The sequence below is a fragment of the Lynx canadensis genome, chromosome B1 (assembly GCF_007474595.2).
Source record: "Lynx canadensis isolate LIC74 chromosome B1, mLynCan4.pri.v2, whole genome shotgun sequence".
NCBI lineage: Eukaryota > Metazoa > Chordata > Mammalia > Carnivora > Felidae > Lynx > Lynx canadensis.
In genome coordinates, this window is record NC_044306.2 from 69,662,582 (window position 1) to 69,734,670 (window position 72,089).

The 72,089-nt window shown below is 36.3% G+C and overlaps 1 protein-coding gene across 2 annotated transcripts; it reads right to left on the reverse strand.

The window, feature by feature from the left end:
* Window positions 1-18,903: 18,903 nt before the first annotated feature.
* On the reverse strand, window positions 18,904-53,924 carry TMEM144 (transmembrane protein 144). Of its 2 annotated transcripts, XM_030312844.1 has the most exons (12): window positions 53,254-53,924; window positions 49,702-49,873; window positions 47,199-47,321; window positions 45,096-45,195; window positions 43,101-43,181; window positions 36,931-37,012; window positions 34,943-35,019; window positions 32,632-32,750; window positions 29,958-30,077; window positions 28,743-28,840; window positions 25,367-25,420; window positions 18,904-19,683 (listed from the first exon to the last, which is right to left on the reverse strand). In XM_030312844.1, the coding sequence occupies exons 2-12, from the start codon at window positions 49,808-49,810 to the stop codon at window positions 19,600-19,602; spliced, it is 1,047 nt and encodes a 348-aa protein (XP_030168704.1). In that variant the 5' UTR covers window positions 49,811-49,873; window positions 53,254-53,924; the 3' UTR covers window positions 18,904-19,599. The 2 variants fall into 2 exon arrangements, with proteins under 2 accessions (XP_030168704.1, XP_030168706.1); XM_030312846.1 differs by lacking the exon at window positions 28,743-28,840 and having other exon boundaries at window positions 19,622-19,683.
* Window positions 53,925-72,089: the final 18,165 nt, after the last annotated feature.

Below are 72,089 nucleotides of genomic sequence, written 5' to 3' on the forward strand. Positions count from 1 at the left end.
CAAACAGGCTGCTAAACAAAGTTGGAAGAACAGAGATCAATAAACAGATGAAGACTTCTGAACTAAATGCTTTCTCTTTGAGCCATGTCCATCTGTTGCTGGAAGCAGCTTCTTCCTCTGAAGAGGAAACAACAGAAATTGCAAGGAGATAACCCACTGACACAGGAACACAGCAGGCTTAAAAAATTCTCAAAGTGATTGCTGGAATTAAAGCTATAATTTACTAGCTCCAGCCCCTCCTGCACAATATTCTTGAGCAAATTGCATAGCCAAATATAACAGCTTCATTAAAAAAACATGATATTCAAAAAGGCCTAACACATGACCTTTCTTCAGATATAACAAAACAGCAGAAAAGAAGTGTGGGAAGTAAATGACAAATGAAAAATTCACATAAGTAAAATGATTTCTTCAGTATGCAAGAGAATGGGACAATTCTTGGTTTCTAAACATCATTTCCCTGTAAAAAGAACTAATTTCTTTGAAGGAAGTATTGTTAATGGTCTGCATAGGAGAAGGTACAATGTGACTTAATGCACCAGAAAGCAAAAAAGTGCACAAAGACTGATGAAGGAGGCACTGAGGGGTCCTTCCCACTGGCCAACTTTGAGGAATTGAAGTTTTAAAAACAATGGTGTTTAAAATAGATATTGATATATTGAACATAAACAACAAGTTTCCAAGTCCATAGGAAAGGAAAGGAAGGAGGGAACAGTGAAAGTTCATTTTCACAGAAGAATACCAGGTAAAAAATACACAATTAATGACAGAATTACAAAATCACTTTTTTGCAATCACTGATATAATTTATTCAGGCAGAGATCATCACTGGGTTCTATAGCCAATGGATGAACAGGATATCAACAAACTCTCAAAGTATTTTTTAATAATGTATGAACATGACAGGAGACATCTTAACCAAATTATCAAACTTACCATCTCTCTGGATATGATACAATGTGATGTTAACAACATTACCTATTGTATTCTGATGAAAATATCTAAACAGAAGCTATTCACAAGTAAATAATCAGAAAAATCAAAATTACAGACTAATTTATAAGACAACAGGCCTGGATTCTTTAATTAAAAAGTCAATGTCATTAATGATAAAAACAGGTAGGACAGGGGACAGGTATAAATAAAAAGGCAATAAAGAAACTTGATAACCAAATTCAATGTGTAAGTCTTGAATGGATGTGAATCAAAAAAGTGGTAAGAAACTATAGAGGGACATTATTTTGACAACTGGGACAGTTTAAATACAGACTAAATGTCAGATAGCTATTGTTGTACAACAAATCCAAATTCAGTGGCTTAAAAAATAATTTATTGTTTCTCAGGGTTCTGTGGGTTGGTTGGGAGGTTCTTCCATTGATATTGTTAGCACTCACACATGCAGCTAGAGGGAACGACTCGATGGCTGGAATCCTCTCTTCTTAGGCTCTTCATTTTCAAGGCACCGGATCAGCTTCCTTGGTGGTACCAGCAGCCCTCCTGGAGGATGGCCCCAATAGGCACGTGCTCATCCAGTCTCTGCTTGCGGCAGATTCCTTTGTTGATGTCTCAGAGGTACATAGTGGCCTTTAGTGTAACAGTCAACTACAGATACCATATTAGATAATAGTTTTGGATCAATGTTAAATTTTGTGGCTGTGTTAATAATATTGTGATCATAAAGCACAATATTCTAGTCTTAAGCAATAAGAGCTGAAGTCATTAACAATAACGTGACAGGATTTGTTTCAAGATTGGTGGAATTTATCTTCAGAAACTCTAGGGAGGGAGGGCAGGAGAGAGAAACAGAAAGAGAGACAATGAGAGAGAGTGAAAGAGTGAGAGAGAGCAAGTAAAGAGAGCAAAATGTTAGCAATCATTAGAGTTAGGTGGGGGTGTAACAGGGGTTTCTATTACTATTCTTTCAAATTTTCAAACCTGGGTTTGTTGCACAAATTTTCAATATGTTTGAAACTTTGCAAAATAAGATTTGGAGAAGTTCAAAAGATCCCTGGCAAGCTTGTGAAAAGCATCCCTTTTCCACGTCTCAGGTCCTGGATTCAGGAGGCCTGGGATCTGCCTGTGTGACAAGAATCAAGGTGACTCTATTACCTCTGTGGTTCATACTTGTAGAAACAATACACCACGCTATAAAAGCAAAAAGGGTCCCATACACTTGAAGACAGAAGGTCAGAAAATACAAATTATATGGAAAAAGATAGAAAAAGAGAAGTTATAAAAAATGAAAAGGTAACAAAATAAGATGGAAGAATTGAAACTAAACATAGTGTTTATAGGGATAACCATAAATAGAATAAACTCATTGGTTAGATGAAAGGCCTCACACTGGATCACAAACAAAAAGTCAGCTATATGCTACTCACCAGCAGTCACCTAAAGATAAGTCAAAAATGCGTTCAAAAGACAGAACTTTATAAAGACAAATTTTACCTTTTGCAAAGAAGATCTAACTGGAATTCACCAGCAGTCACCTAAAGATAAGTCAAAAATGCATTCAAAAGACAGAACTTTATAAAGACAAATTTTACCTTTTGCAAAGAAGATCTAACTGGAATTCATTCTTCTGAACTAAATAGTATGACATCACAGAATTCAAGAAGCAAACCTACAAGAAATAGAAAAGGAAATGAATAGAAAAACAATATTTTCAGGAAACGTTAACTCACAGATTAAATTTTAAAAATAAATGCTTGGTTTAAAGGATGTGAAAAAGGTAATAAATAAAGTTGATTTAATTTGTACATGCAACATTTAAACACCTGAGAATGGTCATGACATGTTATTTTCAAGCTTCCATCATGCAGTTATAGAAATTGATCCTATCTTGGTGAATAAAAACTAATTCAATAAGGGGTGGCTGGGTGGCTCGGTTAAGCATCTGACTCATGGTTTCAGATTAGGTCATGATCTCATGGTTTCTGGGTTCAAGCCCCATGTCAGGCTCTGTGCTGACAGTGCAGAGCCTGCATGGGATTCTCTCTCTCCCTCTCTCTCTGTGCCTCCCCTGCCTGCTCTCTATCCCTCTTGCTCTTTTTCTCTCAAAATAAATAAATAAAAACATTGGAAAAACCTAATTCGATAAAATGTCGTAAGTAGAAAGAATATAGATTATATTAATTTTATGAAAAATAAAAATTATAGAAATTAAAATTTAAAACTTTAACCATCTGGAAATTTTAAACTGCTATCTCAGTTATTATTGTGTAAAACGGAATATTGAAACTGGTGGTGCAGAATATATCTAGAAAATGAAAATAAAAACTCTAGATATCGAAATTTAGGTGGCTTGTCTAAAACTGTATTCATAGAAAAATTAATAGATGTTAAGAATTTTTACTTACTAAAAGAGAATAAAATATTAAATTAAACACTTAACTCAGATTTAAAATAAGGAGGATTAAAATGATTAAAACAGAAATAAAAGTTAGATAAATAGTAGAACTGATAAAACCAAGAACTGTTTTTTCCCCCAAGAACTGGTATTTAAAACCGGTGACAATCAAATATAAAACGATGCAGTAGCACAACTAAAATACTAAAATATTTGAAAGATGTTAATTGTCCCTGAATTAAATTTACAAACTTATATGCTATCCAATCAAAATATCAACAAATGTATTGTTGCTGTTGTGTTTGTTTGCCTGGAACATGCTAGACTTATTCTAAGGTTATCTTGAAAAGTAAATATATATATATATTTATATATATATATAAATATATATAAAAATATATATAAATATATATATAAATATATATATATAAATATATATATAAATATATATATATATATATAAAGAATAACTAGAAATAACATGAAAGGGACAAACAATAAGAGTGAATATGCTGAACAATTTTAAGATGTATTATTAAGACATAGAAAGTGTAACTCTTTGGTCCTAGCACAAAAAAATGACTTCTTGTTCCAGAGATTTACTCAAGTACCTATAGGAATTTGACATACATTAAAAACATTTCAGAACATTGAAGGAAAGCAGAATTATTCAACAAATGGGGTTGAAATAACCCATGAGGTTTTTGGAAAAATACTATAGGTAAATCTTTACCCCTTGCTCTATAATTAACTCCATATGAATTAACATTTTAAATATAAAACATGAAAATAAAAGTGTTAGGAAAAAATCATAGAGATTTAAAAGAATTATTTTGATGGTGTGACCAAAATCTATCATTAAAAGGGAACACTTGATACATTTTACCTCATAAGACTTAAATGTATGGGTGGTAATCATCAAAAAAAACAAAAATAAAAAAATAAACTAAGAAAAGTATTTACCAAAAAATACACTGCAGGCAAAGGGATTAAATCCCTTAATACACAAAAGGATCCTACAAATTTTAATTTTAGGCCCCCAAACTCCCTAGAAAAAAATTGTCAAGAGATATAAACAAGAAGAAAGGTCACAAAAAGACAATACAAAGAGCTGGTATATGTAGGAAGAGTTGATTAATTCTGCTCACAAACTAATACACACTTAGACACACTTGGATGTTTAGATGCCATTTTAATCTAATCACACTGGGAAATAATTAAGAAAGTGATAAAAATCATTTGGGCAGTGTGTAGAGAATCTGTTAGCAGGGTTAAAATATAGTTACAACTTTTGCTGAGCATTATGGGAATATCTATCAAGATTTAAAATAAGATAGATATCTTATGATACAATAATTCTAGTAGGAATAAACATACACAAAAAAGCACCAAATATATATGTATAAACATTAATAGCAGCATTTAATTAGATTTTTTAGTAACAAATATAAGAGATGATGTCTAAGACCGTGTGTGTGTGTATGAAAGACAAAAATTGAGAGATAGGGAGAGAATGAAAGAATCAATCAGGTGCAATTTAATTTTCAGTTTTATACTTTTGTTTCTAAATTTTTTTAAAAGAAACTTGTTTTATTGGTAAGCCAATTTAAACTACATCTTTGTCCATTTCAGTGAGAATGTACATGGGCATCATAATGTTAAAAAAACAACAAATTCTCGTTCTATAAAGAGTTTTATTTTTTAATTAATTATTTTTGTTTTTAAAGTTTTATTCTGAGACAGAGAGAGAGAAGGGGGGAGAGAGAGATTGAGAGAGAGAGAGAGAGAATCCCAAGTAGGCTCCCTGCTGCCAGTGCAGAGTCTGACATGGGGCTCGAACCCATTAATGGTGAGGTCATGACCTGAGCTGAAATCAAGAGTTGGACGCACAACCAACTGAGCCACCCAGGCACCCCTAAAGAATTTTCTTTTAGTGTAGTTTAAACTTCAACCAATATGAATAACAATTTATGTTGATGAGTTTCTCGCTTTCCCTTCTTTTCTCTTTTTCTCTTTCACACACACACACACACACACACACACACATACAACTAAACTTCATAGGAATGGGGCCATTTTGGCCCTTTGGATTTCTGAGAGACTTTTCTGAAAAGTTTGCCTGAATGAATAGTAGGTCAAACAGCTGGGGCTGCAGAACTCAGTAAAACCACACAAAAGCTGAGGGAAATTATGTTTTCTTCCTTTGATTTATGATCTTGAAACATCTTTTCAGGAGGAGAAATCAATCCCACAAAGCACTGAAGTTAAGAAATAATTAGGCATTTTGAATTTTTCAACAGCCACAGAAAAGAGATCCACATTTACATAAAATAGTGTAGCATGTAGAGAGAGCCTTGTTTCTGCAGAAAATCCCTCCTATATGGAAGTGTTCAATTCCATATTGCCTTCCAATTGCTCCTCCACCTCCCAAATAAAATGCACAAAAATCTATTGGAATATATTGTGAGATTTAGATTTTCATGTATTTTCTTACCACTTATTGAAGAATATGTCACATTCCCATATTAAAGTTGATGGTTTTATTACCAAGACAATACATATATGTGATTTTGAATTTCAGACCTGAGGTCCTCAATAAAAAGCATCACAATTAAGATGATGCAAGTGAAGAGACAGGATTCTAAATGACTTTGTTGTGTAAATGAAGAGAAATGAAGAAGGTTCTGGAAAATATCTCAGCTTATGATCTGAGTATTTTAGACATGTCCAACTTTCCTATCTCCATGGAATTTGCTTCTTGGTAATTTTCCACTAAGAATTTCAGTGCTGAAACAAACAGGATCATTTGGTACCCCACTTTACATCAGACATTTTCCTTAGTAAAACATCATTCTGAACCCAGGAAATAGGAACTGAGGACACACATTTCTTTAGCCAGTCCACCCAGTGATGGTAAGAACCCATAAGAATCCATATCCAGAATCTATCCAATTACAGCAAATGATTACTTAATAGCCTATTGGGAAAACATTTCCGCCTCTGGGTTGCAAAAAGGTCTTCAAAAATAGCAGGGCAGATAGTCCCAGGTCTCTGTGACCTAAAATGTCCAATGAAGCTGAAGAATTATTAGAGCATCTTAGAGAAACCTGAAGCCATTCAGCCTAATGATTTAGTAATGATGTCTCTGTCATCTGGTCAGAGAATAATGTGGCTTCTAGCTTAGTATTTATTCAGCCACATTTACCAGTGCCAGTAGCACTGGCTTTGAGAAATTTTCTATGCCCTGGATATTCTCAGGCAACACACTCTTCTGGTTAAATAACTCTAAAAATGGATTTATTTTGTGATGTGTTCCACTTCTAGGAAATTAAATGATAAAGTCTAACTAATAAAGTCAAATGTAATAAAGAACCAAGACTGAAAAGCAGACATCATGCTGAAAATTCGACTTGTGTGTATGAGGTATAAGAAAAGTTTTTTCTTAGTTCAAATTTTAAAAATCCATATATGGCAAAGTACGATCATTTCAGAGGAGAGATGCAGGGAAGGGGGAGAAAGAAAGGAAGCCCCAACTTAAAAAAAAAAAAAATCTACATTTTTTTTTTTTTTAAACATAAAGACTATCACAATTAAACCTGCACTGGCCTCTGGTGGTCAAAATGGAAAATGTATTTGTACAGATGAATTACATGAATGACTGTTTAATATATATTAACAACTAAAGGTGAGACAACGAGACATTTCACTTTGAGTAAATACTTCATTTTAACCAACTCACTTGGCTACAACATTTCTCCTAATTATTAAAATTGAATGTTTCCTCTTAGGAGAGGTTTCAGTTCTAAAGTTTTCGACTTTAATGCAGGTGCTATAAGCAGTAAGTTGATTGGCTGACACCACTCATAAACTTGGGATTTAAGTATTCACATGTGTTACAATTTATGTATAGGAAAGAATATTTTCCTGGATTTCTTAGGCTACTTCATTTTAGGAAGGTAGCCTATGAATTATTTAATGCCTTATTTTATCATGCACACTAAAAGAACACTATTAGGAACATAGAAACATACGTGATTGTCAAAGAATATCAGGATATAGAATCGTAACCCAGCAACTAAACTTAATGCTTTTTTAGTGGTTACTGTATGTAATATTAGAGACATCTTAGAGTACTGATACTTAAGCAAAACAAAACAAAACAAAACAAAAGGTGTATAATTCATTACAGCTCTAAGAAATATAAGATTTTTAATTCCAAGCTTACTTAGAATATTAATTTTTCTATTTCAAGAAAATTAAAGCCTGCATTTTCCTGGCTGTTTACTTTAACATCTTCTTGGATAATTTCATGTGGAAGCCAACAGGTTTTTTTACTAATATGTTCCTTGAGCTTAAAAAAAACTACCAAAATGTATAAATCATTTTATCTGGCTCCTCTTCTTATTTTAATAGCAAGGCATGTTTTTTACAAAGGAAGATATGACAGAAACTGTGTTTTACTTTTGTTCTTTCCAATAATTAGAACATTTAAAATGATTTCCTGTTAAACTTTGTAAATTGTGTCTACTGTATTAATTGGATATGAGCTATTATTAAAAGACAGCAGCAACATAGTGAAAGTATAAATGGTCTTGAATTTTAACATCTTAATTTTTCTCAAATAAACTTCTCTCAATATAAAACCTAAATATGTGATAGAAGATAATTTTAGCACCAAACAAGGCCTTTGGGATTTAGCTTATTTCAATTCATTCAACAAACATTCATTGTGTACCTATTTTATAAAAATATTGTGTTGGCTACTTAAATCAGTGAGGGAAAACTACAAAGATAAAAATGTATCTTGAGATTAAGATGCTTGTAGTTTTTTAAGTTTATTTATTTATTTTTGGGAGGGGCAGAGAGAGAGAGAGAGAGAGAGAGAGAGAGAGCCAGCGGGGTAGGGCAGAGAGGGAGAGGGAGAGAATCCACTGCTCTTAGCATGGAGCCCTACATAGGGCTCATTCTCACAAACCATGAGATCATGACCTGACCTGAAAGCAAGAGACAGACACTTACCAACTGAGCCACTCAGACACCCCTGATGTTTATAGCTTTGAGGAAAGACAAGAGGGTTTAAACAAAGTGAGATTATGAAGTGGATTGTGAAGACATGCATTGTATCAAAGAAATGACACATAGCACACTTAAGCTGAAATAAAGTCTCCTTTGAGGAGAAGGGCAGATGGTAAACTAGAAAGAGGAGCATTATTTACAATTTTTAGAGAGAGAGAGAGAGAGAGAGAGAGAGAGAGACAGCAGCATTTAAAAAAATATATGGAATGGGACACCTGGGTGGCTCCGTTGGTTAAGCGTCTGACTTCAGCTCAGATCATGATCTCCCAGTTCATGGGTTTGAGCCTGGTTGTTGGGCTCTGTGCTGACAGCTCAGAGCCCAGAGCCTGCTTTGGATTCTGTGTCTCCTTATCTCTCTCTCTGCCCCTCCTCTCTACTTGTGCTGTCTCTCTCTTTCTCTCTTAAACACAAATAATAAAAAAAAATTTTAAAAATATGGAATACATTTAAACCAGAAGAAAAAATTAACAATTTAATAGTGATATGGGTGATAGAAGCAAGGCTTTAAAACTTGATTTGTGTGATGGCAGGTCAAATGTACAACTTTGTAAAAATTTATCAGCATGTGCATTTATTGCATATAAATTGTGCCTCAAAAAAGTAAGGGTCATATTCAATTAAATTTTTTCTATTAGTTGGGCTCTTATTATTGTCTCTTCAACTCCTCTTATCCATGTTCTATCAACTTGCAAATTTCATAAATTGCTTCAAATAAGTGTAATCCTCAAAGTTCCCTCAAAACTTCTCTGTCTTACTAAATCATAGTCTTAACATGTTTTCCCCTCAAAATTTATGGAAGTTTATCACATAATAAAACATTTTATGTATTTTTAAAATTTATCATGAATGAATTGACCACCAACCTCATAATACTGTGCCCAGTCAAGTAAATGACAACTTACTTTACTTCTTCTATTAAAAAAATTCTTTTTGTGTTTATTCATTTTTGAGAGAGAGAGAGAGGAGAGAGAGAGAGAGAGAAAGGGAGATGGAGAGAGAGAGAGAATGACAGAGTGTAAGTGGGGAAGGGGCAGAGAGAGAGAGAGGGAGACATAGAATCTGAAGCAGGCTCCAGGCTCTGAGCTGTCAGCACAGAGCCTGATGTGGGACTTGAACCCATGAACTGTGAGATCATGACCTGAGCCAGTCAGATACTCAACCAACTGAGTCACCCAATGACCCCTACTGCTTTGATTTTTAAGAGGTATATGTTGGGTTTCAATTTAGAGATACATTATATATGTGGAAAGAATACATTGAGTTTCCTTCCTCAGAGTGTATATAATGATTTATTTATTTATTTATTTATTTATTTATTTATGGGAGAGTACAAATGGGGGAAGGGCAGAGAGAAGGGGACAGAGGATCTGAAGTGGGCTCTGCACTGAGAGGCTGACAATAGCAGCTTGATGTGGAGCCTGAACTCACAACCTCGAGATCATGACCTGACCCAAAGTCCAATGCTCAACTGACTGAGCCACCCAGATGCCCCATGCATAATGTTTTTAAGAGTTGGAACCATATTTTTATTAGGCTCCTTATCCTTACACTGCCCCCGACCCATGCTTTTACTTAATTTGACTAGAGCTTACTTTGATTTCAATAGAAGTGAGTGAAATTCTAATGTCAGACTAGGTACGACCCAGAGGAAAACTTCCTAAGAATTGCATGTTCTTTTGTGTGTCTATAATAAACAAGGTTTTACTATAGTCTCAGACACATTCTAAAACAATTTCCACAAATAATACCAAGCAGTGTATTTAAGGGTTTAAACTCAAATTCTTTTTATGGTTGAAGAGCTAATTACCACAAAATGGCCTACCATACATGTGATGGTTGATTTTATGTGTCACTTGAATGGGTCACAAGGTGCCCTGATATTTGGTTAAACATTATTCCTGGTGCGTGTATGAGAGTGTTTTGGGAAGAGATTAACAATTGAATTGGTAGACTGAGTCCAACAGATTGCCATCTGCAATGTCAGAGGCCTCATCCAATTCATTAAAGGCTGAGTAAGAAGGGATTCACTCACAGTCAGCCTGACCGTTTTTGAGCTGAAATGTGGGTTTTCTCCTACCTTTGGGGGACCTGGATTCAGAGCAGAACTTAGAGCATTGGTTCTCCTGGTTCTCAGGCCTTCAAACTCAGACAGGAATTTAGGAATTTACACCATCAAGCTCTCCTTCTCAGGTTTGTGACTCGGATTACAACTATATCATGAGCTCTCCCAGGGCTGCAGACTGCCAACTGCAGATCTCAAGACTTCTCAACCTCCATAATGATGTGAGCCAATTACTTATAATAATTTTCTTCATATATATATATATATATATATACACATTTATATATATAGGTTCATATATATATATACACATATATGTATACATATGGTTTATATACATACATATATATATATATATATAGGTTCATATATATGTAGGTTCATATATGTATAGGTTCCTATACATATATGTGTGTATATATGTATACATATGTATATATGTATATGTGTATATGTATACACATATACACATACATATATATATAAAGCGTCAGTGTAAACAAGTGATAAGTAAGTCACAGCACACATATTGAAATTCTCTGTTCAATTTTATTTTTCACTTTCCTCAGGATGCTTAAAAGATAGGAGTTTAACTGTCATCCAGAGAGTTTGTCTTCAACAGGAGAAAAGTGAGATGACTTCCACATAAGGAGCCCAGTAGCTAAAAAAACAATTGAGTTAACTCTGATATCCTTGGTGTGCTAGAAGAATCTTACTGTAAATATCAAGAAACTTAAAAAAAAATCCTGCTCTTTTTCTTATCTAATTCCTGTCACAGCTTTTTCTACACAGAGATGTGTGCCTAAAATGCTTTATACAACATTCCAGGTCATATGATTTATTTCTTTCTTAAAAATAAAAAAAAACCCAAATGAATATTACTTGACATATTCTACTTTACTTCATGGAGGAAGAGAGTATGCCCCATCCTATACTATCTAAAGATGAAATGCTGAACTTTGTTGAGGCAAAAAAAACCACTTTTTGAGATCTTCACAACATGTAATTGTTCTACTTATTCTATGTTTGCTTTGTAACTTAGCCAATATCTTTATCTGAGCAGTAGTACTGCTAGGACTAAAGGTTTTGGGTTGCGTTTGTGCATCTTATTTTGTGCAATGTCTTATATGCTCATTGGATTAGTTTCCTAGGGATGGGACAACAAATTACCACAAACTTGGTAGCTTAAAACAACAGAAATTTATTCTCTCACTGTTATAGTGGCTAAAAAGTCTGGCAAGAGGGTCTGAGGGAGAACTCCTTTCTATGCCTGTCTCCCAGCTTCTAGTGGCTTCCTGAAATCCTTGGCATTCCTTGGCTTGTAGTTCCATCACTCCAATCTCTTCCTTCATCTTCATGTGGCCCTCTTCTCTGTGTCTCTGTGACAAATATCTCTTTCCTTTCTCTTATAAGGATACTGGTCATTGGATTTAGAGTCCTTCCAAGGTGATATAGAGATCCTTAATTTAATTATATCTGTAAAGACCCTATTTCCAAATAAGGTCATATTCACAGGTACTGGAAATTAGGACTTAGACATATTTCTTGAGGAACTATATTCATGCAAGGATAATGTTTAATTATTCTTTGGTGTTGCTGTTCATGAAAATGTGACAAAAGAGAAATTGAAATTAAAATGTAACAAAATGTTAATCAGAGGATTTATGCTTCTTGCAAAGTTGGAGTAATAAGAACCAGGCTAATCCTTCTACATTAAAGAAACTGCAAAATGGGTAAAATATATGAAACACTGGACCATAGGCAGGACAGGACTATGATCCCTGTTAGAAGGAGAAACAAGTTGAGCCCTATTATTTTTCAATTTTACTGCCTAGGTAGAGTTTACAGGCTGCAGTGCAGTAAGGGAAACACAAATAGAGCCCAGAAGCCTTCCTGAGTTGAGTAGATAGTAATAAGAATTTGGGAAGATCAAGGCTGGTAGAATGTATGTATATATAGTTGGAGATTTAGAAAAAGAGGGAGGGGATGGAGAATCAAAGCAAGTTGAAAACTTATAAGAAATAGAATAAATAATAGAGAAGAACACAAATCAATGAAATAGGAAAGAAAAACATAATAGAGAAAACTCAACTAAATCTAGAGCTAATTTGTTGAACAGACTAATAAAACTGATGAACTTTTAGCTAGAATGTTCATAAATAGAAAAGAAGAAAAAAATTATCAACATTAGGAATGAGAAAGGGACATCACTACAGATCCTACAGATATGAAAAGGAGAATAAAGAAATATTACAGGGGCACCTGGGTGGCTCAGTCAGGTAAGCATCCAACTCTTGATTTCACCTCAGGTCATGATCTCGTGGTTTGTGAGATTGAACCCCACATGGGGCTCTGTGCTGACAGCGTGGAGGCTGCTTGGGATTCTTTCTCTACCACTCTCTCTGCTCCTCCCCTCCTCATGCTCTCTCTCTCTCTCAAAATAAGTAAACATTAAAAAATATTATAAACAATATTGTGCCAATAACGTCTCCATGTTCACGAAATGAGTAAATTCATTGGAAGACATAAATTAAGAAAATTCACTCAAGAGGAAATAGATGACCTGAATCACCCTATATATGTTAAAGAAAGCAAGGCCTAGATAGCTTTACTTTTGAATTCTACCAAACATTCAAGGAAGAATAGTATCAATTCTTAGTAAATGTTTCAAAGCTACTACCCTGATATTACAGACCAATATCCCTCATGAACACAAAGACAAATTAAATCCAGCAATATATAGAAAGGCTAATAAACAGATCATGACCTAGTAGTGTCTACCACAGGAATGCAAAATTAGTTTAATATTTGAAAATCAATCAGTGTAATTCACCATATTAACAGAACAAAAAGAAAAAGCATGATCATCTCAAAAGATGTAATTTTCCCCCCACAAAATATAGTATCATTCCCTAATAAAAAACTCTCAAGAAACTTCAAACAGAAGGTAATTTCCACAACCTGATAAAGAGCATCTGGGAAAAAACATACAGCTTATATTATATTTAATGGTGAAAGATTGAATGCTTTTCCCCTAAGATTGGAAGTGAGATCAGGGTGTCCCATTTTACCACTTCTTTTCAAAATACGGCAGAGGTCATAGCCAGGCCAAGCAATGAAAAGAGATGAATGGCACCTGGATTGAAAAATAAGAAGCAAAACTCTTTATTTGCTGACATCCTGACTGTCCACATAGCAAATCCTAAGAAATCCATAAGAAACCTATTAGAGCTAAGAGCTGAGTTCAGCAAAGATGCAAGATACAATCTGTGCTCTTTATTTATTTTTTAAATTTTTTTTTAATTTAATGTTTTTATTTATTTTTGAGAGAGCGATAGAGTACGAGCAGGGGTGGGGCAGGGAGAGGGAGACACAGAATCTGAAGCAGGCTCCAGACTGAGCTGTCAGCACAGAGCCAGATGTGAGGCTTGAACTTGTGAACAGCAAGATCATGACCTGAGCTAGGACGGATGCTTAACTGACTGAGCCACCCAGGTGCCCCTAATCTGTGCTCTTTAAAAAAAATATCAAAATAAAAAAGCTTTCTTATAATTCTCTTGGTTTCACCATGAGCAATTAATTTGGTTAAGGGCTCATTTTAAGGATTATCTTTCACGATCGGTTCCCCTTACTGTATTCCCTCAAAGTACCCCCAAATTTTCCTTCACAGCCCTCGAAGATTTTTACCTGATTTCTTAGGATTTTCTGATTAAGTTCCATGGCTGCTTTATTGATGTGTTTCAATGCCTAGCCTGTGCCTCAGCTGCAAGGAAACCACTCACTAAATATTTAAGGTATGATTCAGTAAATTTACTAAGAATGTGTTTTAGAAGAATCATTGGCTAATAAATTTTGGACTGTAAATTAAAGATATTCTTCAGGGTACAATGCAAAAAAGTTATTTTTTTTCTTGTGTGCCATGCATTGTGCTAAGTCCTTGAGGTATAAAGATAGAACAACTGCTCTCAAGGAGTTCACAGTAATTTTAACCATCACATGCATATAAAGCCAATATAATTCTCAAATATTTTTGGAGGAAAGGGAGACAATATAGCCTTCTCTGTTGGAAAGAATTACTTGAGTAGAGTTTTATAAATCAAAACCTTATGGTGTGTATGAAAGATTTATAGACTTTTATTAATGTGAGGTATAAATGAATTAGAAACAGTGCTTATAAGACCCTGTTGGTAAGAGAAAAAATAGTCAGTGTCTTAGAAGGTTCTTCAGAAGATCATATGAATGCTTTAAGTTAGGCTCTAGTTTGCAGCCTACTGTTTCTATCCTAGAAACTATTCTCATCCACCTCTCCTCTTCATTTCAGTGATTTATTTCATTAGGACTTGTTGGAAATTCTCCATTTTGAAATTGGGATTTTTGAGTGTGTGTGTTTGTTTTCATGGGATTTTGTCAACATGAATTATGTTAGAGATTTTGTTACTAGAGAAAGATATAATTAACCTGCAGAATCTGAGTGAAAACAGACTTGGCCACCAACCTCAGAGATAATTTATGTGGAAGGTAAGTGGTTTGACCCAAAAAAGAAAAATAATATAATGCTCATTTATTATTACCATTGTTTTTTTTTTTTTTTTTTTTTTTTTTTTTTTTTTTTGCCAAATGATTCCATTTAAACAGATTGGTTTTATGCGTTTTATTTTTTTCTCCTAAAAGTCTGCACAAAATTAATTTTTTTTTTCAACGTTTATTTATTTTTGGGACAGAGAGAGACAGAGCATGAACGGGGGAGGGGCAGAGAGAGAGGGAGACACAGAATCGGAAACAGGCTCCAGGCTCCGAGCCATCAGCCCAGAGCCTGACGCGGGGCTCGAACTCACGGACCGCGAGATCGTGACCTGGCTGAAGTCGGACGCTTAACCGACTGCGCCACCCAGGCGCCCCATAAAGTCTGCACAAAATTAAATGGATACTTATCTTTAAATTTTCTCTCTCTTTTTAGGAAGGAAAGACAGAATTTTGTTTTACTTTTTAATAACCTAGTTCTTTGAAATCTTTTAAAGAGTAAAGTATAAGTCACAAATTCAAAAATTTTGGAGCACAAGTATGATAAGAATCACCAGGAGTATTTGTAAAAATGCAAATTCACACTTTCCAGCCCTGGAGATTATAATCCATTTACTAGTTGTAGGAAATCCAAGATACACTTTTTTTCAACATGTAGAAAAGGTAGGTGATCTAGTTTAAGCAGCTTAATATTTTACATCCCCTCAAAAATAAACATTATACACTGAAGATGGATTCAAAGAGTAATTGAGAATTTTTCTTAACTATACTATTAATTTAAAACTGAATTTCTGGAACAAGACACATCACATACTTAAATATAACAATTCCAAATGTTAATCATTTTTGTTTTAGTTGTTATTTTGAATATACATGTATGCTTTTTTCCACTAGGGAAAATAATTGAGAATGAATTATAATTGTTTTAGATCATAAAAGTAGATTAAAAATGGCTGTAAGATAAAAGAAATCAGACACAAAAGTGTACATACTATATAATCCCATTTATATGAAATTTTAGAACAGGTAAAAGTAATTCAGAATGACAGAAAATAAATTGGTAGCCGGGGTATGGGGATTAACTACAAAGGGGCATAAGGGAACTTTATGGGTTGCTGGCAATGCTCTGTATCTAGGTTGTAGTGGTGATTACATGAGTGTGTATATTTGCTCATAACACTTCCACTTAAGCATTTTATTGGATGCAAACTATACCTCGTTAAAGTTGATTAAAATAGGCTATATTTGTGAGGTTATTTTTTTTAATGAGGGTAAATTTCTGAAGCAAGTGTTTTAGGTAGCTCACATAATCTCCAGCAGGACCATAAAATTGACCTTGGAGGCTACATAATCAGGAATGTCACATCCTACTGCAAGGAATTCTAGAAAAGTGAGTTTCTGGATTCGACCTTTAGAAGGTGGGATTTTTAAGTTGGGTAATTTTCCAACTTTGTCTTGATCCCTGTCTTCTTTATTTGTGTGCATGTGTGTGTGCATGCTTTCTTTGGAACTTAAAAATATTAAAAAAAATAAAGAGGAACATAACATTCATCCATATTCTCTTTATCTAGACTTAATTACTTTAACATTTAGACACATGCTCTGAGCTCTTTTGCTGTTGATTCTTTAACACATATTAAAGAACCAATGTATGAATTCATTGCCATAAAAATTAGAGAATTACAGATAATGCTCAAGCTGACATTAACCCCAGAGTTGCCATTTTGATCTCATTTACCCTCACTAGAAGCAAACATTATTATGAGTTTTGTGTATTTTTTCTAACTTTTTGCATATATAGGCATGCATAGAAAAATATATATATTACTTTGATTTTTGAAAATGTACCTAAATGGTATCATGCTGTGCACATGGTTCTAGAACTTGCCTTTTTAACTCAATGTGTTTTTCAGTTCTACCAATATTGATACATATAGGTTTAGTGGTTAGCAACTCTAAGTGCAAATAAATGAGCACAACAGGAACAAATGTAGATTTGGTAGCTCAGGAGAAATACTGTACTATTAACTCCATAAAACTCATTAGGAATTTTTAGGAATTAGGAGTTTTTATTCTGCTAAGAAAAAATTTTAATAATCTGGATGCCAGCCTCACTGGTCTCCTACTTCCCTACTTCAGGTAGTACCTTCTCTCTACACAGAGACAGCCAAGCAATAAAGAGTTAAAACACAACAATCTGACCATACTAGATAAGAAAAAATAAAGCTGCAAAACTTGGAGAGAGACATTAACTTCCTAAGTTGAGCAAAGAAAGTGTAGAATTGGCAATTGCCTGTTTATTTATTATTATTTTTAATGGTTATATATTTATTATTTAATGTTTATTATTATTTTCATTCTTTATTTATTATTTAATGTTTATTATTTATTTATTTTAATGTTTATTTTATTATTTTTAAATGTTTATTTATTAAGTAATTTAATGTTTATTTATTTTTAAATGTTTATTTATTATTTTGGGTGCAAGCAAAGGAGGGGCAGAGAAAAAGGGACAGAGAGAATCCCAAGCAGACTCTACACTCAGCACGGAGCCCCACAGCAGGGGCTGATCACACCACCATGAGATCATAATCTGAGCCTAAATCAAGAGTTGAACGCTTAACCAACTGAGCCACCCAGGTTCCCCAGTAGTTGCCTATTTAGACTAACCTGTATACAATGAGTTTTTATATGGTAATTATTTTGAAAAGCTTATTTTTCCCCACACTACTCTAACACTAAAGGCATTGTATGGTAGCAGAAACTATATAGTGGTAATAAGATTAAAATTTTTTTTTTCTTCTGCAATTGTTTAATTTCACATTTAAAACTTTGCATATAAATTGGCAATCTCAACTAAAGAATAATTATGTTAACTTATATTTAAAGTTATCAACATAATTAATGGTATTTCAGGTTAAAGTTAAAATGAGTTTTGGTAAGGTGTGACAATTAAATAATTCAATGAAATCGAGACTCCAGTATCATTTTTAAAAGTGCACTCATTGGGGCGCCTGGGTGGCGCAGTCGGTTAAGCGTCTGACTTCAGCCAGGTCACGATCTCGCGGTCCGTGAGTTCGAGCCCCGTGTCGGGCTCTGTGCTGACTGCTCAGAGCCTGGAGCCTGTTTCTGATTCTGTGTCTCCCTCTCTCTCTGCCCCTCCCCTGTTCATGCTCTGCCTCTCTCTGTCCCAAAAATAAATAAAAAACGTTGGAAAAAAAATTAAAAAAAAAAAGTGCACTCATAAAGAGGAATAAGTAGTTGTTTGGATGGGCTGGCGGTGAGGGCAATAGCTCTTACAAAATATTCTCCAATCTACAGACACATTTGCTTTCTCAAACAGCACATAATAATAATAACTAAGAATTATATAACGTTTGCCAAGTGCCAGACACTCATGAACACATGGTACAGATTTTAATTAACTTGAACCTTGCAATAATCATCATTATCACTATTTTCCATTTTACAGATGAGGAATCTGATACAGGAAGCTCAGGAACTTGTTCAAAATCATACAATTAAGATGAAGAACAAGTGAGATTTAAACCCATTTGGGTTAGCTCTAGAGTGCATACACTTAAGTAGAATGCTATTCTGTCTCTTCTGAATACACACACACACACACACACACACACGTATAAATAACATGTCCATTATTTTCTTTAACCTAATGGAAACCACCGGTTAAAACAGGAAGAAAGTCTCCAGTTTAAAGAGAATTTTACAGAAGTATATTTCAGAAAAAAATAATAAATTATACATACAAAGAAGATTTTGGTCCCTCTAAATTCTCATTCTGATAAGCTAGACCCTCACTACAGCAACTCTAGAATTCCCCCTACATACATACATATGTGTGTGCATTTATGCATGTGCACTTGTATTTGTTTGTATATGTATTATACATATAATCCCAACGGTGGGAAATTTTTCTTCTCTGAAGAGGATTTTATCTGGAGATAATCAAGAGCATTCTGAGCTAAGACCAGTGGGTGATGTAGAGTTGTGCAATATTAATTTGAAGTAAAAATAAGGTTGGGCTAAAAATAATGAAATGGCCTTTTTAACATTCAGTGACCAACCGTGACATTTACTTTTTCTAGCAAAGGATCTAAATATCTTTGGAATTCCATTATAAGGTGGGTCTTCTATTTCTCTCCCCAACATTTTTCTTCCTCTCTTCATTAATGAGGGTAACATGTTGGAAACTTGGACATATATAAAATTCTTTGTGTATATGAACTCCATACTGTTTTGTAGCTTATGCAACAAGCATAAGTTGCCTTGCCCATTGAGTCCATATTGTGGTAAAAGGAGCACTCTAGTGCTGTGAGAATGCAGACATTGTAGTCACCCAGGAAAGTCTTCCCTTCATAAATAGTTCATTAGCAGATTTTTTCATTTTTACACTTGACTGAAACTTAGTTTTCTTTATTTTCACATTTGTGGGGAAAAAAATCATTTACCCAGTCCAAGACAAGTGGAGATCCATTTGCTGTATGAAAATGAACTCTGTCCTTGGCATATTTGTGGAGTCCCGTAGTGGTGTTCTCTTACCCACTGCTGCCATCTGCTGGTCTTATGCCTGTTAGATTTTAGAGTAAGCCGTGCATAATGCTCCAGTCAAGATGATGCAAAATGCAAATATCATCAATAGGTAGTTTTGTAGACCCTGAATAATAAAAAAATGTAACTGTAATTAAGAAAATTTGAATCAAACATGCAGAAAGCACAGACTCTTAAGATTGCTAGGGACCTTGCTAACTCTCTGCTCCAGCCATCTGCATGCTTTTTGCTCTTCCTCCAAGCAATCATTCAGATTCTCTTGAAAACCCACAAGAGCCTTGCTAATTCACCCACTCAGTAAATACATGTGGGCATCCACTTTGCATCAACATGTGCTGGAGTTAAAATGGTGAGCAAAATGTGCCCTTATGCAGATAATTATATAATATGGGAGACAGAAGTTAATCACAGAAAAGAATGTTACAAAGTGAGAGGAATGTTAATAAGTAAACAAGCATGATTGTTTCTGAGGTGTGTTACAAAGGAATCTCAATGAGGCTGGTTTGGATGGTGGAGAATTAAGCTTCTAACTGTAAGTATCAATTAATTGGGCAGGGAAACAGGTAGCGACTCCAGGTAGAAGGAATTTTATGTGCAAAGCTCTGTTGTATGAGAAAGTATGATACTTGCCAGGGAAAGAAAGTCAGTGTGACCCATGCAATGAGTTAAGTGGATAAAAACCAGGTTGGAGGGCTATGGCCCAAACATACACGGGGCTCATAGGTCATGTACAGTTTGAGGTTTTATTTTTCCAAGTAATGGGAAGGCAAAGACATAGGCAGCTGGACATGGTGAAAAGATGGGATTCACATTTTATAAAGCCCACACTTATTTGCGGATGGTGAACAGATTGGAGGGGTCCAGAACGGATGCAAGGAGATCGTTAAGGAGGCAACTAGAGTCTGCTTGGGGACAGATGATGAGGTACAGATGGAGAGATAGAGCTCGATCTGAAGGGTGAGAAAGGAACAGAGAGACTGAGTTTGCCTTGTCCAGCTATGGGTAGGTCCACTGATCTTAAAGATGGGAAACACTGAGAACCACTTCCCAATGTGGCCAGTCCATCTCTGATTAACAAATATCTTTCTGTGTTAAGTAGAAATATTTTATTTACCATAAGTTCTATCTATCTCCAGGGTTACAGATAGATCGATTCTAATCCCTCTCCCACAAGATAAACCCTGAAACATTAAAAAATAACTGCCTTATATTCCTGAAGCAATTTTTTTTCCTGATCAGTATTTTAGCTCCTTTGACCATTTTTCATATGAAATAGTTTCAAGCTCCCAGGCTATTCCCATCTGAATACTGGCCAGGCTGTCTATACCCCACATTAAATATAAACCCTGGTGCTCTAAGGTAAGGTTTGAACATCATGAAGTAAAACAGGACCAGCACCTCCCTAACTGTAGATTTTCTGTCTATGTTTAGACTTTATGTCTAAAAGTGCACTGAGATCTCCTGACAGTCAAATAATATAATATCATTATTAGCTCTTATTAGGATTAATGCTAATTAATACATAGCCAAAATTACAAAAAGCGTATAGTCTCTTTCTTCAACCTAATAAAGAATTGGGAGAGAATGGATTAATTGACCTGTATTTGATGATGAGACAAGTCTTTGTAAGTTGAGTTGGGGACAGCTGAATTTTCTGATTCACTGTGAGTAGGAATATTACCCAAAGTTCCTCTAATACAAGTTCCACAAATGAAAACAGCACCACAAAGCCTTGCTAAGTACAGAGGAGCTTATTAACACACACACACACACACACACACACACACACACACACTCCTGCTAAGACTTTAAGGTTCCCTGATATCTTGTCAGTGTTGAAGACTGCAACCTTTACCTAGATACCTGTACTGGTGGAGAGCAAGCACTCAATACCTATTTGTTCAAAGAATGAATACACTCAGGTGATTTCCAAATGTCATTTGTGAATTAAACAGTTGATAGAATTACTTAAGTAAGAAAAAACAACATACGGGGCCCTCACTTATTACCATTTTATAACCTGATTATGGGACTAAGCTCTCTGATTATTTGCTAAGCTCTCTCCTTTATTGTCTATGTAGACAGAAGAATAATGTTCTCAGAGAGTGAAATATTTTTCCCTTTAAGGTGAAGAATCTGTTCAAACTTCCCAGTCTCCTAGAGAAAAAGACCAATTATATTTGGGCAACAGCAATTGTTTCCCTTCATCAAAGGTGAATATTAGCACTTAAAAGATCATGCTAACATTCTCCCCAAAGCAAAAAGTTTTTAACTTGGATTTCTGAAACAGTTACTAAGGTCACAAATCATCTCATCCTCTATCTGAGATTAGCTACTGACCTATAAATTGTTGTAGTGATAATCTCCTGTATTTTTGTAGACATTGTGGCTAATGTGTGTTTCTAAAAATAATAATTTATATCTAGCTTAAAATAGCTAAATATAAAATTCAAACAAATTTCAAACAAAACAAACTTCCCAAAAGGAACAGATAGCAGATATAAAAGAACACTGGAAGTGGAAAATATCCAACTGGTGCCCTATGGCATTAAGATTAAATGAAATCATTAAACCCTTTAGCACAAAAAGTACTTGGATCTCAGATTAAGTTCTTACTCCTGCAGGTTGTAGACTTTCCAATATGTGTCTTTGAGTACTGCTTCAAGACGTAATTGGTAGGGCCTAAAAGTATAGAGATACATGTGTTGCTTTTGTTTTCCTCTAGGGTTTTATCTTGCTTCTAAGAAGAATAATGTTTAAAAATTCTGATAGGATTTTGGTGTCAGTGTTCAGTTGACAGCTCTTTCTTAAACTCGGTGGCATGTAAAGTATTTAAAACTTGCCTTTAAGCCACCCATTAAGAGGCAGTTAGGCACCTGCACTGAATGATAAGCCTCACTGAATACTTCTTAAATTTTGTTTGTAGACAGATTTGTAAGTTCTTCTTCCGCTTTTTTTTTTTTTTTTTAATTCCCAGAAGGTCAATAAAAGTCACTCTCTGCTTTCATCTTGGCCCTCTCTCTCTTTATTTTTACATACATACTTGGCCAAACTCACTCTCAAAATTCCAGAGACAATTGCGCTGGAATTTTGTAGAAATCACACTGAATGTGAATTGGAAATAACTGTCTACTGACAGCAGTGAGCTGCTCCCTCAGGAATACGGTGGGCTTCCCCATTTGTTCTGATATTATGTTTTGTAGGAAGTTTTTTGTGGGAAATTGAGTGGTTTTATAAATCCAGCAGGTTTCTTGCTGATTATTTTCTTATCTTTTAATAATTTCTATAGTTTTCAATAATATTTATTTTCCACTTTTTAATCAGTTATTGGTATTAGAAAGCTATTGATTTTATATTTATCCTATATTTCAGCATGTTACCAAATAATCTTATTGGATCTCAAGATTTTCAGCTGACTGGCTTGAATTTTTAACGAAGATAATGTTACATGCAAATGACAATTTTCTCATTTTCTTTCCTACATCTATGTTGCCTCTTTCTTAATTTAATTTATCACACTGGCTAGGATCTCCAGAAAATATTGAATAACAACAATAATGGAGAAATCTTTTGACTTCCAACTTAAAGAGAAGACCTTTTGTTTTCAGCTTTATTGAGGTGTAATTGAGAGAGAACTTTTGTTTCACCTTAGCTATTTGTTTGCTATTGTTTTTTGACAGACAGCTTTCTCCTATTTGAACATTTTGAAGAGTTTTTTTTTTAATTAAAAACTGATTTTTAATTCTAGCACATGCCTTTTGAAAAAATATTATCACATAGCTTTTCTCTGTTTATCTAACATTATATTACAGTGATTAATTTGCACATTATAAACTATCCTTGCACTCCAAAGTTAAGCCCTACTTGGCCATGGCTTTTCATTAAAAATTTGGTGTGAGCTGTCGTTTTAAAGGTGTCCATAAGCAACAAAAAAAGCTTTCTTTGAATGTCTTTTAGTTCTTTTTAGAGGACTAAGGAATTAACAGTAGGCTCAATGTTTAGGGTTTCTCTCTCCCAAGAGGTTCTTGTAACTAGAAAAGAAGATTTTTGATTCAGTTACATTATTACTGCAGTAGTAACTAAGGTAATTTCCAAATCCTTTATTTTAAATTTATTTTTGGTTTGTGCTTCTTTTTAACTATAACTGCAAATAAGCTATGCTCACTTGTGATTTTCTAAGGCTTCAGTATGTTATACTAGATAATAAACACCCAATTTTTAAATAGAAATCATGGGGCACCTGGGTGGCTCAGTCGGTTGAGTGTCCGACTTCGGCTCAGGTCATGACCTCATAGTTCGTGAGTTTGAGCCCCGCGTCTGGCTCTGTGCTGACAGCTCAGAGCCTGGAGTCTGTCTTCAGATTCTGTGTCTCCCTCTCTCTGCCCCTTCCCCGCTCATGCTCTGTCTGTCTCTATCTCTCAAAAATGAATAAAAATGTTAAAAAAAATTAAAAAAAATTAAAAATAAATAAATAGAAATCATTACCCTGATTGGGGCAAAGGAAATACTTGCAAAGAGATTACGATATGTTTTGGACATAGAACTACTTTTTGTGGAAAGCAACCCTAACTAAAATAAATGACAAGTGTGTATGAAAGTAATTTATGGCTCTATAAATGTTTTAAGTTGTCTTATGCATTAAAAAAAATAAGATATTGGTGCATATATTCCAAAAAAATTTATTATTTTTTAAATTTGAGAATCTTGTACTGTCAAATTATGGTTTTCTAAATCAAAACATTTCATTTAAAATACAGGAAATGATATTTTATATCTAATATTGAATAATCAATCATTTTAAGGATCATCCAGGTAGATGGGTCGCCTTTTGGTTCCCAGATACTAGTAACATCAGATTGTCTTAGAACCAGAAATTATTTGTTATTATAGCTGCAGATTAAGATAGAAAATATTACATCTATGATGCCTTGACAGAGTGTCTCTAATTTGTATAAATATTTTTAGTAAAAGCTATTACAAAAATACTATTCACATATGTTCCTCAAATTAAGGTAAATGGGAAAAATTCTGAAAACAATTAAAAAGTATTTTTTTAAGATTTTATTTTTAAGCAATCTCTACACCCAACATGGGGCTTGAACTCATAAGTACAAAATCAAGAGTCACATGCTCCACTGACTAAGTCAACCAGGTGCTCCTACAACAATTTTTAATGAAAACAACACACACACACACACACACACACACACATCCTAGAAGTATTTAATAAATGCAATTTTAAATCGCCATCATTTACACTTGAAAGAGAAGTGGTAATAGTCCCTTGCTACCCCACCATTTTCTTATAAAGTTGCTGGTTTGCTATGGAGCTTTTGAGAGACATGAGAACCAACAGAAAAATCTATTCCCAAGGTCCATTTGCCTCAGGGATATTTTAATCTTAGGATAAAAAAATCTTTCATCTTGTTTATCTGCCAGATTTTACATTAAGTAAAATTTCCTTCTCATCATATTTTATTGGTTATTTAACCAAAATCTCTTAAAGGAAAATAAAGTCAACTAAAGCATTTTTGGACTGGGGGCTGGGGTGGAGAGAAATATGTTTCATAATAATTATCACAGCTTTAGTATTTTCTTTCCTTGTTAGGGATGATAACATTTTGAACATCTTCACTTGTTAAATCCTTTCATGTGTTTTCTGCCCTGGGCTTAGGAGTCACATACAGTTTTCAGAAAAATAACAGAAACATAGTATTAAACATAGTATTAAATACCTTTCTTACCTGAACCTACGCCTGTTTTCTAAATCTGCCCTTTCTTGTACATACCTGTATTTCCTTAAACTTGAAGACACCCCACATTGCAGCTATAAATCCTGGACCCTTAAATAAAAAGAAAAGTTCTAATTAGATTAGTTATTTTTCTGTGACGTGTACTCTACATACAGTAAATTGGAGAGATGACCTTATGCTTTGAGTAACTTTTTGCCATGAAAACAATACAACAATATTGTCAGCTTAAACTATTCATAATCTCAGCTCTAATTCAACATTAACCAAGGTAGCATTAGGTAAAAAATAAAGATTTTTTTGTTTCTTTATGATTTTCATATTTATTATATTGATGATGCTGTAATATTTTGTGCCATCTAATACTTTTCTTTAATGTTATCTACTTATAATATTTTAATAAACAAATAGTTTATGTTTTTCTAACAAACTTAGGACAATAGAAATAGGATTAATAGAAGTAAGTGTAGGAACAACTGATAACTTTTTTGGGAATGAGGCAATCTCATAATTGAAGAAACTGTAGTATGTTCTCTGAGACCCAGCCAATAATGTACTTTAAAAAATTTCTTGTGGCGCCTGGGTGGCTCAGTCGGTTGAGCATCCGACTTCAGCTCAGGTCATGGTCTCACGGTTCGTGAGTTCAAGCCCTGCATTGGGCTCTGTGCTGACAGCTCAGAGCCTGGAGCCTGCTTCCAATTCTGTGTCTCCCTTTCTCTCTGTCCCTCTCCACCCCATGCTCTCTTTCGTTCAAAAATAGATAAACGTTAAAAAAACTTTTTTTAAAAATTCTTAAACTGATACTATTGCACGGTGATGAACTATGTCTAACATTAAATCCCAACGAATGCTAATGACAGTATTATGGAAAGATACAAAAGCCATGTAAAGATAAATAAGCAATAGGTTTATTCAGACAGGAATAAAATAATATAGGAAAAGGAAATGAGAAGAAGTAAGGTAGAAAGGATGATACTGCAGTTTGAAACTTTTAGCTATTAAAGTTTATTAACTTTTTATAGCTGAGAAGGAAAAAACAATTGGAATTTGGTCTTTGTGGAGAAGGTGTATTGTATCAGCATTTTTAGGATTCCTTTTCAAGCTCTGCACAAACTCTGGAAGAGTTTCACAGAAACAATTCCAACATGTTTTTCCCCTTCCACTACTCCAACCATCTACACGGCTGGGTCAGCAAAGTTGGACTCTACTCCCGGTATGTAAGCAAAGCAATAAAAATACTTTACTCTGTTTATCAGCATCTGGAAGGTTCAACATCAAAAGAGCCAGAGAACTAGGTCAAAGGAACTGTCTTTTATCAGTGACGTAAGGTCCTAAGCCTCAAAATCCAAATCAAACAAGAAGCATCTGCGTCCTTCAGGCAATTCCACACTGACTTGGGACAGGATAAGAGGAAACAATAGAATGGGGGATATAATATTAATGTTATCATGCCAATCGCTCAAGAATTTTATCCTCTCTAATCTGAAAATTTATATCCATTCAGAGAAGATAATAGAAGACAATGCCAAAAGGTATCATTGCCCTTTGAGGCTTTTTGGGTGATGATTTCCTAAATATTAGTTTAGACGTGGTCTAAGGGTTATTGTAGGGAGTGATGTGGTTATAGGAATGGTGCTTTGCTAAAAGTAATGCAAGCACAATTCAGAGTGTGGACATCCTGTCTGATTCAGGCAGAGGAGAGCCAGGTAGGAAGGAGTTTTGGATAAGAAATAGAGCTGATTTTTTGGCAATTGGGATTGCATATTTCCCTTCCATAAAATGAATATAAATTGCACATTTGTAAATCAGCCTTTGAAAATGAGGTGAGCTTGAGCTATCTTCAGAAGCTGAGCTTCTGAATAAACTGATTCAGCTTTTAGATTTATCAGAGAAAACTTAGAGCAGAGGGAACAAGCTTGCTCCTGCTACATGGGTTTTTTTTCTTCTGTTTTCTTCCCTCCCACCTCCCTCTCTCTTTTGCTTCCTCCCTCCCTCCTTTCTTCCTTTCCTCCCTCCCTCCCTTCCTCCCTCCCTTCCTCCCTCCCCCCTTCCTTCCTTCCCTCTTTCCTTTTTAATTATCATTTGCTAATAAATAATATAGATGCTGCTTTCAAGAAACTCACAATCTAGTTACCAGTGAGTACATAACAGTGGAAATATATGCACCTGGGAAGAACAGTGCTCCCGGAATTTAAAAAAAAGTGCTCTTTTGATAAAATAAAATTGATCATATTTATTATTGTTGAAGCTGGGTAATGGGTATGTTTGAAATTTTCCACTAAAAAAAGTTAACGTTAAAAAAATCTAGTTCTCCCAAGAAATGAAATAAAGAAAAATATGAGATCGTTGACGAAAAGACTGAATCTTGTCTGCATGTGGAAAAGGTTGTTTTTGGCTAGAGTAATGAAAGTGAAACCAAACAAGAACCTAGTAGTAATGTTGCTCAATTCCCTCAATTCCCAGGAACACCTATTTTCCCCAGGTAACAAACCCCAGGCACCAGAGGAAGCTCCACCTGGTAGGTGAGAAGACTTTGCTTATATCACGGTGATTCGAGAACAGTGCTTCAGACAGGCAAGTCTCCAAAAGCCACAGTGATTACTCCCACCGACCATCTGCCCATACCTCACCTACCTCAGCAATTTATTTCCACTGAATTAGGCTTTAATGTTTTGTCCTAAGTCTTTACCATAATTTAATACAAGAAAGAGTGATAGAAAAACCAAATCTCTGTCTACTGTAAATTTGTTTGAGGAATATTATTTATTGTTACTCAGTGTCCTCTGTAAAAGGCCCCATGTGATACATTCTATTAAGAATTTAGTGCCAGAAAATAAATGGTCTCTTCTGAGGAAATAATGTGTTAAAAAGAATTAGCTACCCCATTTACTCCCTTTCGTAAGTACAGCGCAAAACTTGATGTTTAATCATATAACTCATCCAGAGACAGTAGTTTGCTTTAGCACTTCCTGAAAGCCTTCTTTAAAAAGTACCAGATGAAGTTCCACATGAGGAGTCTGAAGTACTTTCTGTCTCACAAGGTTTTCATGAGCTTCAAGTGCCAGAATATACGCAAGAGCATTTTTAATTTATAAACTGTCATCTAGAGATAAATACTGTTATAAACAGCAAATTACAATGTATCCAAAATAACATTAGGTAAAATGACCAGACAAAAACTGCAAGGATATCAACGATTAATAAACCTGCTAAAATGAGGTTAGCAATGTTCCCTTAGTGGTCAAGGACATGAGACCAGAGGCTGCTGGTGAATCCACATGAAACTATTATACACATCGTACTCTTAAAAAAATCAAACTCCATGACAGTCCTCAGTGATTCACTAGGGCTGCTTCAGAAAAATCAGATTTACCTTTAAAAAACAAAACTGGGGAAAGACGAGTTAGCTACTTACAGCAGTGATTATTGGAAAACTGACCACAGCACTGAGAGAGTGGTTAGCTATGAACCAACAGCAGGTAGCTATTGCCCAAAGAGCTCCTGACAGGAAACCTGAAACACACACAAACAGTGCACACTTACAAGCCACGTTCCTCTCCTGAAAAATCCATGCTCTAGATACAGCAGGAATATTAAGTTGCTCATATCAACGCATTCCCACTGACATTGTCGGCCAACATGGATTTTTGAGCTGTGTTTTACGATAATTTTGGAAACCAAGTCATTTTTTTTTTTTTTTGCTCTTGATGGCTGTGGGTATAATTATCAATTTTTTCACTTTCTTGACATTAAATAAAATACCCAATGTTGTGGTTGAGGTAAAGATTGGGTAGTGGAGAAGGACCAAGGGACGATACTGGATCTGAGCATGCTCTGTGAACACCATTTATGCTAAACTATAAACATAAAGATGTTTAGAGCTAAGGGGGAAAGAAAAGCCTCCTAGAATTTGAAAGAAAATACCAGATATAAATTTCAGGATAGTTTAGCTAAGTGTTCAGTACATATCTTATCATTTTTTATAATGGTATAGCAGCACACATTGACTTTACTGAATCAGGTATTCAAAATGAATCTCTGACATATGTTTTATTTTGTTCTTAAAAAAATTTTGCTTGTGGACTTATGTCCCAAATTGCATTATGGCAAACTCTGAAATAAGTGAGAAATTATATGTATTTTTTACCACCAATGCCGAATGGGTTAAGCCCAAAGCATGCGCATTCAACATATGCTTTTTTCAAACTCTAAAACGGCTTCTTATTATTTTTCAGAGAAAATGTTTGTTGACCTAAGTGACTACAAATTTCTATTTGTTGACACTTTAAAAAAAATAGTCATAGGACTCTGACTTTTAATAAACATCCTGAGGTAATAAAGAAGAAATAATAAAGTCTGATGGTCAATTTACAAGATATTCTGGTGTAGGAAACCAGTGGATCTTAGATTCACTGCTCAAGTTTCAGGTTCTGTGATGACTAGTATTTCATATCCAGTTTCATGGCTTTTAAATCCTTCATATTTAGTTGTGAGTTGGGTCAAAGCAATTAGGGAATGAACATATACACAGACACACACACACAGGATGGCTTGGTTTCCAGATGACAATTAATCAAACTAAGTGAGTGTACTCTCACAGAGTAAGATTTTTTATAGTAAATATTCTTACCTGGCAAGACTGCTTCAGGATATAGCTTAGGGTTATTTTTCATGGCTATACAGTAGGCGAAAAAGTAGACTGTACTTGTAAGAAAGATGCCGCTGAAGTGTGCAAAAACATAGTCTAAATCTGAAAATACATATTATAAAACTCTCAAATGTGTCATTCATTTCAAATATATTTAAGGTTCTAATAATAAAACAAATCCACCAAAATTAACCTTAAAAGTAAACAGTCATTAATTATATTTTATTATCCTAGTTTTCTACATGCTGTGTATATGGAATTAAATTAACATATTTAAAACTTAGAAATATGAAGTGGTCAATTAGTTATTATAATCAAGTCTAAAAGACTTTTTTATGATTATCTTGGAAAGATAAATAAGAAACTATAAACGTTATGTGAATACGATCTTCTTTTTAAGAATTGTATTCAGACTGGGGTGCCTAGGTGGCTCAGTCTGTTAAGCATCTGACTCTTGATTTTGGCTCCCATCATGACCTCATGGTACATGAGACTGAGCCCTGCGTTGGGCTCTATGTTGAGAGTGTGGAGTCTGCTTGGGATTCTCTCTCTCCCTGTCTCTCTGCCCCTCCCCTGCTCACACAGTGCTCTCTTTCTGTCTCTTTTAAAATAAATAAACATTAAAAAAAGAATAGTATTCAGATTTAATTTTATCAATGGCTATAGCAAATCTCCAGGTAGACTGTATTTGGGGCGTGTGTGTGAAAAAATTATGGGAGTGCTAATTTTATATGGTGACCAATTTGGAGACCAGCATCTCTGTTGCAGATGACGTTATATGGAAGGATATTCAGGAAGTTATCCCAAAGAGAGTTTTATTCAATTGTTTATTATAAATCTCATTACATTATGGTGGCCCAATATCTGAGAAACTGCAGTTCCACTGATTGTTTGATTAGGTTGTACTCTAGTCATACAGACGGGTGTACTATAACTTATTGGCTGGGAAGGCCACATTGGATGTTCCTCTCAACTAAAATTTTGACAAAGATGAGCGGCCATGTTTAAGGAGAAAAGCTTGAACATCAAAGAGTTTGTCTATTCTTCTAAAATCTTAGACCCTACTTCTGGATCAACACATCTATGGACCACCACAAGAGGCAACATAACACAGTTTTTAAAAGCACAGACCACCTGGGTGGGATCTTCAATTCACTACTTGCTAACTTTGAGACTCAGACAAATTACCTAATTTCTCTCTTAGTTTTCTTAACTGTAAAACAAGGATAATAATGGCATCTAACCCAAAGGTTGCTATGAGGGTCAACTGAGTTATTATTGTAATGTGCTTGGAACAGTGTCTAGCACAGTTCACGTACTACTTATGTGTTCGTTAAATAAATGAAATAAAAAATTATACCTCCCTAGGATTATTTTTGAATAAATTGGAATAAGGTGTATTCCTACCAGACTACATTCAAATTGTCATAGGATAGATCCCTAAGAATTGATTGTACTATTTACATAAAGAGATTGTTGAGTACATTGTTTATTATGTCCCAGGACCAAGAACAACTGTACTCCTGGGTAATTAGTTCTTTTTATCTTGCATTCACTGATTTGTGGGACTGATCTGATTTCCCTTGTGTCTGTAAGAAACCTTAGAGCCAAATTTATGGTTCATTTCTAGACAGTGTACAGATGTGTCACAGAGTTTAGACTCATTCCTGGTTCCATTTTATTTTTTCACTCTTTTTTCTCCTTCTCTTTTAATTTATCCTATGTTACTCTATTTTTATTGTTTTTTTTCCTTTACAAATGAAAAGAATAAAAACACCAAAAGTATTGTATACACTCTTATAAAAAAGACAGAAGTTAGTAAAATATTTGAGTGGTGTTCATGGGGCTGAATATAAAAAAGGAAGGAAGAAACAACGGTCTTCCTTCCTTACTCTATCCACTCAATTAACGTTGTTCAAATACCAGCTTTTTTTATCAGTCTTTCCCTCATGACTTTTGCCCTTCAAATTTTTCCCTTATCTGAACATAGATCACATTCATTTTCAGTACCATCTAATTTAGAACTTGATTACCCACAATCTCATTCTTTTATGATTTCATTGATGGAAACTATGCTGTAACATAATGATAGGACTGCTGCAGTAGACACCCTTTCATCTCCTGATGAGTCTGTACAAGGCTATTTCATATAGTGTTAAGTTTATACCAGAGAGACTAATTCTATCACTAGAAACTGAGATAACTTGGGAGCCTATGTTGGGCTTTTCAATGCACTACTTTATGCTTTAAAAACAATATCCTCTAACGAGGCTATACTTTGACCTTTATTTCATTTTAAAGTGATATGTACCGCACTTCAGTTTTTTTCTTTTTAAGAGGAGAAGAGTACATATTTTCCCAGAGATTAACTAACTGGAAAATAATCTCCAAATCTTACTATAAAGCCAGGAACCATGTGTTAACATCCAAGTAGCTGATATAAATCCTGACTAAAGTTGATTATATTTATATTTGATGATCATGTGAAAATAATCAAACAGTCCTTTATTACTTTTAATCTATAGTGACCATTTACAATGCAAAATATCAAATCTATGTGCCAGGATTTACTATGTAATCACATTCTTTTTATATTCTTAAGTAGAAAAACAGGTATGGAGTTTATTTATAAAGTAAAATAATGTTTTACTCTTACCATACTGGCTTGCCCCTGTGTATATGCTATCATTTCTTTTGCTGTGGTCCTTTATATAAATGATTGGCACAAACGTAGACCCGTAGAGTATTCCAGATATCACTGCAAGACTGCAGCCCCTTAAAAAACAAATACATCACTGCTAATCTTGGCCCACAGCAGTATTTCTGACAAACACACAAATGGAATCATAACGAAAGCATGCTTCAGAGTATAAATCACAAGCAGTTAAGCAGAAATCACTCATCTATCTCAAGCTCCATGACTGTCAAAAGTCAAAGAAATACCCTGCAGGGTCAGAGCAGCATCAGGGCACAGACTGAAGCTTTGGCCCCCCACTGTTTAATAGTGGACGTACACAATTTACAGAAGTTATAATGGATTATCATTGTAAATTGTCATTACATAGATAGGACGATTGCCATCATAATAAACTTGGCTCTCTAAATATGAACGATTTGTGAACTGATGCTATGCCCTCTGCTTCTTTTTTAACCAATAACACCCAGCACAGGGCTAGGATAGACAAAATACTAAATGCATGCTTGTTCAAAACAATGATGGAAATCCACAGACTTGCCTATGTCAATTACGCCTTAGTCAACTATGGCACGGTCAAGAAATGCTGATTTAATAAAATAATTTGGATATTTGCAATAAAACATTACTTTTTGTAAAAAGAGAATATTTCATCTTAGCACGGGGTTCATGTTGACTCCTCAGACTTGGGCCTTATTCACATGAAGCAAGTATTCCCAATAATCTTAAGGAGAGATGATTAATATTTTGGAACAATCCCTTTAAGTTAATACAAAGGATAATGGCATGAAACAAGAAAGTTTTAGGCAAAAAAAACCCCAAAACCAAACAAACAACAAAGCCAAACAAACAAAAACCAAACCCATTTCTTTCCAAGCTTAAAAACATATTCTTAAAGTTTATTTTAATAGGTGCTCACAGGGCCAATCAGCTCTATCCACACTGGAAATCCCTGTGTCCTGGTGAAGCCTGGAGCACATAGTCCTGAAAGGGGTATCCCAGGCACAGACTGGACTAATAGATCAGGTCTAGCCAATCATGAGACAATCAAAAATGGTCAGAGAAAGACAGGTATCACATGATTTCACTCATATGTAGAATTTGGGAAACTTAGCAGATGATCATAGGGGAAGGAAAGGAAAAACAGAGAGAGAGGCAAACCATGAGAGACTCTTAAATATAGAGAACAAACTGAGGGTTGATGGGGGTGGGGGGCTAAATGGTGACGGGCATTAAGGAGGGCACTTATTGGAAGGAGCACTGGGTGTCATATGTATGTGATGAATTACTGGGTTCAACTCTTTAAGCCAAGACTACACTGTATGTTAACTAACTTGAGAATTAAAAAATAAATATACATTAAAAATGGTTTTCTTAACAATCCCTTAAGAAGGGAGAAACTTTGTGAAAAAATGTGGTTTTTTTGAGAGACCAGTTTTACTTTGAAGCAAAAACAGCAACATGTTCATCTTCCAAAGCTTATTTGTGAGCTCATTCTTTCATTCACTCAATTGATTTAAACATTCATCGAGCATTTGTTATGCACCAGGCACTGCCTCTTTCCCACTGTGAGAATAGTGTACATACTAACAGAGGAAATGCTTTATATTCTTCAAGTGCTTATGTGTGTCACCACAGAAGGTCCAAAACAGTCATTGACTGTAAATCGCAAGCTATATGCTTACACATTTTCACATTTCTCTGCGAATCTAAAAACGTCCCACAAGAAACTCTAAAACACAGGGGCTGATGGTAAGCCAAACTCTCTCAGTCTTTATGATAGTGGGGGGTAGAAATACATGGACCCAGAGTATACTACTATATTTGAAAATGAATATCTTGAGATTATAAAATCATCTAGCACATGAGTGTAGGGACTTCCAGCGGACGGCAGGCCTCCTGGGCAGTGCAGTATTAGATAAGTGTATTTCCTAATTCGACTGTGATTGCTGAGAGCATATCGGTCATTCTGTGCTGTGGCCTATATTACCTCTTTTACTTTAGGCACAAAATTGCTGCAAAATGAGATTGCTTTAGTCAGCTTCTTATTGGCCAGAGATACTGCACTAGCTTAAGAATTCCATGAAACACTGAGATCAAGGACCTCTGTACCTAAAAACTCAGCAGAGGACAAGAAGGTCTCTCCACCATCAAACTACAGGAGTCAGAGCTTATGTTACCATTTTCTTCTTGAACTCAGATGAGTATCACTTCACTCCAGTAACGCTTGCTTTACCCAAATATGAAAGAGAATAACGGAACCTCTTCTTACACTATGCGCTGTTGCAGTGTAGAGAGTTTATCCACCCAGGAATAGTCACGACAGGGATCTTGAATTTTGTTGATCACCTATTGAAAATATTGGCATGAACCAAAACAAAACCAGCACTCCTTGATAATCACATTGGTGACAAAAAGATTTTCAGTGTTTTTCTCTTCTTTCCCAAACGTACTTTAAAATATGAACAATTGACATTATGCATTCTGATTCTGTGGATATCTCCAGACTCAAATGTTTCTGATTCTGTTCCTCTTTCATTCAGAATGGTTTGGCAGTTGGCAACTTCTCTGTTTAAATTTTTTCAGTTTAATACATGGCTACTTTGATACACCTATCAAAAGTAACAGAAGTTAACAATGCTTGTGTTTCTTTTGCATATTTTAGTAATCTGTTAAAAAAATTAGAACCAAGGAAAACTCAGACTCTTCTACGGAATACCTAAGATTGATAGGCAGTTTTCTTAGTTTTTGTTTTTGTTTTTTTTTTTTTTTAACTGAATTACTTAATAAAACATGTCCAGCCATGTTTCATGATTAGGTTAATATTCTGAGCCAATAAAAATTAGAGGCAAATTTATAATATTTATAATATTGAATATGATCATCTTTGCCTTTTGGCTAAAGTTTACTTGATGTAATACTCTTACTGCTCTTGTAAGAGATAAGAAGTAAGATTTGAATTCTTTGTCATGCGTTAAGTCAAGTTTTCCTTTGGCAATACTGCTTTCTTTTGTGATGAGGAGTTCATAATGTATGGTTGTGTAATACCCAATCATGCTGCTTATGTATCTTTACACTTGGTTTGCTCATATCCCTCCATCTTGCTTAGGAAAATCTAAGGCAATTAGCCTACAATTTATCTTGTACTAGGTGGCATTTCTTTTCTCGTTCTCTCCCTTGGCTTGAAGAGTGGTTTGAAGATTCAGGAGGTATCCGAATCCATAGGGTAGGCAAGGAACATGGGAATGCTCCTTCACTCAGTCGCAATTTGTCCCTTCTCTCTGTGACATTTTCCAGAATAGAGATGTCTATGGGTTAGCAAATCTCTTTCCCTTATACTTCAGCTAATTATTAGTTAACTTTTTCAACCTAACTAAGGGTTCAGTCACCTTATTTGATGAGGGTGATAGAGGAAGAGGGAAGAGAGAAGAAAATGTTAATTTTGAAGTAAGGAGTACAGGGAGCACCCTCAGGGAGGCAGTACGTCAGTGGGGGCGTGGGATTCCAGTTTCAGAGGGCATCTGGATAGCAATGGAGCCATGGCAGCTAGGAGAGATACTTGAAATAGAAAGGACTAGAGTCTGGGCTCATGGCAATGGGGGTTCGCCCTGAAGTCATTTCTGTGTATGTGGTCACTGGCACCTGTCTTCTGTCAGATCTCTTATAAATGTTGCCCCTATTTAATCTAGATTTGCTACTCCAGACTCATTTAGGTTCTTCAAACTCAACCAGTGATTTGTTACATATTTCTTGTCTTTATCTTCGAGTGGAAAAGGATGTGGCGAAAGAGAAAAAGGAAGAAAATCAAGTCCTACTCCAACTTCCCTATGACTTGATTTATCCTTTCACTGGCTGCCTTTGATCTATTTCCCACTACTCTCTCAGGGCCTTACTTTCAGACCTCCTTCCTCTCTCTTACTAAAGTAACTTTCACATTCTTCTTCAGCCTTTAGGGTCTTCTTATTACAGAAATCCTTAAGCCATTCCAAAATATGGGCTTGTTTATACATCGCCTAGTTGGGATCTACCAATAATAGATAGAAGTAGGTCTCTGTGATTGGTGAAAAGCTTTCCTGTGGCAATCTTGATGGATCGCTACCTAGACCTAACTATAATAAATATGTAATATGAAAACATATTTTAGACAGCCTGGATGAAGGAAAAAAAGAACTACTTTCCCATCTGTGTTTCAAATCTATGCACTTTCCTTTTACCTTAATTTTATGTTTCAAATCATATGGTTTTTCATATTCCACTCACATGCTCTGTCATTAACGGTGTGGTGTCCACAGAACTCGTGCTGCTTGGTATTTCGCTTTTGATGAACAAAAATATGAAAGCACTGTAACAAAAGTAAATTTTAGTGATGGTTATCATAAGCCTGGTTCATATCAAACTGCCTACATTTTTATGAGAAAACAGCTTAAATCTAGTCCTGACGATATGATTACTTCCAAACTGCCTCTTCAGTGGCCCTGTCATTTCTCTAGAACCGCCATTCTCTTTGGCATCTCTCATTGTCCTTAATTGCAACAAGTTAGAGGCTTAACTTATAAGATTTCCCCTCAAATCAGATTTTTCTCTTGATTCTATTGTTTCAGCCAATAGCTGCATCTTTCTTTTAATTCTTACTTAACTCTGGAATCACATGGTAAAAAATTACCTTGAATGAAAACCACCTTGAATGACTATTTTGCACCTATGATGCCAACAGAACCCTAAAAGTTTAAGAGCATCCTCAGGTGGACAAACAATAGAAGACAGATAACCACTGATGTGAGTGCAGAACTATACAACCCCCACTGAGGAGACTCTGGGGCCCTAGAACACGGTACATCCACACTCAGGTGAGGCCACCTTCATGGTTACACAATGGGATGCTACATGGCTACAAAAAAAGAAATGAGGCTGACCTCTGTGCTCTGATATGGAAAGATCTCCAGAGTATATTTTAAGAAATAAAACACATACACATAAGCCTGATGATTTTTTCCCGTTTAGCATTCTCTCATAATGCATTGTCTATTCACGTCCAGTATCTTTGTAACAAATGTTTCACTTAACATTGACTTTTGAACCATGCAAATAGGTTAAAATGTGTTAAAATACTGAATGAACTTCAGAAAATTGACACCTTTGGTATACTTTTGGCATTCCTTTAAAAATTTTTTTATGTTTTTATTTTATTATTTATTTATTTATTTATTTATTTATTTTTGAGTGAGAGACAGAGTGCAAGTAGGGGAGGGGCAGACAGAGAGGGAGACACAGAATTCGAAGCAGGCTCCAGGCTCTGAGCTGTCAGCACAGTGCCTGATGTGGGGCTTGAACTCATGGACTGTGAGATCATGACTTGAGCTGAAGTCCGACGTTTTAACCGACTGAGCCACCCAGATGCCCCTTGGCATTCCTTTTAAAAACATGCTTGCATTGTTCAAAAGTTAAGACAAGATAAGCTTTCAAAGTACATATGATGCTGAAATAGTGTAGGTAGCTAAGTGCACAATAGTGCATATAATGTGTTATTTTTTAAATACAAATTAAAATTTCTTAGTTTCCTTAGTTCAGTCTCTCACATGCTTTAAAATCTTGAATGGTTCCATATTCTTTTCTATTGCAAATTTAACTTTCCTTTTTGAATTTTATTACTCTCTGCATTATGTTCCTTACAACCTACTTGACATAGTTCTCCGCATGGACTTTCATCCCTGCCCGGTCCCTGTTTCAGCTTCTCTTTCACCCTCTCCAACCACCTGCTCCTGCTTGTGTTTCTTCCTTAGCTAGACACACCACGAACTCCCCTTTTCTTATCCAAACTAAAGAAGAATTGAAGTGCTGTACTTGAGAAGAACCCTCCTCCCTCCCAGCTCAGTCCTCACAGAATCTTCCTCTCCTCTGAATCCCCACAACACTAAGGATAGTCATCACGTAATCCAGACCATTTACAAGTCGTTGTAAACTTTTTTCTCTACAGGTTTTCTAATTCAATGGAAGATATCACATCCTTCAAAGTTCTCAAAGTACTTAACACTCAGTAAAAATGAATGCATAAAACCTAATTAAATGTGTATTTCTTAGTTAAACATGTGCTTACATACATGTTAATTTGCAAAGCTATCATTAGACATTTCAACTGCATTTTCCTCACAAAGTTACAGTAAAAACCCTCTACTTTGTATCAACCAGTGTGTCTTCGTAATAACAATACAGGATGGTAGAGATACTTGAAGGGTACCAATGTTTCTTCAAACAACTGTACGACTAGGCAACAAATCCATTAGCCTCTCTGACCCTCAGCTTTTTTTATCTAAGGAAATGGGGGTGTACCCACTTAATTCTTTATAGAAAAGAATTCATAAAATTTTCAGTGTACTTTTTGGAACATGGTAAAATCTCAAAACAGGTTAGTAAATAAAGAGTCTATTGGGTGGAAGAGGGAGTTTTGAGCATGAGAAAAAGAAATCAAGACTAAGCAATCAGTGGGTCTTAGCTTGTGTGAGCAGTGTTTGTCATAAAATAGGTAAGTCATCTCGATTAGATCAAGAGGGGGTACAGGGCACTAAATTAAGACAAGGTAATGACATTTAATTTATGTATGTGAACATAAAACCAAATAGATCACAAGGTCTTTTGGGCTACAGACTTACAGAACTTGGTACAGTGTGTCAGACACAAAGTTTCACGATAAAGTCTATGAATATTGTCAAAAGCATGGGAAAAAAATCAATATGTTTTACCTAGGGGTGCTTCTCTAAATTTTCAACCTTTCCAGTCCCCCTAGATTTGTGACCCTATACATCTTACTATTAGTAAAACTGGTGTATTTGTTTTTACACTCACAACTGAATTCAACAAACCTTTATTGAGCAGCTATTAAGTGTCAAGCACTGTGGCAAAGTCTAATGGTGATGGTGGGAGAGATGGTATAACAGAAATTAACAGACTTTGCCCTTCAGGATCTCGAAGTTCAAGGATAAAGGAACTGTATGAATAATACAGAACAGACCCTGAGAATTTCTGTAATAGAAGAAATACAAAATGCAGTGGAAGTCTAGGAATGACTCATTCGAATTAGGAAGAAATCAAGAAAACACATAAGATGGAAAATGTCCATTGATGTGTAAAGGTGGCCACAGAGGCTGAGGAAAGGGTCTTAGGGCTGAGGGAAATGTCTGCAGCATGTTGTGCTAAATAATCCTGACTCAATGACTTGACAATACAGGGACAAGGCTGATCTAAGAAGAAGGGTTGAATCTGTAACTGTGGAGGACATGCCAGATTAAGGAGACAGATTTATTCTGAATCCAATGGGGAGTCTTCCAAGGTTCTTAACCAGAAGAATGATGACTGATTTGATAGCAGATACGAGCAAGTTAATCCGGCAATAGGAAAAACTGGAATTAGGGAAAGTAGATGTGAGAGATTTTTATAATCATATATAGGTGGATATAGCATAGGGAATTGGTGGAAAGGAGAGGAAGAGCCTGTGATACATTAAGAAAAAATTTTGCAGCAGGATTAGATACAGGATGGGGTATGAAAGGAAAAAAAACTCAAGATGACTAAGGTTTTGAATTTGAATAACTGTGGCTAATACATTCTGCAAGAGGGGAAACACAGGAAGAGGAAAGAGTCTGCAGGGAAGGGTAGAAAAAGAAAAGCAATTCTGACTGTGAAATACTGAAGGCAGAGAGAAAAGAACTAAAAGTCTAGTGTTTGTGGAATGCTGACCATGTGCCTGACCCACCAGGGTCCTCTTCCGTGCCTTATCTCACTTCAGATTGGGTGCGAGGTGCCTGGGGGGCATCTATGTAGAGATAGAGATGTATAGCTTGGTCCGTAGTTAGATATAAGGACTGTGGCTCTGAAGAAAAGTAATGGCCAGAAACAAAAATTGGATTTCCTCACAACACGACTCTCCAGGATAAGCAAGTTAAGTGAGAAAAAAACGGGGAACAGACTCAAGGATAATCCAAAGCATTTTTTAATTGGAAAGGAAATCTGCTTTTTTATGAACTCTGACTTCTGGATCTTCATTAAAGTTTAAGAGAACATTGTTTCTTAGTTTCAGCTCTACTCCCATCACCCACCCTTATATATTCTCTCCTGAACCATGGATACTAGAAGGCTGAAAACTGTATCTTCCCAAACTGTATTAGCAGTTAGGTTTGCCAAGGGGAGGCATACAGATAGGCTTAAAGGTTGGGGGAAGCCATTTTGTTTTGATGGTGGCTCTGGTTTCAGGAGCAGTGGTAACTCAGGGCAGAGGTAACCGTATTGATTGGAGAGTGAGCCCCAGGGCTTTGGGAAGAGCCCCTTCTCCTTCTGCTTCACTGGGCCTTATCACAATTTTGTAAAAAAATTCCCTATGTGAAATCCTCTGCTGTTTAAAATACACAGAGTGGTTTTGGTTGTAGAACCTGACTGATACTTACCTTACATATAGGAAAAATGTAAGGTTAGAAATAATGTAACCAATCCTTTAAAAACTGGACTGTATAAACAATTGGAGCAATGGCTTCAGTTTTAAAAAGAAAAGCAATATCCCAAACAAATGTGACTGCATTCCAAATTTCCTTATACTGGCCATGAAACTCTTAAGATTTTTCAGTGGATGCCCTTTGAACCAACTGATTTAACTGAGTTAAAATGATGAAATTAAAGTTTCCAGAAGGGCTGCTTGGTAAAGAAACATAGAAGGGAGCTGGAATGCACTGCAGGAAGAGAGCATTACATTTCTGTACCACAGACCAAGCTTCAAACCAAGCTGCGTGATTCCCCAGGTGCACTGACTAGTTTACCACAGAGCTGAACAACACATGCCCACGGGGAAAACAGTAATTGAACATGAACTAGTTATTAATAAAAGTATGATTATTATAATAAAAATTACCCAATTTATAGAGGATTAGCCATGTGTCTAGCAATATACAAAGCACGTAACATATTTCTATTCATTTCCTCTTCAAAATATCTGACAAAGCTGGCACAATTATTATCCCCACTTTAACACCAGATGAAGAAACCAAGGCTTGGAGAAATTAAGAGATTCGCCCAGGGTCATACGTGTAGAAGTGGTAGAACATGAGTAATTTGCAATTTTAGAGAATGTGCACTTTCTAAAGAAAGAAGAAACATGGAGAGAAACAATGCCTGACGGACTGAGTAAATTGGCCTTAAATTACCATTAAGGCAAACCTAAGGGCTGCTGCATTACAATTTGGGGGTGTAAAGAAATTGTTTTTGAGAGAGATATTCAAAGCTAGTATGCTGTATGAATTGTACAAAATACATAAAATCACCTCTAGCCAAAAATGTCAGGAATCTGCTATTTTAGAATAATCTATGTTATTTCTTCTCCAATTGGCCTGGAACCACTCTCTTAGGCAACATTTCAATGACAAAGAGATTGTTCCTGAATGTGGCTGGGGAAAAGCCATCATTGCAGGAGGAAGAGAAATATAGTGTTCTGTCCCTGAAGAATAAAAAAGTACTAAAATCTTTCCAGGCAGTGCCATCCATTATGTGAAGCACTGACAGGGTATATAAATGGAGTCGAGAAAGGAAAGGGGACTGAATTTAAGGTGACCTAATTCCTGTTGGAGTTTTATTGATTGACCACTGCCATATAGAGATTTAAAGTCATTTTCATCCTCATTCATATAGTGCATACCACTAGATACAGATACATCCAAAAATACATATTTATATGAGTATGTGTTTTCATACATGAGACAGTAGTTATCTAACTGGGGTAAGAAGAAGAGATTAGGTGGCAGGAATGTGGAAACTCTGTGGCAAAGAGTAAGTAAGTAATGCTAAGAGGAGAGAATCAATGACTATTCCAGGGGCATCATAACATTTATTAATATAGTATTTAAAAAAAATTTTAATGTTTGTTTATTTTTGAGAGAAAGAGCAACAGAGTGTGAGCGGGGGAGGGGCAGAGAGAGAGGGAGACACAGAATCTGAAGGAGGCTCCAGGCTCTGAGCTGTCAGCACAGAGCCCGACGCGGGGCTCAAACCCATGAACCGTGAGATCATGACCTGAGCTGAAGTCGGACGCTTAACTGACTGAGCCACCCAGGCACACCTATATAGTATTTTTTAGTTTGCAAAATAATGTGCCATTTGATTCTAATTCATGAGCTATGTACTGTGATTTTTCTAAAAAGTCACAGATAATGAAAATGAGCTTCAAAGCAGCTGATTTTCCTGAAGTCTCAGAGCTTTTGAGAACTAAAACGGGGCCTGTGACCCTAGACCTGACCCTTTTTGTCCTCAAAATATGTGAACGTAGATAAAGAATCTGAGGACAAATCATGTCACTTTTATGAAACACAGGCTTAAAAAAAATGTAAACACACTGAGATCTCTGAAAGATATTCTAGATGTCTGGAAGAACAGTTAAATTAGAAATGACTGTATACCTTACTACCGATAATCCAGCTCCAATGTAATTTAGCACTGGTTTTGACACTTCTTCTGCATCCATTCCAAACCAGCCAAACCTAGAATTGAGAAAGTTACATCACATTTTTTTGAAAATGTGTTCATCATAGTGTTTAAGAGCATGGACTCAGGGTCAGATTCCTGGATTCAAATCCTAAATCCCTCTCTTACTAACTGTGACTTGAATAAGTTAACTATGTTTACTGTGCTTAATTCCCCATGTTCAAAATGGGGTACCCATATGGTCGGTATAATTATTATACATATACCTTCCTTCATATGAAGATTCAGTGAGTTAGTATATGTAAATTTGGATGTTCTTTTCTTATTAAGACTAAGGAAGAAGGAAGACAAAATAAATGATTGAGTAATTGAATGCCGATTCATTGGCTGCAATTTTGTATAGGGTTTATTGAAACAGACTTTTTTTTTTCAATATATGAAAATTGTTTTCCATACAACACCCAGTGCTCATCCCAAAAGGTGCCCTCCTCAATACCCATCACCCACCCTCCCCTCCCTCCTACCCCCCATCAACCCTCAATTTGTTCTCAGTTTTTATGAAACAGACTTTTAAATAACTGCTTGGTTAAAGATCACTCCTTTTTGGCATCACCTTAATTTTTTTTTTTTTTTTTCATGGCTTGAGTTTATAGCGATGATTACCAACAATCACTGTGAACCATTCAGGGCAAGAGTGAAAGAGGCAATAACAAGAAGCAAAAGAAAATAGCACTTGTAAGGTTGGAGGTCAGTTTGTTTTGTTATTACTGAGGTTGTTATAATGCTTTGAGAGGGAAGAGGAGGACAAAAAGTAAGGTAAGGGTGACATCCTCCCTGCTTCTTCTTTTTTTTAAGTTTATTTATTTATTTTGGGAGAGAGAGAGAGAGAGAGAGAGAGAGAGAGAGAATTCCAAGCAGGCTCTGCACTGTCAGCACACAGCCCAATGTGGGGCTCGAACTCATAAACCATGAGATAATAACCTGAGCTGAAACCAAGAGTCGGATGCTTAACCGACTGAGTCACCCAGGCACCCTGACATCTTCCCTTCTACTTGTCTTCCCAAACTCCACTTAAGTGTTCATTTTAATGCTTAACAAGGGGAGCACAAATAGAACTTTCTATGATGATGGGGCACTTCTACTGGTGCACTGTATACCAGGGTAATTTCTAGCCATATATGGCTATTGAGCTCTTGGTATATGGGTAGTGTGGCTGTGAAACTGAATGTTTAATTTTATCAAATTTTAATTAATTTAACTTTGAATATAAATGGACACATATGGCTTCTGGTGACCCTGTTGGACCCCTCTGGAGCTGAGGTTGGCATACTTTTTGCTAAAGGGCCAGAGAGTAAACACTTTAGGCTTTGGGAGCCAGATTGTCTCTCGTGAGCCAGACCGTCTACTCAACTCTACCACTATAGTGTAAAAGCAGTCATAGACAAAACGTAAATGGATGGGTTTGTGTTACAAGAAAACTTTATTTATAAAAATGGCTGGTTTGGTGACCCTGACCCAGGCTCTAGAAAGAAGATGTGCTTTAAGACTAGAAGGCCTAGATTTGAAGCATATCTTATTCATTCTGTGATATTCAGCAGGTTATTCAACCTCTTTGGTAGCTCTCTAATAAGGTAGTGCTTACCTCATCTTTGTAAAAATGAGAGGAGAATGATGCACATAATGTATCCAGCAAATTGTCACACACAAAAAAGGGAAAATAAACACCAGTTCCCTTCCTCTCTTCCTTTTTCTGTTCTAAGGAGACAATTCTTTACTATATCTTAACCAATATCTAGACCAGATATTAGAACTTAGAGCAAAGAATAACTATAAGTAGCATATTTTATGTGTATGTCTTACCAGCTATAATCTCTGTGAGGTTAAGAACCATTATTCCTCTCAGCTAGCCCAATCCCTACAACTTGTCTTACATGAGTGTAGAGAATCTTACAGAAATTGTTTTCTGTTACCTTGAGCTTGCCCAGCCAGTTAAGGCATTAAAAGATCCCCAGATTAATATTCCAAGGCCTAAACCAATGGTTTTGATAATTGGGACAACAGCAATATTCCCTGTAGATGTAACATACAGAAAAAAATATGTTATTTCTGATAGAAAAAAATACATTTACAAATTGAATTAGTTTTTAACTTCAACTGAAGCTTATGAGATTTTGACAAATTTAGTAAAGTACAATTCCTTACTTTTTAAATAAAATAACTACATTTTTGGCATTGAACTCATGGTTATGATTGCTAAAAGAAATAAACATAAGACAAAAGCTTACAAAGAAAAATATTAAATTAGCTCTTTGCCTAGTAGCACCAATGCTTTTTATCCTTAACATAGGTCTCTATTCTGTAACTTTTTGCAGAAGCTGTAATGATAAAATTAGTGTCAACAGTAAAATTAGTCTTAGACTTGAACCAGGGCCACCACTGGTAGAAGTTTCTGGCCCAATATGGCCCCAGACTTTGCTCTTCCATGCTCACTGACTTGTCTTTCGGAATCCTGCATTCATTGCTTTGTGCTCTGGAAGGTCACTCAAGGCCAAATGCATGATTGTTTTTTTTTGTTTTTTTGTTTTTTGTTTTTTTTTGTTTTTTTTTTGTTTTTTTTTTTACAATTCTTAACCTTTCAGCAGTCTGGCTTCAGTCCTGCAATCGCCTTTTAAAAGGTTTCCTCTCGTAGCTTCCAAGATGCCTTCATTTCCTGATTCCCTCCTCTCTCTCTTTAGCTCTTTCACTGTTTGCTCTCTCTCGGCATATTTTCTGGATTTAGATGCCCCTTAAGTATTTTCGCCTGAACACATTCTTCTTCTTGCTATATTCTTCTTTGGGTACTTGACCTAATTTCAGGATTTCAGCTGTCAGTTAGAGACACATAGTCCCAGTGGTATTGTTCTAGCCTGGACTTTCTCCAGAGTTTTAGTGCTATGCTCCCACCACTATGAGAGGCCTCCAACCAGAAGTCCTCCACTGTGGGAATGTCAGGAACTTCAGACTCAAAAGGTCCTAAGCTGAACTATCCTTTTTCTTTTTGGACACATACCTCTCTGTATTTTCAGCACTCATGTCAATGGTACCACCACCCTCCTCATCACCTATAATAAAATCCCTACATCATCACTCGTTGCTCCCTTTCCTCAACTCCCCATATCCATTCAGTTACTATGACCTATTTCATCCACATCTGCAACATTTCTCAAATTATAGCCCTCTCCACTGAATCCCAAAGGAAACTGCTGGGTGATTATAAATACTTTAGTTGTGATAAAGATCTGGAGGATAGATGGATGCTTTCTTTCTTGCCCTCTCCCCATTAAACATAATAAACATGATCATGTGAATGGAAATTTAAAAGTGAACTCTTTTGTCCTCCAACTCATGAACTTCACTAAATCATTTAATTCTGCAGAGACTCAAAATAAGTGGGTACCCAATACATTGTTAACATTTTAGAATTTATTTGCTTTTAATCAAATTAACCCCTGAAGAGCCTTGATACTTTGAATTCGTTTTGCCAAATGGAATAGAAATCTCCTGGAATGTATTTATATTAATGGAAGAAAACCATCCTGACTGTCCAAGCAAAGGTACACATTCTTATATAGTTTCAGGAATTGATAAAGCAACAAAAGGAATATTTTTGCTTTTATTTTTTTGCCAGTACTTTTGAAATGATAATGTGTGCCTGTTTGCCTACATTTAAGGACAAATCTTAAAAATATATATTAGTAGAGGCTACTATTAAAAAATATTTTCTGATAAACATAGAGAAAAAAAGGCTGGAGCACTTAAACTAATATATGAGTTATGCTTGAATAGATAGGGAACAACTGAAATATATTTGCTATAATTGTCTACCAAGAACTAAGAAAGAAATCATTAAGAGGAAAAAAGAAATGCACCCAAAATATTTATGCAGCATCTGAATGAAAGAAACAAAATTAATTTCTAGTATCTATGACTAAGGATTGCTCAGAATTGCTGTTGATGCTATTTTCTTTTACTGTGAATCAGAGTCATTTTGATCGGTATTAAATGATTAAAGAATAAATTATATCATACATTACCTGTTGCCCAAATGCAGCCCCCAACCATTGCAAAAGGCCAAAATTTAGGGCAATGTAGTATCAGATTGACCGCCAGGGCAATCATCCATATGGCAGCACAAAGTACCCACTGGAGAAACATTCCTGGAAATAAGAGAAATTGGTTTCTGTTGTTCAAACTGATTTGAATAAATTTAATGGTTGGAAATATCAAAGAGATATTATTATAGGAATAGCTGCAACTTATCGAATGCCTGTACATGGGTACTTCGTACATTGAACTTTTACAACTGTTAAGCATCATAATTAACCCTAGTTTGAAGATGGAGAAGATGAATGTGAGATGAAGCAACTTGGCTAAACAGCTAATGGTTTGTAGACCTTGAACTTAAACCTAGGCTGTTGACTCCGAAGCTTACCAAATACAGTGCATTCCTGCCTAAGATTCTTTTGTTTGTTTGTTTGTTTGACCTGTTAGATACATCAAGAATTTTCTACCAAAGAGTATTGGCAAGACCAAGTCTATATACCTTTATTCAGATGCTGCACTTATTGCCACCTCTCACCAAAACACAGCATTAAGAATTACAGAACAGCATAACAGTAATTTAAACCTTCAGGGATCATTTGTGCCACCCTTGGGATAAAAATAAAGCCATTTATGGCCACACATAGACCTCCTACAGTTAGCGTTGAATGCCTGTGATGAGCCAGACATTACAAACCTGAGAATAAGCGTTCTGGGTCAGGGAATTCTCTTTCTGGGCTCTGGGTTGCCATTTGCTGCCAGTTATCCGAAGATGACATGGAGATATGAGGCATATCTCTACCTGACGCCTCTGTACCATCAAGGGTTTAGGGATTAAAAGGTTAAAGAAAAAGTCTACACTGGAAGAAAGACTAGGGCAGTTATAACTCAGTGTAGCTCCTCTGACTCTAACTGGGGAAGATTTTTGCCTATTTCCATTCAATTTCATGTTGGGGGAGAGAAAAAAAAAATGGCTGTTAACCTCTAAGACAAAAAAGGAAGATCGCAGAGATGAGAGGGAACTTCATTTGACAAGTTCTTCATTTCACAAATGAGAAATTGAGAACAAAAGAGCTGATGAGACTTGCCCAGGATCACACAGTTGTTGAGAGACACCTAAAAGCCAGTTCCTCTACCCGTTCAAATATATTTTGTTCTTCTTTTAGTAGTTTCCATTTCCATCCTAACTCCAAAGAAAAAGAGAAGAAAAGCTCTGGAAGAAAAAAGATTTGTAATTCTATTGTTTAATTAAGTAACAAGGTCTAAGGAACTGAGGGGATAACACAACTGTTTCCCACCCAGGCGTTCAGTGTAACATCTCCAGTTCTTTCTCCTGGCTACAATACGGGGCATGTGGCAAATATGGGGCGTCTGGGTGGCTCTGTCAGTTAAGTCACCGACTTTGGCTCAGGTCATGACCTCATGGTTCGGTTGGTAGGTTTGAGCCCCACGGAGGGCTCTGTGCTGACAGCTTGGAGCCTAGAGCCTGCTTCGGATTCTGTCTCCCTCTCGCTCTCTGCCCCTCCCCCACTTGTGCTCTCTCATTCTCAAAAATAAGTAACTAAATATTAAACAAATAATAAAGGCAAGTAGATTTTTAAAAAAGGAAAAAAAAAAAAAACCCTCTTGCTTCTCCTTCCCTGAAGTTCACATTACTGTCAAGTTGACTGTAGTGTGCCATGTCTAGAAACACTGAACTATGCAAAGTCATATAATAAACACTACAGAGTTTTTATGGGGAAAAGGGTACAAAACTCAAGTTTCATCAACGCATATGAAAAGCAAAGACAAGAACCTAATAAAAATGGTAGTACAGTTTTACACTGGCTAAGCGGTGAAGAAATTCACAAGTATTACAATAAACATGGCACTTTAACTTGAAAAAGACTTGAGGTTTGCTTATAGAAGTGGGCATTGCAAGTGTGGCAGCTTGTGAGCTTTTGTGAAGTTGGTGGATGGGGGGGTCCTAACACCAGACGTGAATGGGTGTGGTGCTGATGGAGCTGGGGGATGTTGAGGAGTGCGTGCGCAAGTGCGTCTTGTGCCTTACCGTGCATCTTTATTCCTCTGGGTGCAGTTTTCTGTGTTCACCTAGTGTTGTAGCAGAGTCGAAATCATACCTAAGCACAAAATTCATTTCGTGCTCAAACTGTTCTCTATCATACAAAGCTTGTTTGAAACTCATGTTTTCGAAACAAGTGTATATTAGTAGCACTGACTAACTTCCTTTTTTTGTAAACATAAGAGATACGGCTAAAAAGCCTTCCTGATGGTCTCTCTCCTAGCATTACCGTGACACACAATTTTAAGATTATCCTATACTGACTAAATCTCAGATAAACTGGCATGAGCATTATTAAATGATGTATCTTAAGCTCTATTCATTTGGCACCAGGTACAAGAAAATTGGTAGCCATCATTAAAACAAAAGACCGAAAAAGGGAACTTCACGTTTGAAAAGAATATAAAGTTAGCGTATTAAGGAAAAATAATTACCATCACCAGTATCATATTTTTTGAGTGGTACAAAGTTTGAGCCAAACAAAAGGACAGCCACAGAAGAGGAGATGAAACCAGTGGTTAAGTCTGTTCCATTATTGCTCATGGTTCCAGTACTGCCCAAGAGTGAGCCGGTTCACTTTAGACTTGATGCACTTTTCAAGAGCTTCTGAAATAAAATAAAAATAAGACAACTAAGAAGTTGTGAATCTGTGAGCAAGTTGTGACTTATATGTGATATTTATTGAGATTTTCCAAAGCATGCTAAGATTCCTTCCTCCAAATAAAAAGTTAGGACATTATGAAATTATGTATTCTGTTTACACTCCATGTTCATTCATCTGTTGTTTTGTTTATTTTACCAACAAATACTTTTTGATCACTAATCTACAATTAAAAAAACTTTGGGGGTGCCTGAGGGGCTCTCAGTAGGTTAAGCGTCTGAATCCTGATTTCAGATCAGTGATGATCTCACGGTTGTAAGATCGAGCCCTAAGTCGGCCTCTGAGATGGGCATGGAGCCTGCTTAAGATTCTCTCTCTCTCCCTCTGCCCCTTCCCTGTTTACGTTCTCTCTCTCTCTTTCTCTCAAAAACAAAACCCAGGGGCTCAGTCGGTTGAGCGGCCAACTTCGGCTCAGGTCATGATCTCGCGGTCCGCGAGTTCGAGCCCCGCGTCGGGCTCTGTGCTAATAGCTCAGAGCCTGGAGCCTGTTTCAGATTGTGTCTCCCTCTCTCTGACCCTCCCCCGTTCATGGTCTCTCTCTCTCTCTCTGTCTCAAAAATAAATAAACGTTAAAAAGAAAATTAAAGAAAAAACCCAAAAGAAAAACTTTGTTTTCAGAGCTCGAAAACCTTATTTCTTCCAAAATCTGGAGACAAGTCTTATTATATTATAAAAAATTTTCTCTTGTGTAGGCTGACTAGTAAAATGAAAAGATTTGTGGGCCAGGGCTCAGTTTACCTCAGTTAGTTGTGTGACAATCAAATGAAAGAGCACATGTGAAGACTTTCAGAACTCTCAGTGCCTCAAAAGCAAATCGGAGCCTGAGGACACATTTAGGTTCTATTGCTGCTACACACTCACGATCACCTAGAGGCAAAGGCACTTATCAAGTAGTGCCCTCATGGTCTGTATTTGTTTAAGCGATTCATGAAACTTTGTATCTTTCTGACTTAAAAAAAAAAATGAACACATAGAAGAATCCTTTAAAGATCTCTTCAAGAATTTCTTAAGTCTCTTCAAGATTTTCATCCTTGAAGAATCCCTTCAGGAATCTCCTACAGTATGAGATCAACAGTGGTATGATGCGAAATAGCTTCACCTGGTCAGCAGAACTATGTGAGGCAGCTATTCGGCTACCTGTGCAATCTGCTGGCCACTAGCCATGTATAGATAGCTAAATTTTCATTAAAAGGAAGCAAAGAACATTCAGTTCCTTAGCCAAGCTAACTAAATATCAAGTGCTTGATAGCCACAGATAGCCAGTAGTTACCATTCTGGGCAAGGCAGATTATAGAACATTTCCACCATTGCAGAAAGTTCTATTGGACTGCACTGCTAAGCTTATTAATAAGTTCTGGTTCCCTATGATGAAAAGGACCAAAGCCACAAATACCCAAGAATCAGATATTTTTCATAACATGTGGAAAAGGCTATTGAACGTAATTCACCCTTTTAGTTGTCGAGGTTATGTGAGAAAAAAATAACACAAAAAAGTCATTTTATCACAGGAGGTAATCAGTCTTTCCACAATACCATTTTGAAATCACATTTTGCACCTTGACGTTTTGGTTCACCTCACCTCTTTAAGCCCTTTGGAATAGAATTTAAGATAATCCAGCCTTTCTTTTCCTCCAAACTTAATGATGTGATGACTTCTTGTGGATATGTATGGAATAAAGTATATCTGAAATCGACCTTCCTTGTTATTTTATTTTATAGTGATAATATTTACTTTAAAGGTGTTTCATTTTTTCATCTATTGTTCCTTATGTGTTCTTGCAGAGAATATTAAAAAAAACCCTACCAACAATATATATATATATATATATATATATATATATATATATATTCTTTGGCATCATTACAGATAATTTCACTGAAAACAGGGATAGCTTCAAAACTGCTCAATAAATCTTAGTAAGAAAAACATCTATTTGAAATTGTATGTGGTTTCTTAAAACAAACCCAAACAAATGCTGGTAAGACAATCTCTCCCATGGGGATGTAGTTGAGGAAGAGATGTTGAGACGTAAAGAAACACGGACATAGTAACACTACTTCAATAAAAATAATAGTCTTACTGTGAAGCACAAAGAAAGTTTTGGCCCTGCAATGGCTTACACGGGCTATTGTTCAAGAGTCAAGCAGGTGGATTGCTGCTAAGATGTCAGCACAGTAATAGGTCAGAGGAACTGGATATCAGGGGGCTGAGAAGACACATGGTTTGGTGTTATCTAAGAAATTCGTTTTTTTTTTCCCATTTAAATTGAAACAAAAACAAAACAAAACCTTTACAAGCACACTAATAAGAAAATGCCTAACTTTCAAAAGTGGCAAATTATTTCAGTGAAAAGATGCCTTTATGAAAGCCTATGGACAGCCTTAAACCTCTTAGGTTTCACTCCAATTGAAATAATTTGAGGAGCTAATCAGAGTTCATGAACTGCATTTTGAGTGCTGAACGAACATTATCAATGTTAATTTATTTAAAGTTATTACCTGCTGATAAATGAAATTTATTGCATACAGCTCTGGTATGTTTCAGAAAGCAAGTGATCTAATTTCAAAGAGGATTGGCAATATGCACTATCTTTATCTAAATCAATGAAATTTATGTGAAAACGTAAAGCCACATCACGTTTAGCACGTTATTCCCAATTCTTTTTTTTTTTTTTTTCAACGTTTATTTTTATTTTTGGGACAGAGAGAGACAGAGCATGAACGGGGGAGGGGCAGAGAGAGAGGGAGACACAGAATCGGAAACAGGCTCCAGGCTCTGAGCCATCAGCCCAGAGCCTGACGCGGGGCTCGAACTCACAGACCGCGAGATCGTGACCTGGCTGAAGTCGGACGCTTAACCGACTGCACCACCCAGGCGCCCCCCCAATTCTTTTTTAATGCGGACATGTTGAGTTAACAAGTCTCAAACCACTTTTAAACAAAAGTAGTTTTTAAATGTTTATTTGTCAGGTGTCCTCTGATATTTTATTAAACTACATTCATTCATTTGTATTTTTAGTACCTTTGTTTCATTTATTAGTGAATACTTTTTTTCTGTTCATTTCGCTTGTTAATTTAAACTTCTATTGTTAGTATTTGGCACGTTCTGATCAATAATTCTTCAACCAAGAGTTCAGTTTTAGTTTCATGTTAATTTCCTCAACTCCCCTGGCAAGCTTTGCCGGCATCGTGGCTAACATTCGCAGCGCCGGAAAGGACATATTCAGAGATCTGATCTTTTCTTTTGAATCATCAGCGCATTCTGAAAAACCACGAGACACTCCACTGCAAAGCTACTGGGTTTCCTTTGATTGCGTGTACTCACTGCGCTCAGGGCTGGCGCTGAAACTCCCTCCAGCACAGCCCCCGCCGAAGCCTCCACCGTGCGGGTGCGCCCGCCTGCCCTCTCTGCTGCCAGCGCGGCCAGCCTTTACTTCCTGCTGGGTGAGTTACCTGTGACTGGGCGGGAGAAGGGAGGGTTCTAGCACCTATGACTCAGAAGTCTGTTGCCTCGGCTCGACCTGACTGCCCGGCCAGCCACTACTTCCTGTGGGGACAATTGCAGACAGACCGACGAGTGGAGGAGGAAGCGCTCTAATAAAAGAGACCCGGAGGCAGCCGAGGGCAGCAGGTTAGGAAACACCTTTCTCCAGCACCGGAGTGCAAGGTCTTGTGACTCACGTGGCTCCGAGAAGGCGTCCTCAGACCATCTGTCAATCAACCAGCAAACTAGAAAGACTTTTGTGTATTTTAGGAGGTGATTGCTCAGGGAGCTCTTTGTGTGTCACCATTTAAATGTCACGGGGCTTGGTAGTATCTTGTACTGTTCGTGGATGAAACAAAAGGCCAAGGAATTTCACACAATCGTAAAAGGCTATGTGAAAACTGAATTTGCTTTCACTATCAAGAAATTCATCTGAACCACTAAGGTCACTAACATCTCGTGACATCACAAGATATCACTTGTAATCAGTATAATCAGTAATCCTTTGTAAATGCACCCAGACCATTTATCTGTAAATCTATAAATATTAGATATTTAATATCTATAAATATATAATATCTATTTATCTATAGTATCTATATATCTATATAATATCTATCTATAATATCTATATATCTATATCTGTATAATATATATTTATAAATCTATAAATATTAGATATTTATCTAATAGGTACTGAGTACCTTGTGAGAATGTATGTTCTGTATCTCTTAAACTTGATTGTGTGTTACAATCACTGAGGAGGTTTTCTGTTTTATTTAGTTTTTAAAATACTAATACCTGGACCCCACGGCCGACCAGCTGAAATAGAATCTCTGGGGATGTGGATTAAGGATCATTTTCTCCTCCAGGTGATTCTGTTGTGAAGCCAGCCTCGAGAATCATATTCTAGATCAATAGTTGTCAAATTTTTATTGCTGGTAACAATTACCTGGAGAATGAGTTAAGATACAGATTCCTGACATCTCGATTTAGATTTTGAGAAAGACTTCTCTAGTCCTCCACCGTCTGATATGTAGCCTTTAATTGCATATGGCTATTCTAATTTAAATTAAAAATTCAGTAGTTCACTTGGACACTTCTTAAGTGTTCAGTAGCCACATGTGCAGATTATAGAACATTTCTATCATTGCAGAAAGTTCTGTCGGACAGCACTGTTCTAGACTCAAGAGCCCTGGGAGTGCAGCCGTGGCCTAGGGAGACTCTTTCCTTCATGTAGATTCCAGAATAGCAAGTGGCACAGATATGAACAAATAAGTTCAGAAAAGGGAAAGGGGAAGTGCTGGGTTCTGTCCCAGTCGAAGAGATCAAGGAAGTCCTCTCTGAGGAAGTGACATTTAACTGAGACAATTCAGTGGTTGGTAATGATTGTAGAGTTACAAGTGGGAGAAAGTGTAAGGCCTGCCCAAAGAGGCCTTATCCTGGAAGGAAATTCTGCTTTAACATTATTCACTTTTATAAGTGATAGTGTAAGATGCACATGGGAAGGAAAAGCATCATGTCACTGAAAGAATTAAGAAAGCTAAGGCTTCTTACCTAAGGGAAAGGATTAATTTAGTGGTTCAGAAAATTTTTGAGGAAATGAGTTCCCCTTTCCTCACAAATGCTCTCCCCCACAAAATATAGGGCCGAAAGCCAACCTAGAATTGTTTCACTTCATGATTGCAAGAGACCTCAATGATCATGTGCTTTATCCTTGCTTCGGATTTGCATTGAGAAACTGAGACTCACATTGTTGTGAATTCCCTAAAATCTTTTTTTTTAATTTTTTCATTGTTTATTATTTTTGAGAGAGAGAGACAGGGAGCAATCGAGAGAGAGAGAGAGAGAGAGAGAGAGACAGAATCAGAAGCAGGCTCCAGGCTCTGAGCTCTCAGGACAGAGCCCGATGCAGGGCTTGAACTCACAGACCCCGAGATCATGACCTGAGCTGTAGTCAGCTGCCCAACCGACTGAGCCACCCAGGCACCCCCGAATTCCCTAAAATCTTAAAGTGAGTTGGGGGCTGAGTCAGGCTTGAGGACATTTGTTAGAGGATGTTCCCAGGGCCAATGCTTTTCACATCATGCCACAGATCCAACCCAAACATGGATGATCCTCTATTTAAACTCAAATTTTCCTTTGAGGTTGTTTCCTATGCACTAATGTCTAAACATAAAGGTCTATGTTGAGGAGCACTAGGAAGTCCAGGTTAGCTTCATCTACTAGCTATTTACCTCTGGAAAAGTCACTTAATCTCTCTAAATCTGTTTCCTTTTATATATTATTACTGACATAACGAGATCTGTGTACCTCATCCTTTTATGTGGTCAAAGATAAAATGCATAAAAAATACTATTAGGACTTCTGGTTTCTGCCATGGCATTTAAAGATCTTGGGCGTTATCACTTCTGTCATCAGGACAAGAAGAAGGCTAAACACACTGAAAATCAAGAACTCTTCTTAGATCTACAAGATCATTGAGATCACAAGGTAAATCACCTCCCTGAAAAAACGGTAGAGGTAGGTGAATGCAGAGCATTGCACCTTATGAGTCACTAGAGCCAGTAATGGGTAACGGCTCTTCAACAGTAATGGTGAGGACCCAGGGTCAGGGGAGCATGTACACTGTAACGAGTTTACCTTCAGGAGTCCTGCCAGGTTCTCTCCATGAAGATCAGAGAAAAATTCCCTCTTGATTCTGGCAAGGGGAGGGAAAAAGGAGCCGTTATGAAACACGCCCAGAGCCTTCTGCTCTCTGAAATAAAAACTAGCCTTCTAGGTAAGCTTCTTTATCAGAACTTTACCTGACTTGGAAGAGGAGCAATTGGGTGACTTAAGCCCCTTTTAGTCTTCCTGTGTCTCATTGGGGGAGAAAGAAAAAAGGGTCCAGGGATTCCAGCTCACTAAAATTAAGGAGTACATAAGATTAGAGTGCTTCCACTCCCCAATATCTTATCACCATGTTAAAATTGTTCTGGTTCAGTAACAGTGGATTACAAGTGAGAGAGCTGGAAGACACAGACACTGTTTAAGAAGGAGTTTCTGGGGCGCCTGGGTGGCTCGGTTAAGCATTGGACTTCTGCTCAGGTCATGATCTCATGGTTCCTGAGTTCGAGCCCTGCATTGGGCTCTGCGCTGACAGCTCGGAGCCTGGAGCCTGCTTTGGATTCTGTGTCTCCCTCTCTTTCTGCCCCTCCCCCACTCACACTCTGTCTGTCTCTCTCTCTTAAAAATAATAAACATTAAAAAAAAGAAAAAAACGGGAGTTTCTAAGAAAACACAACGGCAAAAGAAGAGACAGAGGAAGGACATTAGGGGAAATTGAAACCCATGACAACTACAGCTGTAGCAAGTATAAACACAGCCTAACCCCTGGTTATGTAAAAAGAAAACCTCACACTAAAGGCCTGTTTACAACAGTGTCTATTATTTGATACATCATATCTAGCTTATAAAAAAATTGCAAGAAATAGTAAAAGGCAAGAAAAAAACACAGACTAAAGAGATAAACCTGAGAACGAGACTCAGATATGGTAGACATTTTAGAATTTTCAGACTTCAGATTTAAAATACCTATTATTAGTATACTAACAGCTCTACTGGAAAAAGTTAACATACAAGAAAAGATGTGTAATATGAGAGATGAAAACTTTACGAATCAAAAGAAAATGCTAGAAAACAGACACACTGCAACTGAACCAAAGAATGCTTTTTTACAGCTGAGAACGTCAGTGAGCTTAAAGATATATCAGCAGAAAGTTTGCAAACTTAAATGTAAAGAGAACATAGCATTAAAGTAAAACACAACAGAATATCCAAAAACTACGGGAAAATTACAAAAATGTGTCAAATATGGGTAATGAGAGTACCCATAGTAAAAAGAGAAAGGAACGGAAGTATTTGAAGTAATATTGGCTGAGAATTTTCCAAAATTAATGATATATGATACCAAGTCACAGATCCAAGAAACTCAAACACCAACTAGGATAAAAGCACAAAATATCTGCATGTAGGCAGGTCACATTCAAATTGCAAAAAACAAACAAAAAACAAAAACAAAAAAAAATCAGGCAAAGAAAAAAGAGAAGGAAAAGAATATAGTTCAGAAACTTGGATTCAGATAAAGAAAGGAAGGACATTAGGAAAAAAATAAATGAAGACAAAATAAGACCTTTTATTTTTCATTCTTAATTGATCTAATAGATAACTACAAAACAGTAAGAGCAACAGTGTATTAGGTGGTTACAGATTATGGTTATAGCTTAAATGGTCATACAGATTATAGCACAAGTGAAACGAATGACAGCGATTTCAGAAGTGACAGGAGGGAAGAATTAGGAATAGTCTATCATAAAGTACTTACACTATCTGTGAAGAGGTAAGGTGTTATTTGAAAGTGAATTTAGATAGGTAGTAAATGTATACTGCAAGATCTAAGGCAATTCCTAAAAAACTGGTAAAAAGAAGTATAGTTGATATGCCAAGAGAGAAGAGAAAGTGGAATCATAAAAAATGCTTAAATGAAACCAGAGAAAGTAGAAAAAAAAGGGGAGGGGGAGAAGACAAAGGAAACAAAGAATAGGTCAACAAATAGAAAATAGTGTAGGGTAGGTATTATTCCACCTTAAATGTGAATAGTCTGAATACAACAATTAAAAGATAGGGCAAATAAAAACAGAACCCAACTACATGATGTTTACCGGAAACCCATTTTAATTATAAAGACACAGATTATATGGGGTGGAGAAAGCTATACCATGCTAACACTAATCAAAAGGAAGCTGGACTAGGTATTTTAATTTCAGATAAAGAAGACTTCAGAACAAGGAAATTATCAGGGACAAAAAGAGGCATGACATAATGATAAAGGGGTTAACTCTCCAGGAAGACATGACATTCTTATGTATGCACATCACTGCAGAGTATCAGAATATATGAGGCAAAAACAGTTAAAATTGCAAGAAGAAATTGACACAAATTCACTGCTCTAGTTGGAGGCTTCAACACCCCTCCATAGTAATTGACAGACCAAGCAGGCAAAAAAAAAATCAGTAAAGATAGAGTTGAATTGAATAGCAGTATCATCTTCTGTATCTAATTGACAGTTATATAATATTTCATCCAACCACAATAGACTACACATTCTCCTGAAGCTCACATAGAGCACGGACTAAGAGAGACTACATTCTGGACTATTTAATATATCTTAATGAATTTAAAAGAATAAATATCACAGAAAGTATGCTCTCAGACCACACTGAAGTTATACTAGGAATAAATAATGGAAAGAGAGCTGGAAAATCCCAAAATATTGGAATATAAAAAACACATATAAGTAAGTCATATATCAAAGAAGAGCTCTCAAAATAAAATATACTTCAAACTAAATGAAAGTGAAAATATTATGTATGAAATGTATGACATGCAGTGAAATCAGTGCTTAGAGGGATAGAATTCATATATTAAAGAAGAAAGCTTTGAAATTAATAATCTAAGTGTATACAGTAGGAAACCAGAAACAGAAAAACAAATTAAATCCAGAGTAAGGAAAAGAAAAAAAAAAGGCTAGAGTATAAATCAATAAAATTGAAAAACAGAAATCAATAAAGAGAATCTATGAGACAAAAAACTGGTTATGTGAAAAGAGAAATAAAATTAAGAAATCTCTAGCCAGGCTAATTAAAAAAAGGAAAAAGAAGACACAAATTACTATTGCTAGAAATGAAAAAGATGCCATCACTACTGATATTCTGGATGCTAAAAAATAAGGAATATTAAGAACAACTTTATACCCACATATTTGATAACCTAGATGAAACAGACCAATTGCTTGAAAGACACAATCTGCCAAAACTCACTCAAAGAGAAATAGATAATATCTGAATAAGCCTGTATCTATTAAAGAAATTGTATCAATAATTAGTAGCCTTGTAAACAGAAAGCATCAATCCTAGAAAAGTGCACCAGTGAATCAAACATTTAAAGAAGAACTTATACCAATTATCTACAATGTCTTCCAGAAAACAGCAACAGAAACACCTCCTAACTTATTCTGAGACCATCATTGCCTTAATACTAAAACCAGATAAGGAAGTTACAAGAAAAGAAAATAACCGACCAATATCTCTCATGAACATGGATGCAAACATCTTCAACAAAATATTAGCAAATATAAGATAACAACGTATAAAAAAGTATTGTATGCCATGATCAAATGGGATTTATCCCAGCTATGTAAAACTGATTGAACAATCAAAAATCAGTTTCTGTAATTTATCATATCAATAGCTTAACAAGAAAAGTCACATGATCCTATCAATAGGTACAGCAAAAGCATTTGACAAAATCTAATACCCATTCATAATAAAAAAATACTCAGCAAACTAGGAATAGAGAGGGAACTTCCTCAACTTGGTAAAGAATGTCTACAAGAAAACTACAGCAAACATATTTAATGGCAAGAAACTAGAACTTTCCCACTAAAGTCAGAAGCAAGAGACAGGTGACCCTTCTCACCACTGCTTTTTAACATTATACTGAAAGTCCTAACTAATATAATAAGACAAGAAAAAGAAATAAAAGGCAACAGATTGGGAAGGAAGAAATAAAACTGTCTTTGTTCAGAAATGATATGTTTGTACATATAGAAAATTCCTAACAATTGCCAAAAAGAACTGAAACTAATAAGCAATTATAGAAATGATGCATGATACAAGATTAATATAGAAAAGTCAATTGTTTTCCTGTATACCAACAATGAACAATAAAATTTATAATTTAAAACAATTCCATTTACATTAGCACTCACCAAAATAATTTGGTATAAATCTAACAAAATATGTACAAGATCTGTATGGGGAAAACTACAAAATTCTGGTGAATGAAATCACAGAAAGACTAAATAAATGGAGAGATATCATTTTCACGAGTAGAAGACTTAGTAATGTTAAGATGTCACTTCTTCCCAAGTTGGGCTTGATTCAATGCAATCCCAGTCAAAATCCTAGCAAGTTATTTTGTGAATGTTGACATACTGATTCTAAAGTTTATATGGAAAGTCAAAATACCCAGACTCACCAACACAATACTGAAGAAGAACCAAGTTGGAGAAACGACACTACCCAACTTCAAGGCTTATTATCTAGTACTGCAATGAAGACCATGTGGTATTGGTGAAAAAATAGACACATAGATCAGTGGAATAGAATAGATAGCTCAGAAACAGATTCAAACATACATAATCATCTGTTCTTTGGCAAAGAAGCAAAGGCAATTCAGTGGAGAAAGTATCGGTTTTTCAACAAATGGTGCTGAAAGAATTGGACATCCATGTGCAAAACAATGCTAGAGGCAGACCTTACACTTCTCACAACTGAATATGTACCATACACCTAAATGTAAAGCACAAAACTTAAAAGCTTGGAGAAGATGACGTAGTACAAAATCTAGGTGAACTCTGGTTTGGTGATGAGCTTTCATAAACAACCCTAAAAGCACAATCAGTGAGATACACAATTGATGAATTGGACTTATTAAAATGAAAAAAAAATGTATGCTCTCCAAGACATTATTAAAAAATGAAAAGACAACCCTCATACAGGAGAACATACTTGCAAAACACATATCTGATAATAACTTCCATCTAAAAATATTTAAAACTCTTAAAAGTCAACAACGCAAGTTGAAAAGTGGACTAACGGTCTGAACAGATCTCACGAAAGAAGATATAAAAATGGCAGATAATCATACGAAAAGATGCTCAAAGTAATATATCATTAGTCAATTGAAAATTGAAACCGCAATTGCAAATTAAATTGCAGTTTGAGACCATGTACACCTACTAAAATAGCTAAAATCCAAAAATCTGACAATATAAACAGACAGGCTGTGGAGCAATTAGAACCCTCATTCTTTGTTGGTTAGAAATGAAAATGGTATATAGTTCCTTTCAAAGACAGTTTAGCAGTTTCTTATAAAACTAAACATAGCCTTACCATATTATCTAGCTATCATGCTTCTAGGTATTTATCCAAATGAATTAAAACTTAGGTCTACACAAATGTTTATGGCAGCTTTATTCATAATTGCTGAACACTAGAAGTGCCCAAGATGTCTCTTAATAGGTGAATGGATAGACAAACCATAGTACATCGTATGGTGGAATATTATTTAGAAATAAAGAGAAATGAACTATTAAATTACAAAAAGACATGGATGAATTTTAAATGTGTAGCTAAGTGAAAAAAGCTAATGGGAAAAAGCTGCATACTGTATGATTCCAACTCTATGACATTCTGGGAAAAGCAAGACTAGGGAGACAGTAAAAAGGCCTGTGTTTCAAAGAGTTCAAGGAGAGGAGGGGATGGATGAATATGTGAAGCACAGGGATTGTAAGGACAACAAAACTATTCTTTATGCCACTCTTGTGGTGGGTATATGACATTCGACATTTGTCAGAATCCACAGAACTGTGCAACCTAAAGAGTAAACCCTAATATAAGCTCTGGGCTTTAGTTCATAGTAATGTATCAATATTGGCTCATCAATTGTAACGAGGCAACGCATCATTAATATGCAAAGATGCACACTAATGAACCTGTTAATAATAGGGGAAAAGTGAGAGGGGAGAGATGGGCCGTATATAGATACTCTGTCGTATCTGCTCATTTTTTCTGTAATCTGAAACTGTTCCAAAAAATAAAATCTACAAAAATATTATTATTTTGAGTTTGTGATTATTTTATAGCAGCCACACTCTTTTCCCCAGTCAGGTGAAGCATACCAACTACATTAAATTTAAAATACAGTGATATATATGTGTATACACACACACGCGCGTGCTATTTGTTTATCTTTTACAACCATTCACTAAATATGAGAAATACTTCTAAAGTGAGACTTCTGTCAAGTACTATTTTATTCTTCCCTAAAGAATCAAAACCACTGTTTCCTGTGTGTAATCTCAGAACTCATGTTTATCATTTTACGACCCTTTGGGGTATGTATGGATGTAAGAGCTTTAAAAAAATCTGTTATTTTCTCTGCTTCCCCTAGTTGCTAAGTGATCCTAGAGGCTCCTATAAGGTACATTTTGAGGATCTCTATAATGAGAAATTACAAATGGTGTGAAGGCAGAAAAAAACCTGCTGATTCATCAGATAATGTAATAATGTACTTTAAAAATATTTTTAATGTTTATTTATTTTTGAGAGAGAGACAGAGAGTGAGCAGGGGAGGGGCAGAGAGAGAGGGAGACACAGAATCCAAAGCAGGCTCCAGGCTCTGAGCTGTCAGCACGGAGCCTGATGTGGGACTTGAAACCATGATCTGCAAGGTGGTGACCCGAACTGAAGTCGGATGCTTAACTGAGTCACCCAGGTGCCCCTGTGATCATATGCTTTAGTGTTTAAAAGAGCTCTTCCTGGTTCTTTGGAAAAGATGGAATCAATTTAACATGAATAATTTTCAAGAAGAGTTTTACTGCATAATGAAACAAACAAAAGTTTCTAAGAATAATTTGAAATTATTAGGTAATATTAGATAAAATACACTATGGTACTGAGTGTTGTTGACTTAATGTTGAGATAGATATTCCTATCTTGATCCAGAGCATATTTTTCATGTTAAATATTTTATAATAAAGTTTATCTTGTTGAATAATAAAACTATTACCTTATGTTGACTTTTTAGAAAGGTTCACAAAAATTAAAGCTTTGTTCCTTAAAAAGTTCACAATTCTGTAAGTATGCTAAACCAGTGATAGTTTCAATCTCCTGAGTTTAAGAAAACACAAACACTATTTGCTTGTTTTTTATTTATATTAATTTTATAATGTCTTTAAAGCAGTGTAGAATGAGAACATAAACTGAAATAGTTAAGAATAAAGGATAAAAAACAGGGAACTTATGGCTTGCCTGGGTGGGTCAGTGGGTTAAGCCTCTGACTCTTGGTTTTGGCTCAGGTCATGGTCTTATGGTTGGGTTCATGGGATCCAGCCCCCATCAGGCTCAGTGCTGACAGTGCAAAGCCCGCTTGGGATCCTCTCTCTCCTTCTCTCTCTGCCTCTCCTCCGCTTGTATGTGTGCACTCTCTCTCTCTCTCTCAAAACAAATAAATAAACTTGAAAAAAAGAACAGGAAACTTAGGAAAAAATCAAGATAAAATAAAATAAAAGGTACAGATCCTAAGGACTCATATAACTACTATAATTTAATTTCAATTTTGGTCTGAGTTTCACAAAGAAAAAAGGAAACAATTGGTTAGGATAGTTTGCCATTTAACTGCTATTTTTGAATTTTTTTTAACGTTTATTTATTTTTGAGACAGAGAGAGACAGAGCATGAACGGGGGAGGGTCAGAGAGAGAGAGGGAGACACAGAATCTGAAACAGGCTCCAGGCTCTGAGCTGTCAGCACAGAGCTCATCACGGGGCTCGAACTCATGGACCTCGAGATCACAACCTGAGCCGAAGTCCGACGCTTAACTGACTGAGCCACCCAGGCGCCCCTTAACTGCTATTTTTGTAAAACAATCATTCAGGAAAGAAAGGTACTAACAGCACATTTTACAAGCAGCTTTATAAACTTGGAGTGGGTCACAAAAGGTCTGTGTTTGAAGCATTTTTAATGTTACTATTAATTGAATTTTCTTATATCTTTACCATTCTTATGCTCATTGGATAAATCTTTATGAAGTATGTATTATAATAAATCAGGCACTGCTCTAGAGGTTGGAAGTAGACAAAAATCTCTGCATCAAGTAAGCTTTCACCTTAGTAAGGAGAGCCAGATAATAAGTGATATATATAGTATATTAAATAGTAATATATGGAAGGGGAAAAAAGAAAAAGAAAGGAGGAAGGAAATGCAGAATGTATGTGGGTGTGGGTGTGTGTAGAGAAGCTGCATTTTTAGAAGGGTAGTCAGGAAAGGCCTCACTCAGAGAGAGACATTTGAGTAAAGGCATGAATGAGGTGGGGGAAGTGTGAGGGACTGGTGAGCACAGGCCCTGAGGCATATTTGAGGAATGGCAAAGAGGTCACTATGGCTGGGACTAAGGTGGAGAGAAGGGAGAGTGGTAGGAGATGAAGTTAGAGAGGTAATAGTGGTGAACAGGATGGAAGTCATCGAGAGGACTGGCTTTCTTTGGGGAAAATTGGGAACCACTGAAGTATTTTGATCACAGTGGATGTATTAGTTATCCATTGTTGCATAACAGATTATCCCAAATGTAGTAGCTTACATAACACTTATCTCTCACAGCTTCTGTGAGTCACGAATTCAGGAGTATCTTCGGGTAGACTCTCACTGAATGTCTCATAAAGTTGCTGTCAGATGTTGGATGAGGTTTCAGTCATCTGATGATGTAGTTGGGCCTAGAAGGTCTACATTCAAGTTGCTTTACTCACATGACTGTCAAGTTGGGTCCAGCTAATGGTTGAAGACCTCAGTTCCTCTATACATGGGCTTCACCGTGGGACTGCTTGAATGTTCTCATGACATGGTGCATTTTTCCCTAGTGTGAGAAATTAGAAAAGGTGGAAGTGTCATTGTCCTTTATGACCTAGCTTCTGAGATCACACACCATTGCTTCTGCAGTATTCTATGGGTCACACAGTTCGTCCCTGATCCAGTGAGAAAGGAGACTATGTAAATGGCATATGGATACCAGGAGCTGAGGATCACTGGGGGCTGACTTAGATGCTGATTGCCAGGGAAAACGGGAAGAGAATTACTGAAATAATGCCCTTGCATGGGCACAAGCACATGGGATCTAGCACAGAAGGAGAGGGAATAGCCCTTGTTAGGTGCAGAGAAGTCACTGATAGGAACAGTGTATCGGTGCAATTGCAAAAGGGTGAGAAGTGGGAATTTGACCACTCTTTTCTGGCTTTTCGTTTTTTTCTGCTTCTCAATGAGGTAGAAAACAAGGTCATAGGCCAAGAATGAGAACTGGGAAGAGGTTTTTGAGGTTCATATTTCAAAGTTTTCAGTATCACTCAAGTGATACGGTGGTCGTTGTCATATTACTTGTTTCATTATATTAGTAAGAAGAAAAACCCCTCTTTTTGACCATTGTTGTACTCTAAGAGGCACAGACCACATTTTAGTAGAGTGAAAGGAAACCAACTCTGTTTTTTTTTTATTTTTCATTTTAAAGTCTGATTTTTTCCTCTTTGGTCTCAAGACCTTTCTATGTTTATAATATGGAAACTTTTATCTATAAACATACTTTGTTTTGCAATTAGGTTATTTTCTTTACTTCCGCTTATGGAATAGGATAAAATACAGACAGATCAATGTGCTTAAAGGAGACTCTAAAATGTGGGACATGTTTTTTTCCTAGCCCAATCAGGCTGAGACCATATGGGACAAACCTTACACTAAATAAGCCAGATGTACAGACTCACTGAGATGTGGGAGACAGCACAACAAAGGAATTGCGGGATGTTTCAGCAAAGGAAGGAAAAGAGTTAAGGATTTTACCAAAGATTGGAGTTTGGGTGCAGTGTAAATGCAGCAGTGTTTTGATGGGCAGTATGTAAAGGCACCAATATCAGTTCTGGACTGTGAAATGTACCTTTTTTTTTTTCTTTTCCTTTTTAAGTAGGCTTCATGCCCAGTGAGGAGCCCAAGTTGGGGCTTGAACTCACAACCCTGAGATCAAGACCTGAGCTGAGATCAAGAGTTGGACACTTAACCAACTGAGCCATCCAGGTGCCTCTAAAGTGGACCTTTCTTGGAAAGAAAGTTAAAATAGATGTCAAGTGTTATTCGCAGAGACCTGCTATCTGAAGCTCTGCACGTGGCCTGTAAATCAAGGCTGCTTCGCTTTGTCACAGCTGAACTCTTCCAGACAAGAGTGGGATGTTTTATTACTACTGAATCATTTCAAACAAAAGTGTTTCTGATAGTCTATGATTTTAGAGAAAAAGATTTCTCAGTAAGAAATCAGTAGATGCTCCAATATTTGCGCTCTTATGACACTTTATGGCTGCAGCATATATTTGGGAGAAATGTTGTTTTCTGATAAATTTTCACTTGGCTTTATCTACAGTTCTGATTCTGGACTGATGAATGGTAGAGAAGATTTTTGCTTTGTTTTGCGTTGTTTGTTGCTATTATTACAACTTCCTATAGTTTAAAATATTGGGACCTAAGTCGCTGTCTCTTCCTGGGTAATCTTGTTCAAGACACTTGAAGAGATTGTATCTAATAAAAAAATGTAGTGTAAGGATGTTGGGAGAAATCTTCATCAGTCTTTGTATGTAAGATTAAGCCTCTTTTATTCTTAATGACCAAATTACAACGCCTCCCACAGTATGTTGACAAGACCTCAGCATCCAAGAGTCTTGCAATTATGTCTGGCAATCTCCAAAGGGAGCCTCCCAAGTGCTCACACTCCCAGTGTGACATCTTCGTATTCTTCCTTTCTTGTGTTAGCTTCCCCAGGCTAACAATCACTACCATCCAAGTCGTCTGAGAAAGACCTCCTCTTGCTGTGACTGATGAGCAGGTGGCACCCTAGCCATGTTCTCATAGCTGTTGCTCACCAAGGGAGCAGAGCATTGAATGGTTCTATATGGACCTCAGGGGATGCCTCTTCTCACTATGATATCTTCTGGGTCTTAGAGCATTCTGTTCATGCTAAGTCTTTCAGGAAAGCTGCTTCTCTCTTCTGTGCCTCATCTCTTGCAAACAATCCTCAAAAACATAACAAGCAAAAAGAAAACAAAAAATCAGAGAAATAAGTCAACCAGTAGTAGTAGTAGTAATAATAATAATAATAATAATAATAATAATAATAGAAATGAAGTCCGTATTCTCACAGATCTAACTCTGATCTTACCTTGCATAATGACAGATCAAACTACAACACTTGACTTCAGCTACAGAGTGCCACAATTTTGTCAAGAACAAAGAACTTGCCTTACATTTATATAGCTAAAGGGATCACCTGTTGATTTTCTAAAAACAAAGGAATGGTGGACATTTAGGCTCTTTCCATAATTTGGCTATTGTTGAGAGTGCTGCTATGAACATTGGGGTACAAGTGCCCCTATGCATCAGTACTCCTGTATCCCTTGTAGCAACGTGGATGGAACTGGAGAGTGTGATGCTAAGTGAAATAAGCCATACAGAGAAAGACAGATACCATATGGTTTCACTCTTATGTGGATCCTGAGAAACTTAACAGGAACCCATGGGGGAGGGGAAGGAAAAAAAAAAAAGAGGTTAGAGTGGGAGAGAGCCAAAGCATAAGAGACTGTTAAAAACTGAGAACAAACTGAGGGTTGATGGGGGGTGGGAGGGAGGGGAGGGTGGGTGATGGGTATTGAGGAGGACACCTTTTGGGATGAGCACTGGGTGTTGTATGGAAACCAATTTGACAATAAATTTCATAAAAAAAAAAAACAAAAAAACAAAGGAATGGTTTGTCTAGGTAATTTGAAGGCTACATCTTTAGAAGACCAAAACTTATTATAGTGCTACATTCAAAGTTCTTGCTTAATTTTACTCTTCAGAAATTTAAAATCTCTTGACTCAAATCTTAGCTAAAAGGAAATCCTTTTGCATAAATAATCTTTAACATGCCCTCCAATGAACATATATGGCCTCTCATAGCTTGCTGGTTGGTCTGACCATGTGGTATTTCTTTAACAGTGTTCCACAAGGTGAAAGTCAGCATACTACTTATGGTGGGATGACAAAGGAGAAAGATCACCGGGGGTGCTGATGAGCATATCATTGATGAAATCTAGCAAGAGCTCTAACTGAGGTAGAGAATTAAGTCAGGAAAGAAAGGCACTGATGGGGCTCTAAAAGAAAGCCTTCTGGATGGAGTATAAAAACAACACAAATAATAATTATTGAACATTTACTTTGGGCAGGCACGGCACATAAGACCCTTATCTTCATTATCTTGTTCCAGACTTAGAACACCTTGAGGAGGCACATGCTAGCCTTATCTCCATTTTATGGATGAGGACACCCAAGTTCAAAGAGTAACTTGCTCAGAATCACTTAGCTGTAGTAAGTGACAGTGGCAGTTGTGAGCCAAAATGTCTGTGATTTCAGTACTTGGAGTTATTAGCTCTCAATACAATTTTCAAAATATCGTGAGATTTGTGCCTTTTTCTGACTAAATAGACCTGAAATGCACATGGAAGTCAGTATCTGACACAGGTAAAGAACTAATACATCTATGTGTCTTGACACGCATACTCGAAAATTCTCTAAGCTTGCTTCCTTCACTGATATAGTCAGCTACATCTTGACTTTTTTGGTTTCTGACTTATGAGTCCTCCTATTTTTACTATGTTACCACTATCCTTGTATTTTTCGGGTAGATGTCTCATTTTCAAGCTTATCATATTGATTTCTCCCTTTAGGATGAAAATTGGATGTAATTCAATTTCATGGACCAGAACCACTAGTAAGAGATAGCTTTACGGTTGCTAAACAATCACAAGGAAAATATTAGATATATTTGAAAAAAATTGTAAACCATTAGCTATGCATCTGATGTGCAAAGTGTATTAATGAAAATTTATAATGGATCCAGCAACCCCATTTCTGGGTATATATCCAAATTAAATTAAATCAGTATCTCAAAGAGATATGCATTCCTATGTTCACTGCAGCATAGCCAATGTAGGGAAACAACGAAACAACCTAAGTGTCTGTCAACAGATGAATGGATAAAGAAATGTGATATATAATGGAATATTATGTGTGTGTGTGTGTGCGTGTGTGTGTGTATATATATATATATATATATACATATATGTGTATATATATATATATATATATACATATATGTATATATATATATAGTGATGGAAGAGAATTCAACCGTAAAAAAAGAAGGAAATCCTGCCATTTGAGACAACATGGATAAGTCTAGAGGATGTTATACTAAGTGAAATAAACCAGTCACAGAAAGGGAAAAAAAAAACCCCTGCATGATCTCACTTGTATGTGGAATCTAAAAAACTCAAACTCAGAGAAGCACAGTATAGAATGATGGTTGCCAGAGCCGGGGGGAGAGGGTGGCAAGGAAAATGGGGAAATGTTGGTCAAAGGGTACAAACTTTCAGTTATAAGATGAATAACTTCTGGAAATGTCATGTATAGTTGGTGACTAGTTAAAATATTGTTTTATATATTTCAAATTTGCTGAGAGAGACCTTAAGCCTTTTCACCACACACACGCACAGAAAGGTAACTGGATGTAAGGTGATGGATATGCTAATTAGCTTGATTGTGGTAAACATTTCACAATGTATATGTACGTCAAATCATCACATTGTACACCTTAAATACACACCATTTTTATTTGTTAATTGTACTTCAATAAAACTGGAAAAACCATACTAAAAAGGACCCATGAAGGTGAAACACTTAGCACAAGCAAAAAATCCAATATGAATATAAATGTAGTTCCTTTAGTTTAATCTTTAGTAGATTTGATTTTTCTCTCCACTGCTCATGAGAAGGAATAAAAAATTAATTAAAAGCCGAGTCCAATCTATTCATTTAAGCAGAAGCTTTATCTAATCCTTCGTCTCTCTTAGCAAAATAAAAGCCACACAAATAGTGCCCAGTTTATCAAATAGCCTCTCAGTTCCCCGATTTCTCTCTCTCATGGTGTCGCTGGCTATAGGGGAAGGGTGTGGCTTATGGAACAATATGAACATGAAGAGTCAAGAGTCCTGAGATGTCTTATGCATCTTCTAGTTTCCAGAACTGCATCCAATTTAATGTTGGTATTTTCTGCTGTCATTCATGGTCAAAGTGTAACTTTTGTCTTTTGCTTCTATCACTTAATGGAGACTGTCAACATCATTGGTGGCAGCCACATTGCTAAATCCAACAATTATGTCTCTGTCATTATTTACGTGACCCTTCAGCAGGATCTGTCATGGTTGATTTTTCCTTTCTTTTTGCTATTTTTCATTGATATGGCTTCCAGAACACCACATTCTCCTGGTTTGTCTCCTATCTTCCGAAGGCTCCTTCATCAGTCTGCTTGGGTGGTTTCTCATTTCATCCCTGACCTCTTAATGTTAGAGGGCCCAGATTGCTCTTCTGAAATCCAGTCCCATATTTTGAATAGCTTACCTGAAAACTCCACTTAAAGGTCTGAGAGAAAACTCAAACTTACCCCCACTCTGCCCTTCTTGTAATCTTCCCTTTCTTAGCCAGTGGCAACCTTATTCCAGTTGTTCAGACCAAAAATCTTGGAGTCCTGAGGTTCTGCCAGTCCATGACCTTGTCTCATGCCCAATACGAGGGAGACAGAAATTAGGATATTTTGTTCCTAAGGTCCTGCCTTTGTGATTCCCAACACTTTCTCTTCTCTTACCTCACAATGTCACTCTACTATAGCACATAACCACATGATTGTTTTGAAAACTGGAGTTTTGAGTAATCTTGGGGTAAAATTATATATAGTTTACAGTTTACATTTGCAGTTTATAGTCTGAGGTGATCTGTTTCATCAGAATCAATTATATCCATCAATTGTCCTCTGTAGACTTGACTGATAATTTTAACTGGCCACATTTCCTTGGCTTTCTTTTGGCCCTGCATTGGGTCTCAAATTCAACAATGTCTAAAACATCATCTTTCCAGGAAGGGACACTGACAGCTATGTTTCTGCTTCTTCTAAGAACTAGTACTGCAATTCTTTTCAGAATTACTCCTCTGTCTCCTCCTCGAGCTTCCTTGAGCATTGCTATTTTCTTACGTGAGTCTGCCCCGCTGGCCTCATTTGGTTGGTTCAGGGATGTCAATCTGGCCTAAACTAAGCCAATCATAGTCTTTAAAAACCCTAGTTACAATGAACTGATCTATTATTATATGACACTAGGTGGGTCAATTAGAATCCTTTCTTAGAATTTTTGAACTTGGACGCACAGAGAGTAAAAGGCAGAGAGTAAAACTGCCATTTACTCTCTGTGCGTCCAAGTTCAAAAATAGAGATAAAAACCTAGTTTAAAAATAGAGATAGAACCAAGTTCAAAAATAGGGATGGAACCTATGAAAAGTGAAACTAGGGAGCTGTTGTGGCCACATTTCCAACTCTGTAAAAGTAGTCTGTAGTGAGAGAGAATGAAACCAATATCCAGAGAGAGGCACTGATGAAAGGGGGGAGGACTGGTGATATTTCAGTCCCTGGATCTAGTTTCCCTGAGGCCCAGTTGTATCTCTGGCCTTTCGGAGGTATTAACGGAGAATAGTATACTTTGTATTACAGAGTCCCATTGCTAACTAGCTTAGGGGATAAAAAAGGAATTTATTTTCTTATATGGTTGGGAAGGAGCTTACAGTAGCTAATATGATCAGTGAAATAACTGCATTAACCAGGCCTCTATTTATTTCTGGAACTGACACTTCAGAACTGCCAGATCTCTTTTTATCCATCTTGTATCTCTGCTTGCCTCAGCTTTTGACTTGGTCTCAGTTGAACCCCCGCCATTAGGCTTTTTCTAGGCTGCTGAGGAAGACAGTTGTAAGCTGCTCCAGTCTTTCATCTATCCTAAACTGTGACCCCAAAGACAAAAGCTCTAGGGAGAAAATCTCTGTTAGTTTTAATGAAAAGTCTCCTGAGGTCCCCTGATTGATTGGCTTAGCTCAGGTCTTAGGACCACCTCTGAGCTAATCACTCTG

Bases quoted from the DNA above. Each gene is read 5' to 3' on its own strand.
- TMEM144 (XM_030312844.1), bottom strand. From the start codon at position 49,810: ATGAGCAATAATGGAACAGACTTAACCACTGGTTTCATCTCCTCTTCT. The intron at 47,322-49,701 runs GTAATTATTTTT...TCTTATTTCCAG, and splicing joins AAAATATGATACTGGTGATG to GAATGTTTCTCCAGTGGGTA. The intron at 45,196-47,198 runs GTAATGTATGAT...TTACATCTACAG, and splicing joins GGGCTGCATTTGGGCAACAG to GGAATATTGCTGTTGTCCCA.